Source organism: Arvicanthis niloticus, chromosome 4 (assembly GCF_011762505.2).
Source record: "Arvicanthis niloticus isolate mArvNil1 chromosome 4, mArvNil1.pat.X, whole genome shotgun sequence".
In the NCBI taxonomy this organism is placed as follows: Eukaryota; Metazoa; Chordata; class Mammalia; order Rodentia; family Muridae; genus Arvicanthis; species Arvicanthis niloticus.
The window spans coordinates 134,700,649-134,772,737 of record NC_047661.1 but is presented as its reverse complement, the minus strand read 5'-3'; the positions used below and the strand labels follow the sequence as shown (position 1 = coordinate 134,772,737).

Below are 72,089 nucleotides of genomic sequence, written 5' to 3'. Positions count from 1 at the left end.
CCTCTGCAGTCAACCAAGGGGAGGGTCTCATATACACTGAGCAGAGCCTGAGCATAGGAGGAGACCTCAAAGCCTATTTACACTGTTCACACATTTCCTCCATCAAAGCCACATCTCCTAATAGTGTCACTTTCCATGGGCCAAGCATATTCAAATAACCACAGAAGTGAAAGACCTATATGACAGAATTTCAAGTCTTTGAAGATAGAAATTAAAGAAGACATCAGAAGATAGAAAGATCTCTCATGCTCATGGATTGATAGGATTAAAGTACTAAAAATGACTGTCTTATCAAAAGCAATTTACAGATTGAACACAATTCCCATCAAAATTTCAACACAATTCTTTACAGACCTTGAGAGAACAATACTCAATTTCTTGTAGAAAATAAGAAATCCTAGGATAGCTAAAACAATATTGTACAATAAAGAACTTCTAAAGGTATCATCAGCCCTGGTTTCAAGTGGTACTGCAGAGTGATATTAAAAAAAACCGAATGATATTGTAATAAAAACAGACAGGTTGATCAGTAAAATTGAATTGAAGACCAAGATATAAATTTGCATACCTATGGACACTTGATTTTGACAAAGAAGCCAAAATTATACAACAAAAAAAGAGCAACTATCTTCAACAAATGGTGCTAATCTAACTGGGTGTCTTCATGTAGAAGAACGAAAATAGATCCATATCTATCACTCTGATAAATGGATCAAATACCTCACCATAAAACAAGATACACTAAACCTGACAAATTAGAAAGTGAGGGATAGCTGTCAGGAGCCATAATGAGACAAGCTAATAACTAGCAGGTGATCTTTCTGTGATGGTCTGCTTCAGATTATTATATAATCTATGACAGGTTCATTCTTATGAAGCAAGGCCATAAGAGAATTCATTTTAGGAAAGATTCCTGCTATTAGTATGCTTTTCCTGTTATTATTAAACATATATAACAATTACTAGGTAATAGTCCACCCCTTTGGAGAAGATCTCTGCAGATCTATGAAGATGTACTTTCTAGTAGTGATGCTATATAGACAAATATAAGTCTTAATGATGATTCTATAAGAATTTCTAAAATTATATCAGTGATTATTAAGCTCTTTTATAGTGGGACCGTTATTAAGTCCTTTTCTGACAGTCAAAACTGCAGTGAGAACTCTGCCAGTTTCCCAAGTGTCACCAGTTAATTGCTCTGAGATACTAAACCAGACTTTCTCTAACTCAGAGCACATTCCAAGAGGTTGTAAAACAATTAACCAAAGGTCATTAAAAAGAGAACTAATTATTTATTATAGGTACTAGGACAGAAGATAAAATATTGTCTGGGCTTATCTATAAAAAACTTTACTAATAACTTAGTTACGGTTTTAAATCTTCTATGAACCTGTGGAGCTGTGACAGGTGATGGATGCTTAGCCAGATAATTAATCCTAATGGATATGCATGTAAGCATTCTCTGTTGTAAACTTCTATTTCAATTTATGATTTGATTTTTTGTGTGAACTTGTGATGGACTTTGTAACATGTGATCATGTATTCTGAAAGATGTATAAGTACTGAGAAAAGAAAAAAAGATAGAGAAGAATTTTTCCCTTATTAGATTTTTTTTTTTTTTTTTTGCTTTTCCCCACTTAGAGAATTTTTCTCCTTTCCTCTGTTAGACTACAGGTGTTAATCACCTAAGCCAGCAGCCTTTTAACTCTTAGAGCAAGAAAGTTTTTGGGACTAGAAGTTATCATCAGCATTTCAGTACACTTAGAGAGCTAGAACATCTGGAGACCCTCAGACTTTATAGCCATACCAGAGTCCTACTCTGTGCCCCCACCACTACCCTCTCCAGGCTGGGAGGCCCCCAGCCGATAGCCTTGAGCACCTTGGCACAGGAGATAACTTCATAAACAAAACACCATTATGGCTCAGCCATTAAGATCAACAATGAGACCTCATGAAACAGAGAAGCTTTTGTAAGGCAAAAGGACACCATCAATAGGATAAAATGGAATCCTATAGAATAGAAAAAGATTTTCAACAACTCTTTATTTCACAGAGGGCTAATATCTAAAATATATAAAGAACTCAAGAAACTAGATATCAACAAACCAAATAAAAAATGGTGTACAGATCTAAACACAGAATTTTCAAGAAAGGAATCTCAAATGGCTGAGAAGTACCTAGAGAAATGTTCAATATCCTTAGTTATCAGGGAAAATTAAATCAAAACTACTTTGAGATTCCATCTTTACCTGCCAGAATGGCTAAGATCAAAACAAACAAGTGACAGCTCATGCTGGCAAGGATGTGGCCCAAGGGCAACATTCATCCACTGCTGGTGGGAGTACAAACTTGTACAGCCATTTTGGAAATCAGTGTGGTGGTTTCTTAGATAGTTGGGAATCTCTCTTCCTTAAAATTCAGATATTCTACTCAAGCATATATACTCAAAAGGTGGTCCATTCTACCACAAGAACACTTCCTCAACTCTATGCATAGCAGCTTTATTCATAATAATCAGAAACCAAAAACAATCTAGATGCCCCTCAACTGAAGAATAGATAAAGAAAATGTGATACCTTTACTCAATGGAGTATTACTCAGCTTTAAAAAATGAGATCATAAAATTTGCAGGCAAATGATGGGACTAGAAATAAATCATCCTGAGTGAGGTAATCTAGACCCAGAAAGACAAATATGGTATGTACTCACTTCTTATAAGTAGATATTAGCGGTTAAGTAAAGGGTAATCATGTTAAAAGCCAGAGACCAAAGAGTTAAGTAAAAAGGAGGGATGAAGGAAACATGTAAGAATCTGCCTGGGAAGGGGAAATAGAATAGATTTCACAAATGGAATATTGACAGGTAAGGATGGGAATAGGAGGAATCAAGCTGAGGGGTTGGAGGGAGAGAGTATTAGGAGAGAAAACTGGAATTGGGGAGCATTTCAGGGACAAGTTAAAACCTACTACCTTGGAAACTCCAAGGAGTTTACCTTAGGAAAAACTCCTAGTAATGGGGAATATGGAGCTATCTTCTGTATCCAGTCAAGGCTTCCAGTAGTGGAGCTGGGACACCAGTTCAGCCACAAAACCTTCTACCTACAATTTGTCCTTCCTACAAGATGCACTGGTGTAATGGTGGTACAGAACTTTTGGGAATGGACAACCAATGACTGGTCTAACATAAGGCCCATGCCAAGAGAGGGAGCCCATGCCCAATCAAGTGGCCAGGAACTGGAGGCCGGATAGCCTAGACACCTAGGATAAAAGTAAACAAGACTGGCAAAAAGAAAGAAAAACAAAACAATACAATGAAATAATTCCCAATGATATTCTGCTATACTTATAGATTGGTGCCTAGTTCAGTTGTCATTAGGGAGATTTCATCCAGTGTTGGGAGCCGACTTTAGTAGAAAGCGGCTAGATCAACTTTGCAGCCATCTGGAACCATATACCCTGATGAAAGACTTGGTTTTCAAAAGCCTATAACAGCTGAAGCACACTCTGATAAATATATTGTTTATCCCACATAGCTTGTTTTGCTGTTTAGTGACCCCAGCTGTATGCTGGACATGGTAAAATGTTTTCACCTGTGTTCTCCTATTTGTGCTTATAAATACCCAGGATTTCCTTGTAAAAGTGGTGGTGTAGTAGTGGAGTAGAGTAGGAATTGTGTGTGTTGAAGACAGTAAAGGAGACTTGACTACAGATCCTCTGGTTTGTTTTCCATTCTTCGTGTTTCTCCCCCTTCTTCCCCCCACTCTCTCTCTTGCTAGATAGACCCTGATCTGTGGATAGAGCGGGCTGCAACAGTTTTGGTGCCCAACGTGGGGCAGTGTGGACAACAACATAGTAGCCCCAAAGCATTGAGGCAGAGTGTGGTCCGCAACATTAGTGGCGCCTGAACAGAGACTCCAGTAAGTGGGATACAGTGAAAGACACCCTGCACTGCAGAACCAGTGGACTGACAGAGTCTCAACGTTTGAGCTCCAGTAAGCAGGACTCAGTGAAGTACACTGCGGGAATTGGAAGCAGGCATTCTCACTCCTGTGCTGGAGAATTTGGAAGTGAAACAAAGGTGATTGCATAGTAATAAAAATGGGGCAAGAAATAAGTGTCGAGAGAGCCAAACAGATAAATAGATAAAGGTTATAATAACGAAAATGGGGCAAGAAATAAGTGAGTAAAACCAGATGAAAAAGGCTTTAAAGACGCGAGGAATAAATAAAAGGCTACTCTAGGCAGAGAGCTAAGCAGAATGATAATGTTAATTGATTTAACTTTTAAAATGGGTGTGATTCTGAGTGATATAGTTATATTTTTCTGGATAAAAACTCAATGTAAAGGTTTTTCTGGTTACTGGCTTAAGGAAAGGCTGATTTGGAAAAAAAGGTTTTTCTATGAGTTTTTTGAAGAGGTCATTAAGGTAGTAGTTATGTCTTCCAGAATTATATGGATCAGACATGACAGAGGTAGACCTCCAGAAGACTAGATTTCAGAGAATCAAAATAATTATCTTGATATTAAAATTTGTTTTGAGATTTGTTTATTACAGAATACACAGCTTTGGTGAAATAATCTTATCACCTGCATGTTCACTGATGCCCTGGGCTTCCAGCTAGATGCAGTTTAGACAGACATCAGAGGCTTATCAATTTACCCTTCCCCTCATCCCTCTTCTAATATCTCAACACCCATGTTCAGCTTGAAGAAGTTAATGAAGAGTCGGCCCCCCCAATTCTCTGGACTTGGGGACTGAGGTGGTTAATATTAGGCTGTCTTTATCTGTATAATTGTTACTAAGCTGATGCAAAATTCAAGGATTTCATTGGTATAATTTCTTCTATTGAAAATTTGTGGGTACAAGGCTTAGACCTTTTACTTCTCCAACAGGGGAAGTTGTGTGTTACCTTAAAGAGTGTTGCTTTTATACCAACAGTTTAGACATTAAGTCTCTTGTCTCTCAGGTTCATGCTGTTCAACAAACTGATGGCTTTGGTACGGCAACAGATAACAAATGAAACCCATACAGGTCCGCTATTACAGGCTGGAAGAAGGGGACTCTGAAACCTTTGTCATCAAGACTGACGAGGATTAACCCCTAACTTATGTGTTAAGCCGGATAGCCAATGACGGGTAAGAGAGCATATCGAGACCCTTGCCCCTAAAATAAGAGAGGCCTCACCATCTTAAGTGAGGCTGGGGTCTTTTGTTCCAACCTAGGACAGGCATGGTTTCCGTAAGTTTTCTCAGCCTTCCCTTTTGAAAAAAATTTAAAAAGGGAGACCTGTTGGGAGCTGACTTTAGTAGAAAGCGGCTAGATCAACTTTGCAGCCATCTGGAACCATATACCCTGATGAAAGACTTGGTTTTCAAAAGCCTATAACAGCTGAAGCACACTCTGATAAATATATTGTTTATCCCACATAGCTTGTTTTGCTGTTTAGTGACCCCAGCTGTATGCTGGACATGGTAAAATGTTTTCACCTGTGTTCTCCTATTTGTGCTTATAAATACCCAGGATTTCCTTGTAAAAGTGGTGGTGTAGTAGTGGAGTAGAGTAGGAATTGTATGTGTTGAAGACAGCAAAGGAGACTTGACTACAGATCCTCTGGTTTGTTTTCCATTCTTCGTGTTTCTCCCCCTTCTTCCCCCCACTCTCTCTCTTGCTAGACAGACCCTGATCTGTGGATAGAGTGGGCCGCAACAATCCAGCAGATGCAAAGACCCACAGCAAAATATTTGGTGGAATTTAGGAATCAAGGAATCGGAGAAGGGAGGATTGATTATAGGAGCCATAGAATACCAGAACACGAGGAGAACATTACCCACAGAATCAACTAAGCAGAGCTCATAGGGGCTCACAGAGAGTGAACTGACAACCAGGCAGCCTGCATGGGACTGCCCTAGGCCTTCTGCATATATGTTACAGTTATGTAGCTTGTTCTTCTTGTGGGGCTTTTAACAGTGATAGTTGGAGTTGTTTCTAACTCTTTTGTCTGTTTTTGGGACCCTTCCCTTCCTACTTCATCTAGACTTGATATGAAGGTTTGTGCCTAGTCTTACTGTATCTCGTTATGTCATGTTTAGTTTATATCCCTGGGATGCCTGCTCTTTTATGAAGGAAAACAGAGGAGTGGACTTGGGGAATAGAAGACAGGGACTGGAGTGAATGGAGCAGAAACTATAGTTGGTGTTGAGAACCGCTCTACCCTACATTGGGAGCCAAAATGTCGCAGACCGCTCTGTCAGTGTTGGAACCTGCACTGCCAAAAGCCTTGGGGGCTAAGTTGTTAGACCCCACACTGCCCCAAGCTGCTCCAGTCTTCAGGTTGGGGTTCAACAAGAGAGAGAGAGAGAGAGAGAGAGAGAGAGAGAGAGAGAGAGAGAGAGAGAGAGAGAGAATGAGGGCAGATGCTAAGAATGGAGACCAGACAGAATGTGATTCAATCCCATTTATTCTTCAGTCTCTCTTCTTCTCTCCAAGTCCCTAGTTCCAAGTTCCTAGCACCAAATCTCAAGTCCCAATCCTAGTTCCAGCTATAATAAGTCTCAAGTCCTTATCCTCTGTTCCAGCTGTAGTCTCAAGTCCTAATTCTAAGTTGTTAGTCTCTTTTCCAGTTCTAAGTCACCTTCTCCAAGTGCCTGTCTTCTGTTTGCCTCTTGCCTTTTATATGTCTCATTTCTAAGTCATGCCTTTAAGTCATGCCTTTAAGTCTCAAACCTTTAAGTTTCACACACCCAAGGGAAGATCCTGGGTATCTAAAACAAGATGTTATCAGAGTGTGCTCAGCTGTTGTAGGCTGTTGTAAACAAGTCTCTTGTCAGGGTATATGGCTCAAGATGGATGCAAGGATGACAGCCGCCTTCTGTCAGCTCCCCACAAGTTGGGATATATTGTATGAGAAAAGAATTAAAAAAAAAAACACAGAAAAGATCATAGAAAACAATAAGTCATTTATCACTTCTTTGTCAAAAATAAAATAAACCCTTCTGTTCCTCAAATACATTTCCTAGCCTTTAATGACCCTATTTCATTCCTATTATATATGACCAACAATTTTTATATGACAAGTCAAACATATTTGTCTTTCTGTACTTGGATTATTTCATTTATCAGTGTTACCCATTTTCATCCATATTATCACAAATGACAGAGTTCATACTTTTTCACAGCTGAATCCTACTTATTAAGTTTATATGTTACATTTAAAAAATATGTGTCTTTGTGTGGCTCTGTGCATGCACCCACATAAGTTTCTGCAGGTTTCTGCAGAGAAGACAGCATCTTCTTAACTTGCCTGGAACTAGAGTTACAGCTAGTTGTAAAATGCCCAAAGCGGGTGCTGGGAACAAGACTCTGATTTTCTGGGAGATCAGCAGCCAGTCTCACTTGCTTTTTGTTGTTGTTGTTGCATGTGGTTCTTATATAAAAATCGTTGCCTATGCCAAAATCTTCGGGCACTTTTTTTTTTCTGTTTTCTTACATCAGTTTCATAGTTTTGTGACATGACTCTAGGTTCTGTGGTGTGGTTGTGTTTTGTTTGAGGTTACCTGAGCTTCTCTGTGGGTTTATGTCCTTGATTGCATTTAAAAAATGCTATACTGTTCCACAAAAAAATTGTGGCCTTTGTGTTTCTCCGTTCCAGTATCATGCGACCCTTTTTAATTAGCTTTGTATCTTTTACAGAGCTGATATAGCTGTTGGTTTGTTTTGATTTCCTCTATTTTGTACAGCTTATTTCAAATTCAGACCTTTTTTCTCTTCTGTTGCATCTAATTTGGTCTTACTATCATTCTACATGTTGAACATATTGTATATTTTTGTCTCTAGAATTTTTACTTGGATATTTTGTCTTTTCTATTACTATATTTTAGTTTCTTTTTTACTTTAGTACATGTATGTTTATAATAACCTCCAAAATTTGTTTTCTAATAATTCCATTATCTCATTCATTTCTAAATATGTCTCTTTTGATTAATTTTTATCCTGGTTATAATTTGTTTCTTATGAGTTTTTTTTGTCTTTTTTTTTTAAATTAGACATTTGACCTTTTGTTTCTTATACTGTTAAGAATTGAGCATGGACTTTTAAAGACATAAATAATGCCACAGCATGGAGCTTAAATTGTCTCTCACATGTGCTCAACTTATTGAAAACATGGTCCTATGGGAAGATTGTAGAAACATTAAGAAGTGAGGCCTAGTGGTGGTGGAGTCTTCAGGTCATCAAGGGCATGGACTTGAAAGCATTATTGGGATCCCAGCCTCCTCTTTTGTTCTTTGGCCAGAAGCAGATCTATAATGAACTCCTGCTGTATTTTGTGTTAGTATTGGCTGAAAAGCAATGGGGAACTAATTGGTCATGGATTGAAGACTCTACATTATTTCCTGTATTTGTTACTTTAAAGGTACACTGACAGAAACCTAGTGTTCCCTCTCATCCCACTTTGGTTTTACTTCATGTGTTTGGATGTTTTCTTTTCTTTTTTTTTTTTTTCCATTTTTTATTGGCTATTTTATTTACACTTCAGATGCCATCCCCTTTCCCCATTCCCTCCCTTAGAAAACCCCTATCCCATGCCCCCTTTTCCTTTTTGCACTTATGCATTTTTTTAAAAATGTTAATCAAAGGCTTTATAAGTTTGGTATTGCTCAATCAGAGGTGTAACCCACTACCCAACCTAGATATATCAACTATCTTTGACTGGTGGAGATACATGAACATCTGCCTCCCTGTCTCCCCCCTCTTTCTCTCTCTCATCACCTCGCTTCTCCTCTCCTTCTCCTCCTCCTCTCCTTACTCCTTCTCTTCCTCTCAGTACTCCTCCCACCTTAGCTCCTCCTACATGTCACCCTTCCTGTTAAAATGAAACTTTTCTTTCAAAATACAATTAGAGCATAATTATGCCAATTTGTACCAGTGAGGTACAAGATAGTCTTAATACCCAGTCCATCATTTTGTTGACTAACCAGAACCTCTGTCATCTATCCTAACTAAAACACTTAGTTCTGAACCTGGCTTTTTCCTTGGCTTTAAGTGAGTGCCTATGCACTCTGTGCATGCAGTGCTTTCAAAGGTCAGAAGAGGGCATCAGATATGAAGTTGCAGGTAGTTCTAAGGCCCTTATCGGTGCTAGGATTCCAACCTGGGTCCTTGGAAGAAAAACCAGTGCTCTTAAATGTTGAGCCATCTCTCCAGTACTCCCCACCCTCCATTGTCTTTTTAAAAACTACACTTATTTATGAAATGTTGTGTTATGTGACATACTTTCCCTGGAGAGAAGCATACTTTACTCATCTACAGAAAAGAAACACGTGATAGACCGAAGTGACAATTTCACCAAAGTCCAATTTGGTGAACCAGTGAAGTTTTTTGTTTGCTTGTTTTTATTATTTATTTTTATTTATGTTTCTAACAGGTATATAATGAAGGGTTACCTACAGGAACAGGAATGACTCAAAAAAGCACTGCATCATAAAAAAGCTCAGTCACATGAGTGAGTACTCGCTAAAGCCCTAAAAGTTTCTGTATAGCACTCAGGGAGCTGAATAATGTGAGAATCCCTACTCTCTGCAATTTGGCTGGTAAGTTATTCCCCCCAGCAATTACTTTTTTTTTTTTTTTTTTTATTGTTTGGGAGGATCTGTGGAAAATCTGCCAAGTTTCGTTTCTCCCAGGCCTATGACCTTTGGTTTAACTCCTGAGTCTCATGAGCCCCTTTTTCCCCTCATAGAGGTAATGTTTTATTACCAAGGAAACTGTAATACAAGGTGTTTTTATTCACATTTTATAGATGAGGATACTTAGGGACGGTGGTGAGATTGCTTCTAGAATCAAAATTGTAAAAAGTAATCAGACATAATTTGATGTGACAAAAGCTAAGCATTTCTATGGTTTTACAAGAGTATTTTATACATTATCTTTTTAAAAACATTTATTTAATCTAACTCTACTTTATCCCCAGAAGTTGGCTTTGATTCTTAAGTCCAGAAAAAGCAAATATAACCAAAGTGGGATTTCTACCTGCAACTAAGATCAAGTTCTACAGGTCAACTGTCTACAGCTCAACATGGAGACTATGCCTACAAGATCTGTTTATGTTGTGGCAGGGCTAGACCCTAACTGTGCACAAGATGTAATCTGCTTTCTGAGTTTGGGATATTGCTTTGAAAATATCCATTTTTCACAAGACTTTCAGGGGAAGATTGGGATACCAGCCTAGCTATATAACCATAGACCTACAATTTGTCCTGCCTATAAGATGTGCTGGGGCAAAGGAGATGCAGAAACTGTGGGAGTGGCCAACCAATGACTGATTTAGCTTGAGACCCATGCCAGTAGTCAAAGTCCACCCCTGACATTGTGTGGAGGGTCATGACCCAGAGACTGGATAGCCCAGAGAACTAGGATAGTCAATGAAATGATTTCTAATGATATTCTGCTATGCTCAGAGATAGTTGGCTAGCATAATTGTCATAAGAGAGGCTTCATCCAGCAACTGATGGAAACAGATGCAAAGACCCACAGCCAAACACTAGGCATAGCTCAGGGAATCCTGTGGAAGAAGGGGAGGTAAGATTGTAGCACCCAGAGGGATCAAGGACACTAAAAAAAAAAAAAAAAAAAAAAAAAAAAAAAAAAAAAAAAAAAAAAAAAATGGCCAACAGAATCAACTAACTTAGGCTCATTGGCATTCACAGATACTGAACAGACAACCAGGAAGCCTGCATGGAACTGACCTAAGTATTCAGCATAAATATTACAGTTGTTTTGCTTGGTCTTCTTGTGGGACTCCTAACAGCGGGAACAGGTTCTGTCTCTTTTCTCTGCTTTAAGGACTCTTTCCCTTACATTAACCTGCCTCTTCCAGCCTTAATATGAGATGAGGTACTTAGTCTTACTTCAACTTGATAATGCTAAGTTTGGTTAATATCCATGAGAGGACTGCCCTTTTCTGAAGAGAAACGGAGAAAAGGTGGATTTGGGGCAGGGCAGAGGAGAGGTGGAGGGAGGGAAGAAACTGGGAGGAGAGGAGGAAGGAAAGCTGTATTCTGGATGAAAACAATAATAAAAATAAAGAAAATATCCAATTTTGTGGGGATGTAGAAGTAAACTTGGTGGAGAAAAAAGTAGGATGGAGAGCTAAGCCCCATAGGCTCCTGCAACTCCTCAAGGAGACCTGATTTACATACACAGTAAACTATCTGAGATGGTCCCAGGCACATAGGTGTGAGAAAAATACAAACTTGACAGGGCCTTGGCTGCTCCCCTACCCCCAAAAATCTCTCCTGTTGATCGGCCCTTCCCCCACAGGATCATGGGCAGACTAGTTAGATTCGGCTAAACAACACAAGTCATGCCTCATTTGGCCTTGAACACATAATTGTACCCTACTTGGCTGAAAAACTATATATAAGTTTATGTACTAAACAATAAAATTAGATCTGCACCCTGATGTCTGTCTCTGGAATCTGAATCCCAGAATCTTTATGGGCTCCATTGCCATTTCCCCTCATCTCCTGGTCCCTGTTCCCACACAATTTCTCTTTTCTCAGCATATTTTTCTACTCAAAATTTTCAGCAAGAATACTTACATAATCAGAATATTAGTGTCATTACTTAAAATGTTGAATAATAACAGTTGTTCATAAGTTTGTTTTGGTTTATGTCAATCCAAACTAACCAAGCAGCTATAGTTGATATTCTCTAATATTGTAATTCTGACAATAGGTACTATTTTAAAGTTACTTTTCTATACCACTGTAAAACACTTTGATAATAATCCCAAGACAGGCACTATTATAATATTTGTTGATCCAAGGAACTGGGGACTTAAAGAAGTTAGTAACTTGCCTGAAATTATTAGCTGGTAAGAGATTGTACTTTCTTTTTTTCCTTTCTTTATTTTTTTAAAATTAATTAATTCATCAATTAATTTTTATTGGATATTTTATTTACATTTCAGATGCCATACTTTCAGTCAGAAAAAGTTTTTGCATGAAAATAATTTCTATTTCATCTAATTAATTCATAGACATGTTTTCTGGACTAATGTTATATTTGTCATTTTTTTTGTCCAAATACAAGATAAAATATAGTAATGTTAAAGGGGATACTATTGTTACATATATCAGCAGTGTAAAATCACATTTAGAAATCAGAATAGTCATTTAACATCGAGAGTCTATGCTTATATCCATTTTTATACTCGAGGGAGCAGTTATTAAACCTTAATTGAAAAATAAAATGAAGGAGCAATTGCTTCAGGTTGTACCAAGTCAATCAATTTCTGGAAAATCAATGTTATATGGCATTGCCCCAGGGTATTTTCTTATGGTGAAAGTATTGTTAGTGGACCATCATTCTGATATTTAAATATTTGTAATGATGTTTAGGGTATTGAGTCTAAAAGTTAGCTAAATAGTGACCTTCTCATTCCTATCAGTTGCAGATTTCTATTTGTTTTCATGGCCATATGGCCATCTCTCCTGTCCTTTCTCACACCTGATCCTGAAGCCCACACATTCCCCTTCCTATCCCCTCCCTCCATCTGATTCCTTTGATGATTTTATTCCCCCTTCTAAGTGAGATTCAAACATCCTCATTTGTGCTTTCCTTCTTGTTTAGCTTCTTTGTTTTTGGGGAATGTGGCAACTCCAGGATAAGACAAAGACCTGGGATAAGGGAGGCACCTGAGGATCAATGAGGATGACCTTAGCTGTGACCCACAAAATTGGGGATATGGAATCTGAAGAAGACACCTCCTGTAGCCAGACAGGAACCCCAGTGAAGTGATAGAAATAACAACCCACCCACAAAACTTTTAACCCAAAATTTATTTTGTCTATAAGAAATGCAGGCATGGAGGATGGAGCAGAGACTGAAGGAATGGCCAATCAATAACTAGCCCAACTTGAGACCCATTCCCTAAGCAAGCACCAGTCCCTAACACTATTAATAATACTCTGATATGCTTGCTGACAGGAGCATGTTGTTCTCTGAGAGGCTCCACCCAGCAGCTGACTCAGACCCACAGCCAAACTGTGGATCGAACTTGGGAAATCTTATGGAAGAATAGGAGGAAGGATTGCAGGCCCCAAAGAGAATAGGAACTCCACAGGAAGACTAACAGAGTCAACTAACCTGGATCTTTCCAGCTTTTAGAGTCTGAACAATGTGTTGGACTTAGGCCTCCCCGTACATATATAGCAGATATGCAGTTTGGTCTTCATGTGGTACTGAATAACTGGAGTGGAGACTATCCTAAAAGCTGTTGCCTGTATGTAAGATATGTTCTTCTGGTTGAGCTGCCTTGTCTGGCCTCAGCGAGAGAAGAAGTGCCTAGCCTCACAGAGACTTGAAGTGCCAAGATGGAGGGGGGAGGGGGCTACTTAGCCTCCCACCCCCATTCACTCAGAGAAGAAGGGAAAGGGGGATAGAGGAAGGATTATAGGAGGGGATTACCAGAAGGATGGCAGTCAGCAGGATGTAAAGTGAATAAGTAAAATAAAATAAAAAGAATAAAAACAAACAAAAACATTAGCTTAAAGAATTTTCAGAAAGGCCAGATTTCAGCTGAAGGAATACCCATTCCTTGATGTCAGCAAGTATATCATTATTGTAAGGGCCTGAAAAATGTAATTTCCTTGAAAAAAATAAATGTCTTAAGAGAGGAAATTTTGTTTTATTCATCACGGCCTCCATATTTAAGAAACAATGATTCTGTTGCTAAATGGCGATTATACATCTATTTCAGTATTAGAATAGATAATGAATATAAGGACTCAAAACATTTCTGGAAAAAAAAAGACTGAAATAGTCAAGATAATGTTTAGAGGAAAACAAAAATCTCACACATAGTTTTGAAACACATAGATAAGCCAGGAATGGTGGTACACACATGTATTCCTACCACTCAGGAGAATAAGGCAGGAGGAATATGAGTTTGAGGTTAGAATGGGGTACAAAGGGAGACTTTATCTCAAAAACGACCTCCTTTTGTCCCCCAATAAACCAAAGTCCAATAAAAAAAAAGCCAAGCCACAAGTATGTTTATATACAATTAAATAGATCATAAGTATAAAAAGATTATACAAAGAGTACAATATTTTTCATGATGTGATACTTATAAATAAAGAAGCAATCCTAAACAACCAGTTCTTTAGCTAATATACATATAGACACAGGCATGTTTTCTTCTAAAAAAGCACCACAATTTCATCTGGATGATACAATTCTGATAGTCTTACCAGATCATTATATTAAAAAATAATTTCTAATTAAAGTATTTGGTATCACCTTTCATTAGGCACTTAGTTAAGATCCAGTAGCTTTAGCAGCCTAGAACAGATAAAAAGACTGTTTTATCACCTTCTTTTATATGTTCTTTTAAGGGAAACACTAATATCAACAGACTTCCTTTTAAGTAAAAATATCTTCACATATGGCTTCATTTGTTGAAGTTTTAAGTCAGTAACGCAGACTGTGATGCTTGGGGTTTCTTAAATTCAGCATTGTTTGCTTGATTGTAGGTTTATTATCAAAAAGTGCTGCTTCACTCTCAGTGGTTGGAAATCTTTTCTGGTATATCAAGGGGTACTCCTTCTGAAACTTAAAAAGGAGAGGAAGAATTAGCAATTCTGGACAGGTGTGGTGGCACACACCTTTAATCCTAGAACTAGGGAGGCAGAGTCAGGCTGATCTTTGAGAGTTCAAGGTCAGACTGGTCTACAAAGCAAAGTTTCAGGACAGCTAGGGTTGTTACACAGAGAAAACTGTCTCAAAAAAAAAGTTTCTGAATATTTTCTTATATAAAGCTAGTCCAGTATTCTTTCATCTGACTCTTACTTCTCTCTACATTTGTGAAAACATCTGCAAGATCTCTTCAGACCTCTGTCAATGTCAAAATACTAGGATTCTCTTCTGTTAATTTTTACTCTAAACCCAATGTTTCTCACTGGTAAAGCCTATGAAGGTCACGGATTTGGTACAATTTGTATTTCACTTTTGAGTTTCTCAGGTTTCTCAAGAATGACGTGACTATTGGATTTTGCTTTAGATCTGAAAGTTCTAAAGCAGCAGGCATGAGTCACTCAGGGATAGGTATTATAATCTAGATTTTTACATATGCTTTCTCAGGATAATTCAAAATATAATTATATAAAATACCAGTAACATAAAAGAGGATCAATTAATATTGCTGTAATTATTTTTAATTTAAAATAGTCAAACCAAATAGATATTCATTCATATACTTTAACTATATCATGAAGAACAATAAGTAATCTATATATCTAAAAGTTAAAATTTTATCCAAATGTCATTTGAAACAGCAGTCACTGATCACACACTGGAAAACATTTGTAAGATGGAGGAGTTGTACATTCTTGCACCTGTTTCAATTTTCTTCTTTTCTCCTTTAGAGGCAAGCTTTTACTTCTAACAATATTCTCCAAAAGTTCTGCAATTGCAGCTTGGGAAGTTGAAATTTTCTGTTCATCAAATTCTTTAGCACTAATTTGCTTACAGTAAGAATATGTTGGCAAAGGAACAACTAGTCCATCTCCATGATTTTTAACCTGTCAATGAACAAAACAAGACAGTGAAAATGTGTACATTCTGGTCATATTTTTCCCATATGGAATACTTTTAGTGGAACCTATGATTTATCATTTGGCCTCAACCACACATTCAGTGTATTAAGAAAACTGAAGAGTACACACTAGAGGTAGGAGAAGGATCTGAACCTATTTTATAGCCCTGAATTAACTTTTCCTGATCTGTTTCCTAATTATTAAAATGAAGATTTCATGTATATAAAAGCATTAAAGATAGGTATTCTAATTTTTAACCATAGATTTTATTATCTGAAGTATAAAATATAACAATCTAAATGATGTTTTTAATTCAGTTTAAAACACCAGTATTTTCACTTAGTAATGAAGTATTGATCAATTGTTTTTGAGAACCAAAATACTATCAGAGCCTACATATCTATTGATAATGAAGTTTAAGGTACATACTTATAGTAAGCCAGTACACTATTATAATAGTTTACATGAGAAAAAGCACCAACAAAATGTGCTGGCTAGCCAACTCCTGAATATGGTAGATATCTTATTTAGTGTTTGTTTCCCCCTTTTCTAACACTTTTGTCCATTCTTATTCTAACCTTCTTCTTTTTTACTTTTAGAACAAATTCTGCTTTAACTATATAGAATGTATCAGAATAAGACTCTTTTTAACCTACTTACTCTTAGATTTTCAAAGGATAGACATTTAACTTAGCCAGAGATAATCAAGAGTTCATACACAGGAATGGGACAGATGACTCAGTGGGTAAAGTGTTTCCTAAGCAGGCATGAGGACTTGAGTTTAGATTTCCAGCACCAACATAAAAACTGGCCACAGTGACATGCTTCTTTTACACAGAGCTGAGAAAATTATATCTATATATCTATATATCTATATATCTATGTGTGTGTGTGTGTATGTATTTATTTTCTTTTCAGTTTAGATATGAAACCCAAAGTTGTATGCAGAAACTTTAATAATCACATTTCTCATAATGTAAAGGAAACATTTGTCAATATGGAACTGCAAGAGAGGAAAGGTCAAGAAAAGTCCCAATGCTGTATGGCTCTCCAGGCTGTATATATTCTGATTTAGAGAATGCTTATGTGAGCTAATAAGCATCCATTTTTTAATGGGGTTACTTTGAGATAAATTTGCTAGTTGCTAATAAGTAATGCAGAGATTTTAAAGGCTCAAAATACCTACATGGCCCTTTTTAATGTAGTCAAGATGTTTCTCCACTGCAGCCTGTAAATAAGTAGGTACTTGAAGAATTTCCTGATGATGATCCATTAGGAAAGAAACTAATCTTGAAGCCAGAAGTTCATCAAGATCCACTTCTTCAGCACAACACAGGACACATCGAGAAAAAGTATTTATCATCTACAAAAAGATTCCCAATTTAAGAACCCAAGTTTTCATATAAATGACAGTGCCAATAATTTCCAATTTTCATTACATGATATATAGGGATAAAATGATAAGCAGCTTTTAGTTTAGGATACATGGAAATAATTTATTATAGTTAGGAAAATAATGATTTTATAATGTACAAACAATAAAAACATTTGTTATGTATTGTGTTAGCAAAGTTCTAATGGATCATGTATAACAGGGCTTTATTTCAGTTTATCATAATTTTGTAAATATATACCACAGCTTCCAACAATATAGAGATGCAAGTCTTAAGCCAAAAATTGTTAGAGTATTACTTATTACATTATTATTATTATACTTATGACATTAAACCAATTCCACAAAACTGCAAATCAGGACTATATAATATTTGGAACACATGTTCAGCAGAAGTTGCAAAGTTGGAACTATTTATCTTTTGAAACTCTGGAAAATGGTTGTTAATGATAATTAGTGTTTAGACAGTGAGTTAATGCACACATCTCTATTTCCATCATAAGGATTTTGAAACTCTGGAAAAATTTTTGCCTCAAAACTCATTACTCTCATAGCCACTTAATCTGTATCTATAATGCATAATAATTAGAATATTTAAATTCTATTTTAAATATTTGCACGTAGTAATGATGCAAGTAGCATAATTACTGACATGAAGTATTCCCTTTTCATTCCAAGACTCAGACCTCAGCATTTTGTTTTTTGCCTATATTTTTTTTCTCTTCATAGAAACCTTTTTATACTTGTAACTATCATCTCAATAAAGATGACTAAAAATTTTATCTTCTGCCTTGATTTTCATTAATTTATTTCCAACATTCTGTTGGATAAATTTTATTTAGATGCCCTAACAACTTTAAAACCAAAAAGTAGAAAACTAAAATTATCACCTTTTCAAACACCAACTTGTACTAAATTTTTATGCTTTTCAATAATGCTGTGAATATTCACGAATATTTTTCCTTTTTATCTATTCTATCATTGTTAATGAATTATACACAGTGATGAGCAGAACAGCTAAGCAGAGTACCCAGGCTTATTATGAGAACATTTTATAGATTTAAGCTGGAGTCTAAAAAGTGACAATTCTTAAGAAAAACAATGAGAGGGAGGGGGATGGAGAGAAAGAGGGAGGGAGGGAGGGAGGGAGGGAGAGAATTTCAAAGATTCATTTTTCCATCAATATCTGCATATAAATATCTCTATCCTCATTGTTCAAGGAGTCTGAATCTGGGACTGCTTGGTAACAGTTCTTTTTTGTTTGTTTGTCTTCTGCTACTTCTTGTCCACAATGGCTTATTGTCATAACTCATCAAATACAACTTCCCCACTGCCATATTCTCTGAAACACCGTGACAGATTATCCATTGATTATTTTCATACTCTCTAGCTCATGGTTGTAGTGCTCTTAGGTTTTAACAGTACCTACAAATTCTCTTCCTTCCCAATCAGAGAGAACTAATACAAGGTGATGTATTATAGTCTGACTGACTAGATCAATCGCTGTGAGGTGTACGAAATGAGCAAGAATGCAAAGTCTTCTTTTAAGATTAGTAAAAGGTGAAAGTATAAGTGTCTAACTACAAACAATTTATTTAACACTATTTTCTGCTAGAAAAGATCAAGTTTTTAGGTTCTGTTTTTCTTATGTTTTAAAATTTAACCAAATTTTTAATACAGATATTTGGCATAAAATGAAACAACAATGAACTGATCAATCATATAAAACAAATAAAAACTAAGAATGTAACCTTGGTATAATAGTTTACCACTATGAAATTATTAAACTCTACATGCGCGCGCGCGCACACACACACACACACACACACACACACAGAGAGAGAGAGAGAGAGAGAGAGAGAGAGAGAGAGAGAGAGAGAGAGAGAGAGAGAGAGAGAGAGAGATTCAGGGAACAATATAGAAGACACAGAGATCAGGGAGAACTTGAATAAAACAGGGTATTCTGGATATGACAGGACTAATGAACTCATGAACTCACAAAAATGGTTGCCTGCACAAGAGCAAACCATTCAACATTCCAGTATGGGGGTGGAGGGATTTATAAACTGAATCCACAGCCAAGGAGCTACCGACTGCTGATGCCTATTAGGGTAGGGAAAGTCAGTTTACTTTAGGGGTGTGGCCCCAGCTAGATCAATGATCCTCCAGTAATGGCTCTATCACCATGTACATATGGGCAACATTAATTGGGCTTAATGATTTATTTTATAATGAGGATATGAAGTAGGGAGGAGAGGTAGGAAGGGGTGAATATGGTCAAAATACATTGTATATATTAATGAAATTCTTGAGAAATTAATAAAAATTATATTTAAAAATTCAACTTACCAATGATCTTGTACCTATTTGTTCATGAAGTTTAGGCATATCAACATTTTGACTCATTCGAGAAATCATGCGCATTAAGAGTTGAAGCTTTCTACGATTTGGTGGGGGAAGTAACAAACAACATAACTGTAGAGCACTGATGGCAACCCTCTCTAAATGAGGTTGCAGCAAACCTAGAAGGCAAAGTCACCCCACCCGGAAAATATCATCAATGACAATAGGTTTCAAATGAATAGAATACAGTCACATAACAAGGGCAATATAATAGTATTCTTTTTTCAATTATGGTTACAAATTTCTACATTCTGTTAAAATATAGCAAGATAATAACTGTTGCTTTACAACTTATTTCTAAGTATTAAAATCCTTCACTTATAAAATAAAATGACACACATTAAGTGAAATTAAAGGAAAAGAAATAAGTGTTTTAAGTAGTATAGAATAAATGTTGGTTATGCCATGACCAAAGTATTTTACAATAATTTCTTCTCAAGGAAAGAACAAAGCAATTTCAGAGAAGAAAAGCCAGGAATACAAAGCTGTGTTAGTAAACATTAGAAGTTAACATCGCATGCACCAAAAACAGCCTTACTTTGTGTGCCAGTCAACACAGAAGCAGTTGGAGGCAAAGAATTCTCTGAAAGTTCTACAGTACTTTTGCACAGTCTTTTATTGATTGTGGTACTAGACCCTCCGAGCTCACTTTGTACACTTGTACTGCCTTGTCCAACATGTGGTTTCATTATAATTTCAGCCACTGGTTTATTGATATAACTACTCTGTCTTGCACTACTTCTTAAAAGTAAACTCTGAGATCTACAAAGCTGTTTTGGCTTGTACTTTCCATTACATAACTCTTCTTGGTCTTGAACAGTCAAAGCAGAGGTTCTTTTAAAACCAACACAATGGAGCTGCTGAGGATTTTCCTCTAAGTGAAGATTAAATAGGGATTTCTGTTTGGGTGCAGACACTAATGGTTGTTTACTATTTTGTTCTTCTATGTTCAGAACAGACTGGTAGAAGATATTGGACTTCTTTTCACTTGAATTCACTGGCATATCTATAATTCCTTCCAAAGAAGAGCACCTTGGTTTGATGTTAGAGGACAGGGAATTTGTATTATTTAAGCCTATTAAATTATGACAGCTTCCTCCCATTATGTCATTAGTGCTAGCTCCTCGGTTTCTTAAATTAACTAGCTGCATTTTCTTGGCACATCTTTCTTGAGATTCTTGATCACTTCTTTGTAGTCTCTTAGTAGAATCCAACTCTTCATTGCTTTTGTCTTTGTAAAGCAGACTGAGAAGAAGACACTCAGTTGATTTGAAGGAATTCAAATTGCTCAAATCATGGATTTTTGAAGATCGTGGATCATCTTGGATTTTATGCATTCCACTTGTTCTATCTGAAACTGTGATGTAGCCACAAACAACTACCAGAAAATGAAACAAAAATTAAAATGCAACTGCAAGACAGTGGACAAAAATAAAACAGAAACAAAGTAAAGTTAAAAAAAAAATAAGGTATCACTATAATATACACTGTTAGTAGAGAACACATAGATAGCAGTTGCTTAATTTGGAAGCCACTTCAATAGGACACATGCAACATTCAGTTATAAACATGCAAGACCAACTAGTGGTATTTCCATTTGTGATATAAATCCTTTAAAAATTAATTTAGCAACATAATTAGGAGGGTCAAATCAGAACACACTTAAAATATTGTTTTTAATTTTACAAATTCTTGAAAGCCTTTAATTATATGACAACTATATATACAGCAGCACACATATACTCATCTCAGTGTTTATGGGAAGACTGGTTCCAGGGATGCCCATGGATAAAATCTGCAAATTTATGTCTCTTATCTAAAATGGTGTACCATGTACATACATATAACCTAATCATTTATTTTAAATAATCTCTAGATTATTCATATAATAACACAAGGTAATATATTTATTGTTTAGAGAATAATGACACAAAACAAAACAACAAAAAACACCCTGTAGTTCTATGTAATAGCTACATTAAAAAATAAACATTTTTGATTATGGATTGGTTGGATCCAGAGGTAGGCAAAAACAGCACATGAAAACCAGTGACAACTGAAGCGAAACTTGGTTTCTGTTCTTGGGTACTAGCATAGAACTACTAAAATCCTTGAATTTCCTGAGTGACCAATCTTGCTATTCAAGAAGAGTTATTGCAACATACATGAGTTTGTGCTAATGTAACACATAGCTAGTCACATATCTGTGTTGTCTACCACCTCTTGGGAAGGAAGATGAAGATTGAGTTCAATATCAAGAAAACAAACAAACAAACAAACAAAAAACAAATCCAAAACAAACAACAACAACTACTACTTAATCAACTACACAATCATACTTAGCTAATAAAATCCACCTAAAATTCTGAAACAATAGCCGGGCAGCGGTGGCCCATGCCTTTGATCCCAGCACGTGGGAGGCAGAGGCAGGTGGATTTCTGAATTGGAGGCCAGCCTGGTCTACAGAGTGAGTTCCAGGACTATACATACAGCCTGTCAAAAAAAAAAAAAAAAAAAAGAAACAAAAACAAAAAAACAAAACAACCCCTCTCATACACAAACAAACACCAAAATTGAAACAATGAAGCTAAGGTAGCTCTGGGTTGATGAACATACACATGTTTAGGGTGTCTTTCTTGAGGTTATAGAGGCTCTGTGTCACCTCTATTCTTCCATGTGGATCTCTTCTCGTCTGTTCCTGAATTCTATCTTTCTTAAACAACGTAACAAACATAACTACTTTCCAGGGTTTCATGAGTGAATTACTAGATTATAGAGGTGTTCAAATGGACCTTTAATTGGTAGGTAGCTGAGCATACGTGTAGGGAGCAAAGGGAGCTTATTTTTTGTCAGCATCAGAAGTCAGGGAAGGTTTGTGGATCTGAGCTTTTCTCTTATAGGATTAGGGCTAACACTAGGGAGCTGTGTCAGAAATACATAGAACTATATGACAGTTGATTTCAGGGCAAGTGGTGTTAAAGCGAATTTGAACCATTTGATCTGGTATAACCATTGTATTATTTAAATCTGAAATGATTGATATCTTACCACATTCATATTTACCATGTTTTTAGACTTTTGACTTTATAAAGAAACTTAAAGACTTTAATATAATAAATTTAAATATTAAGTAAAATTCACACATACCCAAAATGTTCACAAATAATTCATAATATTCAAATGTAAGTAGAGGTTCAGGGAGATCTAGAAAATAATCTGCAATTGTTTTGAATACATCACGTTCAAATCCAACATAAGTTAGATTATTGGTGTCATTACTTCTTGGCCCTAAGAAGCAGAAGGCAAAAGAAATGGGCAAAATAAATTTCAATTTAAATACAATTAAAAGTATGCATAAGTTTAAACTTATATTTCATGAAGAAGGCATGATTAACAACAATTTATGTTTTATGGTGTTCATCACAACATGAGGTATTAAAGGGTTGTAACATTAGTTATATTAGTCTATGGGAAGAATAATCTTTGGAAATAGTCTTAAGAATACTATCCACAACTTTTTCCCCAGAGTTGAAAAATCAAAATTCTCAGAACCTTCTGTTAATGTAGTGGACCTAGAACTCAAGCCTAGTTTATTTAACTATAAATTCTTTGGTTTTGTTTCTAGTGAACTTGTGTTTTCTATTTTAGATAACTTACTAATGATTACTTACTATTCTATATATTAAAGCTGGATTGAGGCCAGCCTGACCTACACAGTGAGTTGCAGGATAGCCATGGCTATAAAATAAAACCCTGTCTCAAAAAGAACAAAACAAACAAACAAAAATGTAGAAGTCTGGTTTCTCCCAGCTCTATGCCCTCTGGTATAAGATTGATTCAAAATATATTTACAAATACCTTGGCCATATAGCTAGGCTTTTCTCTGACAAGATCATAACTTCATAAAATCCATTTATTCTGATCTACATTCTGCCCTGTGGATGGTTACTTGTGCTCATGTGTCTGTCTCATCACATCTTCCCAGGTAAATCTCCCACCTGGTACAATCTCAGAATCCTTTCTACCTCCCAGATGTCTCACCTCCTATTTCCTGCCTAAGTTATAGGCCATCAGATTTATATTGACAAGGGTCCCATACAGGCAGATATTCTCTCCACAAAGAATATTTCTTATGTCTGCTTTAGAGAAATACCAAGCTTGGTCTCTATAAAAATAAATATTAGCTTTTAAACTAGTATGTATGTATGTATGTATGTATGTATGTATGTATGTGATTTGCTTTTTCTTTAATCATTTTGTAATGTAAATGCTTACACATGTAAAGCCATAAAAAAAATTTGGAGACATAATGTAGGAAGGAGGCGCTAAGGTGGGAGGAGTAAAGAGAGGAAGAGGAGGAGAAAGAAGAGGAGGAGAAAAAGGAAGAGCAGGAACTAAGGGAGAGATGGAGAATGAGAGAGAGGAGATGGAGGCTGATGTTCGCTTGTCTGCAGCAATCAAAGGTAGTTGGTATATCTAGGTTAGGTATTGGGTTACACCTCTGATTGTAAGGGTATCTTGTTATTGATCATTACTAAATATATAAGCCTTTGGATAATCTGAGCATTAGAATCTCATCTGTACCGAGCCTGTGTGGTTGGTGGGATAGTCTGGGCAATGCCCAGCCTTGCAGAGACATCGTGGGAGACTGGCAGAGCCATCTCCTATGCTGGCGTCTCATGGGTGGCAGAGCTGGTGTCTCTGGCTGGCCATTTCTAGCTGCAGCATGCATGTGGCCTCATGGCCTCAGAACATGGCTTCTGATCTAGGCAGAGATGCTGCAGCCTAGACAGTTGGCTTGACTGGCGGCCGTTTTTCTTTTTAAATAATTACTACAACAAAGTGACCTTAATTTAAAACTGCTGGCTGAATAAAGATGCCTACAACCTATAGGCAAGGTTTGGATTCCCAAACTGAGGGTAGGAGGAGACAACCAGGAGGAGGAAGAGAGAGTAGAAGGTGGAAAGTGGAGAAATGTCATGGTATAGGTGAGTTATGAAAACATGGCCATGAGGGCTGACCGATTAGAGTTAAGAGCAGCCCAGACGGAACATAGCAAGTTATAAGTCGGGGTTATTGATAGAGAAGTGGACATAACAATAGTATGGTGGGTAGATATCGGCCCAGCTTTAGTTCTGATAGAGGCTTACAATAAATATAACAATTGTGTGTCTTTTATCTGGGGATTGAATGATTTAAGGTGTGGTAGAAATCCTGATTTGAGAGTAAATACTACAACAAAGGCTGAACAATAAAATGCAAAAACCTGGTTTATAGATTATTCACATAGCTTTTTGAATTAATACAGTCTATGAAGTAATCTATCATGAAAAAGGATGAACATGGGTTGTATGCAACTTTATTTCTGATTTAACCTCTTTTACGCATACACTATTTTACTTCTAAAGTGCCACATTTAAGTCTTGGGCCTCATTGTGGCAATTACTGCAGTTTAGATTTTACCTAAGAGTCTTCCAAATCCTATGAGCCTATGATTTTATGATTTATTTAAACCGAACCATAAATGACAGATTCTAATCACAAAATAACTATTTGCATAGAAAATAAAGAGCTTATAATAAGTTTCACTTGACTATCATTTGACTCACAATTTTAAATATTTTCTTTAATCTTATTAAACACTATTAATAGAACACACAGACAGACAAATGGACAGATTGACACACACAGATACACACACAGACACACACACACTTGTGGTTTGGCTTAACTTACAATTTGCTAGGCACTTCATAGCAGATAATACCCAATGTGGAAGATCCTCTAGATAAAAAAAAATGCAAAAAATGTATATTAAGCCATACGATTTTTATGATAGTGTATTTTATTTTGTTTTATTTTATTTTTAGACTTTATAGTTCACTTAGCATCAAAGGCTCTTACCAACTTAGCTATCTATTGGCCCAGGAAAGATCAATATTTTAAAATACAAAAAGTAAAAATTTATAAAGATCTTGAGTTTGATTCTATCTATAATACTTAAAAAAAAAAAAAGTAGCTACCTAAAATCAAGAATTAATTATCTAGGAAGGGGTTGTTGAGATATAGTCTCATCTTCATCTACTCCATTACTTCTCTTTAGTTCCACATTAGTTCTATTGCTATCCTATGAGCACTACTGATTAGGTGAAGCTTATAACTGAAATTAACTATGTCTGAATATCAGGGTACTCTTACATTGAGGCCTGCTTCAAACATTTAAGTTGGCACCATATCCAGCTTATTCATCACTAAATCTTTAGCAAAATACCTAGCACACTGTAGGCCCTTAACACAAGTGTGGTTAATAATAGTTTTAATTGTCTACATTTTGGATCTTATCACTGTCATCTTTTTAATTTCATATATTCATTTTAGCAACTAAATAATTTTTTGTGACAGCATAAATAATATTTACCTCCAAAAATTCCATCATTACTGCTAAATTAATGTGCCCTCGGAAAGTGTTCTACTTTCTATATCTAGATCTCTACACTAACCTATAAATGCACCTTTGGTTACTAGGTTTGAAAAGATTCCAATTATTTTCTAAACACCTACCTGACTTGTCTTGTAGTATGACCACTCCATGCTTACTTGTGTTGGCCATGTTGTACATTATATATTGAGGAATTACTTGGTTTGGGTTTATGAGTTCTTCTATAGATGGCACACCTAAAATGGTTTGCAGGCTGAAAAGAGTATAAACAATTTTTTTTCTTTATAAAATAAGAGGAATAGAACATGACTTGCAACAAACACAAAGCCATGAGTACTTTATTTTTCTCTTAAAACAATTCAAGGACTATATTTACTATCTACTTTTACATATATACTTACTCAACAAAATTCAGAAGAATCCAATAAAAATCTCAAACTACAGTGATGACTTAAAAGGTACAACTTCTTTCTTCATACTGGACTAGATCTGTACCAAAAGCAATTACTAAAAACCATACATGCATATTTAAATTCTAAGCTTTGAAAAGTATATTTTTATTCATTTGTATATTTGGATAAAAAATAAAATTAATAATCCATATACTTCAGAATCTTAAATATTGCTTATTTTTGTCTTACTAGATCAAAATAACATATCTCCAAACTTCTTCAACATCTTCCTGGCTTATTTCTTGGTTGTCAGGTGCATTTTCTTGATCTTCATTGGTTATTCTTTCATGATGTATCTTTTCTGTATTTTCCTGAAGGGGGGGAAAATGTTTGGTTTGTTACAGTCTATACTCAAACTAAAGGAATGTTGAACACTTTTAACATAGATTTGTTTGTTTGGTGTGTGTGTGTGTATGTGTGTGTAGCACTGAAGTTGACATTGGGTGTCTTTCTTGTTGGATATCTAGTTTCTTTATTGAGGCAGTGTTTTTCATACTTAATAGCTGTATAAGTCAAAGTCTACTGTGGCATTACAAAGTGTCTGAAAAGTAAAGGGACACATAGTTTTCAGTTTTGCAGCTTTCCCAACACATACAAATCAACTTTATGTCTAGGTACTTTATAGTTTGGTTTTTAGAAAAGACTAATGATAGAGATGAGTTGAAGAGTTATAAAATTCTAGAGCTATTGTTCAGATCATAAATGTGCTGCAAACAACCCATATTGAAATCTTAATGTCCAACCTGATCCTACTAGGTTGTGGAACCTTTAAGAGGCAAGGTCTCATGGAAAGAAATTGTATCACAGGCAGCAGGCTGTTAGAGGGAGCTGTTGGTACCCCAGTCCAGGACCCTTTTCCTTCTTTCACCTTCCCATTTCCATTAAGAAGTTTCCTCCTTTGCATACTCCTATTATGACTGCAGTGCCTTCCTATATAAGACCAACAGTAATAGAAACTAGAGACTAAATTTTTGGAATCTGAGGTTGGACTTGCCTACTTTGAAAGTGACTTTCAAGTATTCTATCACAGCGGTAGAAATCTGATTAACACAAACAGGAAGAATAACAAATGACACAATATTATATTATAAAAGTCCTTTTTAAGAATGCCTCATTACTGTATTCAATACTGTTTCTGCAGGTTCCAAACACATTAACACATATTTTTTTTCTGAGATTGTAATTTAGGAGATTTCAGTATTTGCTTCAAATATTAAAGCATCATTTACTTTGAATGATCTTACTATTAACTACATGGTAATACTATTTGAACTGTTGGTTAATAAAAAAATTTTACCTGAGAGAAATGTAATCCACGCTTCTTAGGAGTTTTACGAGATAAGTTTCGTAATTTAAAAATACTATCTTTGTACTCTGTGTTGGTTTTCTTGATTTCTGTATGTCTTTGTGGAAAAGTTTTAAGTGGAGAAGTCGCAGGAAATCTGGTATAAAAATAATATGGAGTTAAATACAATATGATAAAATAATTAACTTCTAGAGTATATTTTAAAAGTCATATAAAAAGTCTGATTTACCTTCATTATCAAATAATAAAAATTCTAAATTAAATCAATATTACCATTAAACCTTTAAAGTATTTTAGTTTCATGTTTCTCTTGTGTACTGTGCTTATATTACTTATATTCAGTTCAAGGTTACAATCAGGACTAGTTTGGTTGAAGAAATAATGCTTACATAGAAACAGTTCTAGAAAACAGTTATGTAACTCTCTTTGAAAAAAGAAAAACAAAACAACAACAACAAAAAAAAAACCCAAAAAACAAAAAACCAACCCAAAGCTGTATAGTGTTGGTGTCCAACTTTAATTACCACACTCAGGAAACAGAGTCAGGTGGAGTTCTGTGAGTTCAAGGCCAGCCTGGTCTACAGGTGAGTTTCAGGACAAGCAGAATTATACAGAGAAGTTCTGTCTCAAAAAAACAAAACCAAAATAAAAAACCAACCAACCAACCAAACAAACAAATAAAAAAAAAAATCTCAACACCCACCCCTGGTTTGTATATACTTCCAGTCTTTTGACAGTTTGTTCTAATTTTAGGATTTAGTCTCTTGCTTCTTTTGACTATGGTGCATTTTGTTTTTCATCTTAATATGAGGCATTTTAAGAATACAATCAAGAACAGAAAATAAACCATCAAGTAGTATAATTGTTGATATTTTACTAAATAGTTGTCCTTTTTCCAAGTACAAGGAAATCTTCTCCTATTTAAAAATCTTACCTCTGTCCTAAGGAGAATCACAAACTTATCATGGTTTTTATGTGTTTAGGCTTTCAGTAAATATATGTAAACAGTTCAGTATTGTTCTTTTTGGTATCTTTCATCATATATTAAATTTATACTTAATGTTTTATGGCATTAAAAACTTTCTTTGCTACAACATAATTTCAAAATTATCTCATAAAAGTTTTGTTTTTCATACTGAGGTATGTGAAACAGGTATAATGTTTTGTTTTAAAAAATATGTAATTTTTAATTATGTATTTGCATGTAGGTATATACATGTGACTATAGGTGCCTTTAGAGTCCAGAGGCATCAGATTCATCTTATTACAAATTATTATAATAATTATATATTATTTAAAGGTAAGGACACGTGACTTTGTTTTGCAATTAGAGAATTTATAAAATATAATAATGTCATCGAAATGTGATAAATCTTTCACAACATCCAAAAACACAAGTATCTGTTATCCTTCCAACTTCCTATTTTATTACACACTATTTAACACTCAAAAATATCTAGAACTTTGTAGCTCACAACTTTCAACCATACAGTTTTCTACATAGTTTTAATTGACCTAAGAGCAGCAATAAAAGGCAATCTCCAGACCTTCCACTTACCTTCCTCTTTTCCAAATCTAATCCCCCAGTCTCATCTCAGACTCTGTAGCAGACCACCTATTGCTATCTCCCCTTCTTCTTTGCCCTTCTCTAGCAGACCATGAATATCTTCAATACCTGTTCTCATCACCCCATCCATTTGTCTCACCTCCAACTTCCATAGGCTCCCTGGGAAGCTAGGAAAGCATGCAGGCAATCATCAGATCTTCACTCTCCTTCCTTTCTTACAAACCCAACCCCCCACTCTCATCTCCAACTCTGTAGCAGACCACCTGTTGTGGCCTCTCCTTCCTCTCTTCTCCCATTCCCAGAGGACAAAGCAGATATTGGGTTACATCCTGCTTTCATCCCTCCAGTGGTTCCTCTCAGCACCCCCTATTTCTATCATATCTCCATCTGTAACTGTCAGCTCCCAATACCAAGAAACATTCTAACCAGAATCCTCAGTGGCCACATCTGTCAGGATCTTAGAAGTATTCCCTACCAGGAAATTTACAGACACCACACACTTCTAAGAAACAGGGCAACAGAAAACAAGGAAATAGAACACCCACACAACAAAGACAAGACCAGATATCAGCACCTAAAATTATAATCGTCCCAAACCCAGATGCCTAGACTCACCATAAAAACACAATCAGTAACAGACAGGACAATATGTCTCCACTAAAGCCCAGCAACCATAGAATGGTAGGTCCTGAGAAATGCAATATAGCTAAAGCACAAGAAAGGAACTTCAAAATAGCCTTTATGGATATATAAATGTCCTTAAAAAGGAAATGAATATCACTTAAAAAATCTATAAAAACACAAACAGTGGAATGAAATGAAGAAAAGAGTTCAAGATTTGCAAGTGGAAAAGGAATCAGTAAAGAAAATCTAAACTGAGAGAAAACTAGAAATAAAAAATTTAGGCACTTGAATGGGGAACTCATAGGTAGGCCTCACAATCAGAATACAATGAATGGAAGAGAGAATCTCAAGTGTTGAAGGCAAGATAGAAGAAATGGATACCTTGGTCAAGAAAATGTCAAATCTAAAAAAATCTAGGCATAAAATATCTAGAAAATCTGGGACACTGAAAAGACCAAGCGAAAGAATAATAAGAACACAGGAAGGGAAAGAAACCCAGGTCAAAAGCACAGAAAATATTTTTAAAAAATAATAAAAGAAAAATTTCCCACCTAAAGCATGAGGTGTCTATCAAGATACAAGAATATAGAACACCAAATAAGACTGGATCAGAGAAATTCTCAGTGACACATAATAATCAAAACACCGAATATATAGAACAAAGAAAGAATATTGAGAGCTGCAAGGGAAAAATACCAAATATATAAAGGCATATATATATATTCTAATATATATATATATATATATATATATATATATATATATATATATTAGAATAACACCTGACTTTTCAATGGAGATTCTAAAAGCCAGCAGGATCTGAAGAGATATTCTACAAACTCTAGGAGACGATAATCTAGCTCAAACTATTAGACTGTGAAAATATTTCTATCAAATAGATGGAGAAAGAATGACATTCTATGAAAAGAACAAATTTAAACAGTCTCTATTTATAAATCCAGTGTTAAAGAAAGTTAAAGAAGCCTTCCGCCGCGCGCCCCTCTTCCAGCCTGAGGCCTGGGCCGAACCTCTGCCCAGCCAGCTTGTGAGTACACCCAGGATTCCGCCAGACACATTCTGGGGGATCTATAGAACCCATAGCCAGCGCTAGCACTCCCCTTTCGCCGCACGCCCCTCTTCCAGTCTGAGGCTTGGGCCGGTCCTCTGCCCGGCCAGCTTGTGAGTGCACCCCGGATTCCGCCAGACACATTCTGGGGGATCCATAGAACCCATAGCCAGAGCTAGCACTCCTCTTCCCTGAGGACTGCTGGTGAGTGCACCCTGGTTACCACTGCCAGACACATTCTGGGGTCTCCACAGATCCCACAAACAGCTTTAGGTAGGAAAACCCACATACTACCCTGAGCTCATAGCTGGGTGCCCTGAGTGCTCAGAATCCAGTAGATACCCCCCCCCCGCCCCTGCCGGCTAGCACCCCCCTTCTGCCCATCTCCCGGGTATGAGGCCTAGACCAGACCTCTGCCAGGTCTGCAGTTGTGTGGACCCCGGATTCTGCCTGAGACATATAGGAAGGTCCACTCAACCCAGAGCCACAGAGGAACAACTGAACTCAGAGTGTCAGACAACATATCCTGAGATATCCAAGAGGAGACACGGCACCCAGAACAACAGACAACTAGCTGGACTGCTACCTTGGAGGCACCATATCCTGAGGCATCCTAGAGATACCACCGTAATCAGTGCAGCTGGAAAAAAATCACAGAGACATCTGGACCCCTAGAAGACCAAACACAAGCGAGACAACTGGAAAGGCAGGCTTTAATCAGAGACAGAAGTACAGGTAGCACTAGATTTAACCAGATGGCAAAAGGCAGTTGCAAGAACATAAGCAACAGAAACCAAAGTAACATGGCATCATCAGAACCCAGTTCCCCCATCATAGCAAGCCCTGAACACCCCATCACACCAGAAAAGCAGGATTCAGAATTAAAATCACTTCTCATGAAGAAGTGGACTTTAAGAAAGACATAAATAACACTCTCAAAGAACAGATAGAAACCCTTAAAGAGGAAACACAAAAATCCCTTAAGGAATTGCAAGAAAATGCAACCAAACGGGAGAAGGAATTAAACAAAACCATGCAGGATCTAAAAATGGAAGTAGAAACAATAAAGAAATCACAAAGGGAGAATACCCTGGAGATAGAAAACTTAAAAAAACAAGATCAGGAGTCATAGACACAAGTATTACCAACAGAATACAGGAGATAGAAGAGAGAATCTCATGTGCAGAAGATACCATGGAAAACATTTACACAACTGTCAAAGAAAATGCAAAATACAAAAAGCTACTAACCCAAAATATACAAGAAATCCAAGACACAATGAGAAGGCCAAACCTAAGGATAATAGGAATAGATGAGGGGGAAGACTCCCAACTTAAAGGACCAGTAAATATCCTCAACAAAATTATAGAGGAAAACTTCCCTAACCTAAAGAAAGAGCTGTCCATAAATATACAAGAAGCCTACAGAACTCCAAATAGTTTAGACCAGAAAAGAAATACTTCCCGCCACATAATAGTCAAAACAACAAATGTACAAAACAAAGAAAAAATACTAAAAGCAGTAAGGGAAAAAGGCAAAGTAACATATAAAGGCAGACCTATAAGAATTACACCAGACTTCTCACCAGAGACCATAAAAGCCAGAAAATCCTGGACCGATATCATGCAGACCCTAAAAGAACATAAATGTCAGCCCAGACTACTATACCCAGCAAAACTGTCAATCATTATTGATGGAGAAACCAAAATATTCCATGACAAATCCAAATTTACACAGTATCTCAACACAAACCCAGCACTTCAAAGGATAATTGGTGGAAAACTCCATCACAAGGAGGGAAACTACAACCTAGAAAAAGCAGGAAAGTAATCTTCCAAAAACTGTAAAAGAAGATAGCTACACAAACATATATCCACTGCCAATAACAAAAATAACAGGAAACAACACTCATTTTTCCTTAATATCTCTTAATATCAATGGACTCAATTCTCCAGTAAAAAGACATAGACTATCAGACTGGATATGTAAACAGGACCCAACATTTTGCTGCATTCAGGAAACACACCTCTGTGGAAAGGACAGATACTACCTCAGAGTAAAAGGTTGGAAAACAATCTTCCAAGCAAATGGTCCCAAGAAACAAGCTGGAGTAGCGATTCTAATATCAAATAAAATCAGTTTTCAACCAGAAGTAATCAAAAAAGATAAAGAAGGACACTTCATATTCATCAAAGGAAAATTGTACCAAGAGGAACTCGCAATTCTCAACATCTATGCCCCAAATGTAAGGGCACCCACATACATAAAAGACACTTTACTAAAGCTTAAAGCATACATTGCACCCTACACAATAATAGTGGGAGATTTCAACACCCCACTCTAAGCTATGGACAGATCATGGAAACAGAAACTAAATTGAGACACAATGAAATTAACAGAAGTTATGAACCAATTGGACCTAACTGACATCTATAGAACATTTCATCCTAAAAAAAAAGAATATACCTTCTTTTCAGCACCTCATGGTACCTTCTCCAAAATAGACCATATAATTGGTCACAAAACAGTCCTCAACAGGTACAAAAAGATTGAAATAATCCCTAGTACCTTATCAGACCACCATGGATTAAGACTTGTCTTTGACATAGACAAAAACAACAGAAAGCCCACATACACTTGGCAACTGAACAATGCTCTACTCAATGATAACTTGGTCAAGGAAGAAATTAAGAAAGAAATTAAAGACTTTTTAGATTTAAATGAAAATGAGGACACATCATATCAAAACATGTGGGACTCATTGAAAGCAGTATTAAGAGGAAAAATCATAGCTCTAAGTGCTCACAAAAAGAAAGTGGAAAGAGCATACTTTAACAACTTGACAGCAAACCTGAAAGCATTAGAACAAAAAGAAGCTAGTACACCCAAGAGGAGTAGACGGCAGGAAATAATCAAACTCAGGGCTGAAATCAACCAAGTCGAAACAAAAAGAACTATACAAAATATCAACAAAACCAGGAGCTGGTTCTTTGAAAAAATCAACAAGATAGACAAACCCTTAGCCAGACTAACCAAAGGGCGCAGAGACAGCATTCAAATTAATAAAATCAGAACTGAAAAGGGAGACATAACAACAGAAACAGAGGAAATTAAAAAAATTATCAGATCCTACTACAAAGGCCTATACTCAACAAAATTGGAAAATCTGGAGGAAATGGACAATTTTCTAGATAGATACCAGGTATCAAAGTTAAATGAGGAGCAGATAAACCACCTAAACAGTCCCATAACGCCTAAAGAAACAGACACAGTCATTAAAAATCTTCCCACCAAAAAATGTCCAGGGCCAGATGGTTTCAGTGCAGAATTCTATCAGACCTTCAAGGAAGACCTAATACCAATCCTCTTCAAGTTATTCCATCGAATAGAAACAGAAGGAACATTACCCAATTCATTCTATGAAGCTACCATTACACTCATACCTAAACCACAGAAAGACCCAACAAAGAAAGAGAACTACAGACCAATCTCTCTTATGAATATTGATGCAAAAATACTCATTAAAATTATTGCAAACCGAATCCAACAACACATCAAAACAATTATCCATCAAGATCAAGTAGGCTTTATCCCAGGAATGCAGGGATGGTTCAATATTCGGAAATCCATCAATGTAATCCACTACATAAATAAACTCAAAGAGAAAAACCACATGGTCATCTCACTAGACGCTGAGAAAAACTTTGACAAAATTCAACATCCCTTCATGTTAAAAGTCTTGGAAAGATCAGGAATTCAAGGCTCATATCTAAACATAGTAAAAAGCCAGTAGCCAACATTAAACTAAATGGAGAGAAACTTGAAGCAATCCCACTAAGATCAGGGACTAGGCAAAGCTGCCCACTCTCACCTTACCTATTCAATATAGTACTGGAAGTTTTAGCTAGAGCAATTAGACAACAAAAGGAAGTCAAAGGGATACAGATAGGAAAGGAAGAAGTTAAAATTTCACTATTTGCAGATGATATGATAGTATACTTAAGTGAACCTAAAACTTCCACCAGAGAACTCCTAAACCTGATAAACAACTTTAGCAATGTGGCTGGATATAAAATCAACTGAAACAAATCAGTAGCCTTCCTCTATTCAAAGGATAAACAGGCAGAGAAAGAAATTAGGGAAATGACACCCTTCACAATAGCCACAAATAAAATAAATTATCTTGAATAAGTTAATTAGTGAATCTAATCAAGCAAGTGAAAGATCTGTATGACAAGAACTTCAAGTCTCTGAAGAAAGAAATTGAAGAAGATCTCAGAAGATGGAAAGATCTCCCATGCTCCTGGATTGGCAGGATTAACTTAGTAAAAATGGCTATCCTGCCAAAAGCAATCTACAGATTCAATGCAATACCCATCAAAATTCCAAATCAATTCTTCATAGAGATAGAAAGAGCAATTTACAAATTCATTTGGAATAACAAAAAACCTAGGATAGCAAGAACTATTCTCAACAATAAAGGAACCTCTGGGGGAATCACCATTCTGGACCTCAAACTGTACTACAGAGTAGTAGTGATAAAAAACTGCATGGTATTGGTACAGAGACAGACAGGATGATCAATGGAATAGAATTGAAGACCCAGAAATGAACCCGCACACCTATGGTCACTTGATCTTTGACAAGGGAGCTAAATCCATCCAGTGGAAAAAGGACAGCATTTTCAACAAGTGGTGCTGGCTCAACTGGAGGTCAACATGTAGAAGAATGCAAATTAATCCATTCTTATCCCCTTGCACAAAGCTCAACTCCAAGTGGATAAAGGACCTTCACATAAAGCCAGGTACACTGAAAATATTAGAAGAGAAGTTGGGGAAGACCCTCGAATACCTAGGCACAGGGGAAAAGTTCCTGAACAGAACACCAATGGCTTATGCTCTAAGATCAAGAATCGACAAATGGAACCTCATCAAATTGCAAAGCTTCTGTAAGGCAAAGGACACTGTCAACATGACAAAACGGCAACCAACAGATTGGGAAAAGATCATTACCAATCCTACATCTGATAGGGGGCTGGCTAATATCAAATATTTATAAAGAACTCAAGAAATTAGACGCCAAACAACAAAATAACCCCATTAAAAATGGGGTAGAGAGCTAAACAAAGAATTCTCAACTGAGGAAACTCGAATGGCTGAGAAGTACCTTAAGAAATGCTCAACATCCTTAGTCATCAGGGAAATGCAAATCAAAACAACACTGAGATACCACCTCACACCAGTCAGAATGGCTAAGATCAAAAACTCAGGTGATAGTAGATGCTGGCGAGGATGTGAAGAAAGAGGAACACTCCTGCATTGTTGGTAGTGTTGCAAACTGGTACAACCACTTTGTAAGTCAGTCTGGCGGTTCCTCAGAAAATTGGATATAGCACTACCTGAGGACCCAGCTATACCACTTCTGGGCATATACCCAGAAAATGCCCCAACAAACAACAAAGACATATGCTCCACTATGTTCATAGCAGCCTTATTTATAGTAGCCAGAAGCTGGAAAGAACCCAGATGCTCTTCAACAGAGGAATGGATACAAAAAAAATGTGGTACATTTACACAATGGAATATTACTCAGCTATTAAAAATAATGAATTCGAGAAATTCTTAGGTAAATGGATGGAACTAGAAAATATCATCCTGAGTGAGGTAACCCAATCACAAAAGAACACACATGGTATTCACTCACTGATAAGCGGAGATTAGCCCAAAAATTTGAAACAACAAAGATTCAACTACCAGACGACATGAAGCTCATGAAGAAGAAAGAACAAGTGAGGATGCCTAGGTCTTTCTTGGAAGGAGTAACTAAATACCCAAGGGAGCAAATATGGAGACAAAGTGTGGCACAGAATCTGAAGGGGGGGGCTGTAGGGAGACCATTCCATCTGGGTTTTCATTCCATGGGCAGTCACCAAAAATAGACGCTGATAGGGATGTCAAGATGGGAAAGCTGACAGCAGCCTGATAAGGCTGTCTCCTTAGAGGTCCCACAGAGTTGGACATACCCAGAGACAGATACCCACAGCTATCCATTAATCTGATCAAAGGTTCCCAATGGAGGAGTTAGAGAGTAAATTGAAGGAACCTTAAGGGCTGGTGGCCCCGTGAGGAGAGCAACAATACCAACCAGCCAGAGCTCCCCAGGGTCTAAACCACCAGCCTAGGAGTACATATGGAGAGACACATGACTCCAGCAGTATATGTAGGGGAAGATGGCCTTGTTGGGCATAGGTGGGAGACAAGGTCATTGGTACCCTGAAGGCTGAGCACTGAGGGGGGGGGATCTGAGGGTGGGGAGGGGGGTTGGGGGTAGGTGGGTAAACACCTTCATAGAAGCAGGAGGAGGGGGGATGAGATAAGGGGTTTCTGGGTGGTGGGGGAAATATGGTAAGGGGATAAAATTTGAAATGTAAATATTATATCCAATAAAAGAGGGGAAAAAATAGAAAAGCGAGTAGAACCAACATTCTTAATAAAATGTCAGCCCTCTTAAAAAAAAAACTATCTTGATACTAAAATTTGTTTTGAGAATTGTATATTGCAGAATGATCAGCCTTGGTGTATCTACTCAACAAGCAAGCTGGGCAGACCTGCTCAAACCTCTGAGGTCCAGGAATTCCATCTGGAGGCAGCGAAGACACAGCATCAGAGGATTGTCAATTTGCTCTCCACCCCACTCCTCTTCTAATATCTCAACGCCCATAATCAGCTTGAAGAAGCTAATGATGAATCAGCGCCCCTATTCCCTGGGCATGGGGACTAAGGTAGTAAATGTTGGGCTGTCTCTCTAGGGAAAAGTAGTGGTTTTGTCGGAATAGAGAGGATTAGCTAGGGTTTATTGCATAGCCATAACCTATTAGTAGAAATCTGTATAATTAATATCAAGATGAAGATATAAATTCTTAAATGGCACCAATTTACTTTGTTTACAAATTTTAAGGTTTTCATTGGCATGAGCTTCTTAGTGATATAAGAGTGAGATGAATATTGTTACTCTCATAGGCATTGTACCAGTATAACACATTTAGGAATACAAAGCTTAGACCCAGTCCTTCTTTAACTTTTTTAACTGATTTGAGATGGTCAGCCTGTGAGTTAAGGGACTATAGCAAATTCATGACTTGGAGTTTATTATAAGGGTGTTCTCTATGTTTTATTTAGAAATAGCTGAGTGGAGTTAACAAGCAACAGTCCAGATTACCTTACATGGATAGCTGGTTTTCAAAACATCAGAAATCCTTAGAATTGACATGACAAACATTTCAGTATTAATGTTCATTTTCATTAGAGACCTGTCTGCTCCGGACAGCTTCCTATGTTAAATTCAAAGAAGAAATTGAGCATCCTTGGAGTTACTCCAGTTGTGGTGAGACAGCCACTAGGCAAGAATTGCCACTTTCCTTCTACAGACAAATTACTGTCCAGAAAAGGACACACTTGCAGAATAGTCGACTGATTATATCTGCCTAGACAGAGTAATCAGCCCTTAATAATTCTGCAGCACTAAGGTCTGTCAGATGATCCTGGGCCAGAAGGCAGAAGAACAGATGCTCCAACATTTTGAAGTAGAGCGAGTGTCCAGGTGTTCAGAGGTCTCTATAAATTGGCTAAGTTTTAGAAACTATGATTTGTGCTTCCCACAATTATAGTTAACTCAGTCATTCTGGATTTCTGATGGGGTTGAAAACATATAGCTATTGACCTTAAGAGAAAAGATTTGAGTGGATGGTCGTCAGCTGACATTCATCCTAAAACCAGGTTCAGAACTAAATGTTTTAGTTAGAATAGATGACAGAGGAGCTGGTTAGTCAACAAAAGGATGGACTGGGTATTAGGACTATCCTGTACCTCACTGGTACAAATTGGCATAATTATGCTCTAATTGTATTTTGAGAGAAAAGTTTCATTTTAACAGGAAGGGTGATGTGTAGGAGGAGCTAAGGTAGGAGGAGTACTGAGAGGAAGAAAAGGAGTAAGAAGAGGAGAAGAAGAAAGAGAGGAGAAGCTAGGTGATGAAAGAGAGAAAGAGGGGGGAGACAGGGAGCCAGATGTTCAAGTATCTCCACCAGTCAAAGATAGTTGTTATATCTAGGTTGGTCAGTGGGTTACACCTCTGGTTGAACAATTCCAAACTTATAAAGCCTATGATTAACATTATTTTTTTAAAAAAATGTATAAATGCAAAAAGGAAAAGGGGGCATGGGATAGGGGTTTCCTAAGGGGGGTGGGGTGGTTGGGAAATGGGGAAAGGGGATGCCATCTGAAGTGTAAATAAAATATCTAATAAAAAAAAAAAAAGAAAGAAAGTTAAAGAAGTTGCTAGGACAACTTCAACTGAAGAACCTAACCACACTCAAGAAAACAAAAAGAATAAATTAGACCAGCAAATGAATAAAAGGAGAGGACCCACATTACAACAACAACATAGGGGCGAAATCAACAAATACTGTTCCTTTCTAACACAATATCAACAGACTCAATTCTGCAAAAAACAAACAGAATGGACTGAAAAACAGGATCCATCCTTCTCCTTGCATGCAACAAACACACCTTAACATCAAGGATAGTAAAAGATGTTCCTAGAAAGCTGGTGTAGCTATTTTAATATCTAACAAAGTAGACTTCAAACCAAAACCAAAAGATCAGATCCCTATCTCAGAAGAAGAACATCAAAGAAAAAACCCACCAAGAAAATATTACAATTGTTAACAATTATACATCAAACAAAAGAGAACCCAAGTTCATGAAAGAAACACTACTACAGCTTAAATTACATATTGACCTTCACAGTGATACAAGGTGACTTTAATATGCCACTGTCAACACACCAACTGACAGCTCATGCAGATAAAACTGATAAGAGAAATGCTAGCACTATGTGACATCATAAGCCAATTAGATCTAACATATATTTATGAAACATTTCATGCATGCAAAAAAGAATAACTCGTGACTTTCTTCAAAACTAACCACATACTCAACCATAAGGGCATACTTTAATTATCTGTACACCACTAAATTGGAAAATGTAAAAGAAATGTATAATTTTTTATATATATTCCATTTATAAAGTTAAATCAAAATCAGATAAGCAATTTAAACAGACTCATTGTTTGCAACCAGTCATCTCCACTGCCTGTCGCAAGGACCTAGAGACAACAAGATACATTATCACTAGCTGCTAAGGTGGGACACATTCCCACTGTCATCATGAGTCCTGGATCCTCCCTATGGGCAAGCACTATATTCCCTTATAAAAAGCCAGCACCTCCTCTACCTATTCTCATTTTTCCCTTTATTCCCACCCAGAGGCAGCATCTGTATGTCCCCTCTCCAACAAACCTCTCATGTAAAATCTGTCACATAGTATGACTTTATAGCATCCATTGCTTAGATCACAACACCTATAATCCCTAGTAAAATAGAAGCAGTAATTAAAATTTCCAAACCAAAAGAAACCCAGGGCCACAAGGGTTTTAGTTAAGAATTATATCAGACTTTCAAAGTAGGCTTAATCTCAATACTCCTTGAATTATTCTGCTAAATAGAAACATAAGGGACATTGTCCAACTCTTTTTATGAGGCCAGTTTCTGATACCTAAATCGCATAAAGCTGGTAGAGGTAATCAACCAATATCCAATTTGACTTAAGTCCACTCAATGAGATGGAACCCATACCCAAAGAACCTGAGACTAGATAAACTAGGGTAAAACCATACACTACTATTTTAAAACAAAACAAAACAACAACAACAAAATATAGCAATGACAATGACATTCTGCTATACTCATAAACCAGTGCCATGCTCAATCAGCATCAGAGAAGCTTCCTCTTGCAGCAGATAGGAATAATGTATTGAGACCCACACAGCCAGACATTATGCTGAGTGAGAGATCTTGGAACACTCAGTTGTAAACGGTATGTCTCCATCAAATCCCTCCTCTCAGGTCTCAGAAAAAACTGAAGAGAAGGTGAAAAGAGTGTAATAGCCAGATTAGATGGAGAACAGAAAAGAACCAAGGCCTTCTAGATACAAGAGAACTGGCACACATATGAATTCACAAAGACTATGGCAGAATGCACAGGGTCTACACCAGATGGGGTCCTAGAGCTGAAAGAAGTAAACACATACCTATCCCTAACCCAGAAGCTATCTCCAATTAATATCCACTTGCAAATGAAAAATTAGTTTTCTTCAAGGGAGTCTCTCTGGGGAAACTTAAACATTCTTAAGGGTATTAGTACCCTGAGTCTAGCAGTAAGTAGTCAACATAAAATGAACTTGATGGCATCTCTGTAGGTTCTCTGCTCATAATATTAAGACATGTTTTGTTTACCTTATAGGTCTTTTACCTAAGCCATATATTATGATTTCATGTTTTGTGTTTCTATGGGATGCTTGAGTGTGTGAATGTGTATGTCACTGCATCTATATATATTTCTTGTGTTTCTTCTTTGGGTCTTTTTCTCCTTTGGTTGTTTTTTTTTTTATCATATTCTGATTTACTTATTTTTTATTTATCATATTTTATTTTATTTCTATTCCTTATATACCTGGGTTTTGTTTTTTGTTTCTAAGAGAAGGGTGTAGATCTGTGTAGGAGTAAAAGTGTGGAGGGACTAGGAGAAGTCAAGGTAGAGAAATTCATAATCAGAATATACTGTACAAAAAAAATCTATTTTCAACAAAAGAAAAGAAAGAGCAGCAATACTTTCTTTAAAAAATTACTTCTCTGGAAGAAGCTGCTATTTCAGTAAGCCTATAGCAAATATGGAATTACAACTACATCGTAATTTCAGCTTTCTCCTTCTTTGTGTTTATTTTTTTATTTTTGAAATTAAAATATAATTACATGATTTTCCCTTCTCTTTTCTCCCTCCAACACTTCCCAATACCCCTTCTTGCTCTCTCAAATTCATGTCTATATTGTATATACATATTTTAAATATAGAAATACAACTGCTCAATCCATATAAAGTTACTTGTATGTGTATGACTTCAGGGATGACCATCTGGTATTGGATAACTATTCTGGGGGCTGACTATTTCTCTTTGGTAGAATGGTAAAAGCAAAGGTAATTAGGCTTTGTAATGACATATCAATTCAGTACCTGAATAGTTGATTGTTGTCATCAAGGTTTTCTGATCCCCATCTACCTTTGATATCTTCGATCACATGATTCTTTAGAAATTTTCTCAATAGTTGGATAGTCTGTTGTCTTGTAACTTCAGGACCAAAATTACTATTACTTCTTAATAGATCATAAAGCCAATCTACTGCTTCAACTGCAGTGAAACAATTGCTATATTTTTTTAAATGTTGTCTATGTTTTCTTAAAGGCATTCCTATTCGAAAAGATGTGGTTACTTCATTCCACTGCAAAGAGAAAAAAAATACTTTAAAAAAATATGTAGCAAAAATGAAATCTCATTGATTTGGGTATGTAGCCAGTTATAGGCTAGTTCAGGCTACAAGAGACCTATCTCAAAATAACCAAATGGAATAAAGAAAATCATTAGACAAAGAAAATTCTTTTTTCATAGGTAATTATACTGTAAATTTTATTGAAGAAAAAAATCATCTTATCTTCGTTACATAAAATCTTATCTCACAGATTTCTTATTACTAGTGTCAAAATAATATTTTATTTTAATACGCTTACTTTACTAAATATCTATTGGGCATTCCAATTACTTAGGAAACTGCAGAATAAAAAGAAGTATAATATTCTTACTTCTTAGTCAAAGAAGCATTTACTATTAGTTTTTTAAATATGCTGGTAGCATTTATGCCAGACAATATGTTTATGTTCAGTATTTAACTATAAATCTCACAATATTATAAAGATATTATTATCTCATTTTCTATAAGGAAAAGGAAGCATACACTGATAACTTGATAAAAGATCATGTATCTAAATCAGTGATTTTCAACCTTCCTAATGCTGGGACCCTTTAACAAAGTTCTTCAGGTTGTAGGAATACCAAATAATAAAATTTTTACATTGCTACTTCATAACTGTGTAATTTTGCTACTGTTATGAATTGTAATGTAAATATCTGATATGCAGAATATCTGATATGCAATCCTCTAACAGGTCACAACCCATAGGTTAAGAACTGCTGATTTAAATGATTAACATAAACATTCAAACCACATTTAAATGGGCCTATAATTCTATATTTAAAAGCCTATAATTCCAGAGGCTGAGCACGAGCTTTGTTATGTTTAAGTCCTGGCTGGGCTACAGAGTGAGTTCAAAGCCAGCCTTCACAACTTAGTGAAACCCTGTCTCAAAATTAAAAATAGAACTGACACAGTAGGTTTTTACTACAAAATAAAATTGAAACAAAATTAACAAACAACAGCTAAAGACAGGTTTAACCAACTCTGTCCATAATCTGTGTTCAGTTACTGTACTAGCCAGATAAGACTTCTGGCATGCAGTGATTATAATGCTGAAGGGCTTTTAATATTAGGTATTTAATACAGTATCTCTTATGAAGATCCCTACAGTGCTTGGCATGGTGGCAAAAGTTGGTGGATCTCTCCCTGTGAGTTCAAGGACAACCTGGTCTGCATGTTGAGTAACAGGACAGCCAGAACCATATCAGGGTAACCCTAACCTGCTTCAAAACAAACAAACAAACAAACAAACAAACAAACACCTATAGTGAGCACAGTATAGATAAGATGACAAACTAGTAAAACAAATCCATTGCACATTTAATGAACTTATTCATATTTATGTAAAGAAAACCACTTCTTTTCTGAGCTACCTTCAAATAAGTCAACTCTCTAGATTTGTGACATCAACACTAGATAGAACATAATACAATAAACACATAACTTTCAATAGATAAAAATATCGTTAGAAATCAGATTAACCTGATTGATGAGACTATTAATTATATTACTACTGTGTCACATGTAAGACCACAATATTGACCTTACACCTGAAAAAACAGTAACTGTAATTCTTTTTTTCCCAAACCTCTCATTATTTATATTCAATAAACTTTATTGAACTGCTTCACTACAGTAATAAAGTGACACATGACTCTACACTCACAGACATCACAGAGTATTTTTGAAATGTGACGGATTTATAAGGTCCCAGAGTGAAACATTCAGGCTTTGTTTAAACTTTAGCTTCACTTCTTGTTTATGAATCTTTGTTCTTTTCTTCTCTGTACCTCAATATCCTTTTATTAATACCTTGTGGTAATTAAAAACACCTTACTTTATGTAAATATTTGTACATACTTGGCATTTTTGTGGGGGGGTGCTTTATGTTACTTTCATCTAAGATAGTAAATTTTTAATGTGATAGGACTACCTCATTGCAGAACTAAATTCCATCCTTTACACCGATAAACATAACTACCACTACTTGTTGAGCAATAGAATATCAAGATCACCATGCCAGAAAAAGGTTCATCTTCTAGTTCTTCCATTCACCATTTATGTGGCCTTTGGAGAGTTCCTTCTTTGAGCTTTAGTTTCCACATTGGTAAAGTAGGACCAGCATTTGTGAGAGGTAAGTTGCTTGTTATTCTATAGACTACCACACATTCTCACACACAATTTATTTTTAGAAAATCTCTTAAAGTGGGTATGTATTGTACCATTGTACCAATGTGGAAACTGAGGTTAGGTGAATCTCTTAATGCAATCCAAATGCGCCAGTGACTATTAAAAGTGGTTACTAAAAGAATTCTGGGTTTAGGCTGAATAGTTCTTTCCTAGTGCTACTTACAATAGTTCTTTCCTAGTGCTTATTGATCCTGTAGAAGCAGGATCCTGCTTCTACAGGATCAATAAGCCAAACTGTCATGCCTGAACTTCCAGACTTGAAACTTTAATTTCTAATTCTGAGAGGCTGTAAATTATACATGAAAAGTGGCTAAGACTATTATGAGAATTAGGGGAAAGAAGACATCTGAAGAGTTGTTCTGCAGAGTCAGAAAGTGGTGTGGGGCAGAGCACTTTGGATCTGAAGCTGAGAGACACCAGAGTGAAGTGCAAGTCAAAGAAGGGGACAGGAGCAGTCGTATTCGTTTCCTTTAGCACCTTTCTCAGAAATCTAGGCGCCTGGGCTCACTCGGGATACCCTGGCTCATCTTAAATCTAGCTCTGAGTCCCCTCAGGAAACTTAAGTCCCTCATACACCCAGGTCACCCAGGATCCCTCGGGAAACCTCCGTCTCTGGTATCTCTCCTCCACGTTCTTACCAGCTTGGTGGCCCGGTAAGGTCCAAGAGGAGCACCCTGACGTTCCATGCTGTCATTGCCAGGCTGAGTCCATGGAGGAAGCAGAAACAGCGCTGTAAGTAGCAGCAACTTCAGTGGCCTGGAGAAGATATCGCAACAACCGCCGCGCTGCTGATTTGAATATCTCAGAGCGAAGCTGATTGGCTGCGCCATTTAGTCACATGATGCTATACGGAGGGGAAGGAGCTGTGACGTGCACACGGCCTCTTAGGGTGGTACCGGAGGGCTGAGGTGTTCAGATTCAAAGGGGTTGTATAGCTAATAAGCCGCAGCAATGCTAATGTAAACCACACTGGGCTTTAGCGGGACATTTCACCTAAAAGGCTGGCCTCTGTGTGTGTTTATCTGTTTCCTTTCAACTTCCCTCCGTTCGTCCCTCCCTCCCTGCTCCCTCCCCCTCCCCCTTTCTAGGAAAGGTAATCATTTATATGACAACAATGACACAGAAATAATTTGCACAGAATAGTGAAAACATTATGAAGATTTTGTTGTCACTGTTGAGAAAAGGCCACCAAAAAGCCTGGAAATTAACCTGTATAGTAGAAATTCATAGAAAAATGAGCATTATTTAAAAGTAGTTGACATTTATTTATAAATTTCACATCATCTGTTTTCTTGTCCACATTTACTTGCAATACCAAGATTTTCTTTCTCCTTTTACTTCTCTTATGCTTGCCCATGATCTCTAATATTATGTGTGTATAAGTGTATGTATTTACTAATATGTGTATTTGTATATGATTTACTTTTTTCATTTGCTATTCTCTAAGAGCCTATACATAATCAGCCAAGTTCCTGGTATCCAGGATGTATGGGCATGCTGAGAATTCCCAATTCAAACTCTCCTGGTATCCAGGGTGCACAACTCAAACTCTCCTGGTATCCAGGGTGCACAGGCACGCTAACTTGAACTCTCAGCTCAAACCCTATTCAATCTATCTTATGGTCAGTTTTTAGTTCTTGGTACCCATAGCACTTGGTCACGCTGTGCTGAACTCCCAGCTCTGAACTCTTATTTTATTTATTTTGTCTTGTGGATAGCTAGTTTCCTAGGACCCAGAGCGCAGAACAAGCTGATCTGCACTCTTGACTCCAAAGTTTAAAAATTTTTTAACTCTTTCAGAAGGAAGACCAAGTGTGGATGCCTCAGTCCTACTTAGAAGGAGTAAGTAACAAAATACTCAAGAGAGCAAATATGGAGACAAAGTGTGAGAAAGAAACTGAAGAAGGGGCCATCTGGAGACCGTTCCACCTGGGTATCCATCCCATGTACAGTCACCAAAGGTAGACACTGATGTGGATGGCAGGAAGTGCACGCTGACAGGAGCCTGATATAGCTGTCTCCTTAGAGGTCTGCCAGAGTCTGACATATTCAGAGACAGATGCTCACAGCTAACCACTGATCTGATCAAGGGTTTCCCAATGGAGAAGTTAGAGAGAAGACTGAAGGAACAGAAAGGGTTTGTGGCCCCATGAAGAGAGCAACAATACCAAACAACCAGAGTTCCCAGGGTCTAAATCACCAGCCTGGGAGCACATAGGAAGGGACCCATGACTCCATCTGTATATGTAGGGGAGGATGGCCTTGTTGGGAATAGGTGGGAGAGGAGATCCTTGGTCCCATGAAGGCTGAACACCAAGGGGGGGGGGGATTCGAGGGTGGGGAGGTGGGGGGGTAGGTGGGAGCACATCCTCATAGAAGCATGAGGAGGGGGGATGGGATAGGAGGCTCCTGGATGGTGGTGGGTAATGGGGTAAGGGGATAAAATCTGAATTGTAAATATAATATCCAATAAAATTTTTTTAAAAAAATTTGAAAAAAATGAAAAAAAAAAAAAAGAAAAAAAAAGAAAAGAAAAGAAACACAAGATAGTCTTCAGATGAATCGGGTCTCAAAGTAGCTGCCAAAGTAGGAAGCAGGAGAGTGGTACAGTGGAAATTCTAACTTCATCTTAGGAGCTCTGGGGTCACATTTGCAGCCTGAGGGAAAATTGCTATGAGAGCTGCTCCGCCAATGTCTGCGAGTAGCTGTCCTCTTCCCTCCTCTGTAGAGGTCTTTCTGCCACAAACCATTGGATTTAAATGGGGTGTTGTCCATGGCAGGCAGTGGCCTGCAGATAGGAAAGACTGCAGTTTCATGCTGGTCAGACCTGAGATCCAGACACATACCAAAGGATGAATTTTCTGTTCCTGTAACCAGCCTATGCTACCCCAGAACCAGGAGTGGAAGATAATATGCTATGTCCTGAATATGTTTACAGCAACAAGAAGATCATGAGAAACTTTAAAATTATAAGCCATGCAAAGAAAAATACCCAACTTCCAAATATGCCTCCGTAGACAATATCAAAGTTTTACTCTTATCTGAAGAGAATGGAAGAAGCAAAGAAAAACATTCTGTGTTCCCTATAATGGCTAAAAAATAAAACAAAAACATAAAAACAAAAACCAAAAAAACTAGGACATCAGTCTTCCGAAGCCCCTCCTCCTGTCTCTCCCAGCAGAGTGGAGAATCTGCAGACAAATCAGCATTCACTTATTTAATAACACTCTGCTGAATCCTACATCTTTGGTATCTCCTCATGGTCTTGTGCTAGATTTGCTAAATGTTTAGCTATCTGAGAAATGATTTTGTTTTAATGTGTTTGTTTTGCTGTACTTTTTTTCATAGATTTTTTTTGAGAGGTGGGAAGCAGTTTCAAAATAGCAAAGCAGAAAGTACTTTTAATTATAGGTTTGGGGTTTGTTTGTTTGTTTTGGGTGTTTTTTTTTTTTTTTTTGAGTAAGGCTTTATCATATAGTAACTCTAGCTGGTCTAGAATTTCAGGTAGACAAGAAGCTTGTGGTGGTCTTCCTAAGTGTTGGGATTTACATGCCTGTACCACACTGCCTAGCCAGTACTGATATATCATTGACTATAATATAGAGTTCGTTGCTTATGCTAAACACTCTGTGGCTGTTGACAAGTGTCTAGAGTGGCATACATTTGAAATCATATAATATGCTACCTTTCAGATTGGCTTTGACCAATGTATATGAGAAATATCCATGTCCTCGACTGATTTTTCTTTTTAATGCTGAGATTCCATTGTCCAAGATGTGTCTTATTAATTGATGGTAAACTGGTGAAAAAAAAAAAAGAAATTATATTTACATTTGTGAATTCAATATCATAGAAAATATAATTTAAATATTTGCTTAAAATTTTCATTATAGGTATTTGTTGCAGTCTGAGCTGCCCCACGCTTGGGGACCAGAAATGTTGAGAACTGCACTATCAATGTTGGAACCAGCACTGCCAAAAGCATTGGGGGCTAAACTGTTAGAGTCAGCACTGCGCCAAGCTGCTCCAGTCCGCAGGTAGGGGTTCAGCAAGAGAGAGAGTGAGGACAAACGTGAAGAATGGAGACCAGAGTGTGGTTCAATCCTGTTTATTCTTCAGTCTCTCTTCCTAGTCCAAGTCCCAAGTCTTGAGTTCCTAGTCCCTAGTTCCTAGTCCCTAGTGCCTCCAAGTTCCAGGTTACTTCTTCCAAGTGCTAAGTGCCTAATGTCTAATGCCTAATTCTCTGTTCTTCCTCCAAGTGCCAAGTGCCTAATAACTAATAATTCTTCTTCCCAGTTCTCTAGTTCAAGTGTCTTCTTCCTCAATGCCTAATTCCTACTCATTTCTACTGTCTGCCTCTCACCTTTTATATGTCTCACTTCTAAGCCACACCTTTAAGTCACACCTTTAAGTCATGCCCTTAGGTCTTGTCTCTAAATCTGATCTCTAAGTCATGCCCTTAAGTCACACACCTTTAAGTCTCACACACTCAAGGGAAAATCCTGGGTATCTAAAACAAGATATTATCAGAGTGTGCTCAGCTGTTGTAGGCTATTGTAATCAAGTCTCTTATCAAGGTATCTGACTCAAGATGGCTGCATGGATGATAGCCACCTTCTGTTGGCTCCCCACATGTATTTAAGAGTTTTTCATTTATATAAATTAAAATTAAAAGAAATATCCTGACATTTATGACTTCCCAGAGTAATTTTTCTCATTAAGTTTAATTCAAACTAAATGACATGTACAGATATACAGTCCTAAAATTCAAATATGTGGTACATATCTATATAAAATTGTATACTTTGTTTGGAAAAATCAGGGTTAATTTATGCACAATACCATGATGGGGTGATGTTTTGCTAAGAGCATCTTGGTGATGTGTGTAAAGGACTATGTAATCTTACTTTGAATATGCTTCTCTTTCTAGAGATAGCTTCTTGTCTAATAGAAGTTCTTGTTTTCTCAACTCCATACTCTGGAGCTGGCTAAGAGGATAACTGGTGTCCTGGGAGACAAGTACCCACATGGAAGACTGGGTGATAAGTAAACTACTAGCAAATACCCTCATGACAGAGTACTATTTCAAAAGTACAGCACTATGCTTGCAACTGAAGTGCTTCAATGCTAATTTACTCCATTTTAACCTCATAACATAGCCTCAGTTTGCTGTTTCTGTTAAGAACGGATGCTCTCTTGCAGATGCTGATCCCCATAAACAACTCCCCCACTTTGTCTCTGGTTGGTTTTTTTTGTTTGTTTGTTTGTTTGGTTTTTTTTTTTTTTTTTTTTTTTTTTTTTTGGTTTTTCGAGACAGGGTTTCTCTGTGTAGTCCTGGCTGTCCTGGAACTCACTCTGTAGACCAGGCTGGCCTCGAACTCAGAAATCCGCCTGGCTCTGCCTCCCAAGTGCTGGGATTAAAGGCGTGCGCCACCACCTTCCGGCTGATTACTCCAGTCTTAATAATGTGAGTTGCTATTGTGGAATATTCATGCTGTGTAATATGAAGTCAGATTATTAGGAAAGTAAAAAAAATTACATGAGGCATATTTTAGGTTAGTTTGCTTTGGTGCTAATGAAGAAGTAAAAACATCATTCAAATATAATTACCTTTTAGTCTTTTTTTCTAGTGCCCTTCACTGGAGTTAAAATCATTACAATGCTAACTAAGTCATAGTGACAGCACACAAATGGCAAAAAAAAAAATCTTTAAATGAAACTAGAATGAAAAAATATTTCTTAGAGGTGACCTACTTTGCTTAGTTGAAGTGTCACATACAGATAGAATCCATGTAACACTTTGTATCGAACATTTCATTCTGTGTGGTAGAAGACTTCTCTTATGAAAAATATCATTTTTGACAAGCAAAATTTATTTAACATTTATGGTTTTAAGTGGAATAATAATAATAATAATAATAATAATAATAATAATAATAAATCCTAAGTCATAAAATATAACCTCATTGCTCTGGTACATAACTAGATATTTTATTGTCTTTTAGGCTACTATGAGTGGGAATGTTTCCATGATTTCTCTCTCTGCTTGTCATTAATATACATTGGATTTTTGTAACTTGATTTTGTATCCTGCCATGTTGATTCTTAATAATTTGTAGATATTTTTTCTAGTAGATTTTTGGGATCTTTTATGTATAATATTATGTCATCTACAAATAGGTATAGTTTGAATTCTTTTTCTATTTGTATACCTTTAATTTTTTCTCTTGCATCATTGCTTCAGTTAGTATTTAATATAAAATACTGAAAAGGAATGGAGCTAATGTGCATTCCTGATTTTAGTGGAATTGCTTCAAATTTTGCTCTATTTAAGATGATATTGACTGTGTGTTTATCTTATATTGCTTTTATTATATATAGGTATGATCCTTCTAGCCTTGTTTGTTCTATGATGTTTTAATCATGAAGGCATGTTGGATTTTTGTCAAAGTACTTTTCTGCATCTATTGAGATGGTCATGTGATTTTTGTTTTTAAGTTCATTTATGTGATTTATTACATTTATTGACTTGCATATGTTGAACCATCTCTATATTTTTAGGATTAAAGCTAACTTGGTCATGGTTATTGATGTATGTTTATATTCATTTTGCCAGTATTTTATCTATCATTTTTGAATCTATATTCATCAAAGCTATTGAAGTATAGTTTATTTTTTTGTGTCTTAACCTAGTTTTGATATTAGTGTGATACCGGATTTATAAAAAAAGTTTGGGAGTGTTCCTTACACACACACACACACACACACACACACACACACACACACACTCAAACACACACTTGAAGAGTTTAAGGAGGATCGCTTGTAGGTCTATTTTGAAAGTCTAGAAAAATTCTGGAGGGAATTTATATGCTACTTTAGTTGGAAGGCTTTTAAATATCCTCATTTTGTGAGGTTTGTTTAGGATGTTGATCTCATTGTTTAATTTTGGTGTTTTGGCTGAATTTAGAAATTCATCATTTTTTCTTCTTTCCCACTTCTCCTCTTCCTTTCTCTTTTAAGTTTTATAACTTAATGGAATATATATTTAAAATATTTATTTTATGTATATGAGTTCACCATTACTGTCTTTATACACTCCAGAAGAGGGCATGGGGTCCCATTACAGATGGTTGTGAGCCACCATGTGGTTCCTAGGAATTGAACTCAGGACCTCTGGAAGAGCAGCAAGTGCTTTTAACTGCTGAGCCATCTCTCCAGCCTTGGAATGCAGAATTTTAAATCCTCATAATCTGAGTTTCTTTGTTGTCTGTTAAAATGTTTCCCTGTTCATTTCTTATTTTGTTAATTTGGATTCTTTTATTTCACTTTGTTAACTGAGCCAAGGCTCTGTAGATTTTGTTCATCTTTTCAAAAAAAAAAAAAAAAAAAGAGCTCGTAGATTCATTGATTCTTGTATTGTTGTCTTTGCTTCTATTTCATTAATTTTGGCTCTAATTTTTACTCTCCTCCCAAATATAGTGGGGTTTTTTTTGTTTTTGTTGTTTTCCCAGTTATTTGAGTTGCATCCATGTCAGCCTCTTTTTTAATTTTGTCCCTGATTATATTACATATAGTAGATTAGAAAAACAGAAAAATTCTGAGTTTTTTGTTGACAATTCTTTTAAAAGAATGAACAAATAGTGAGAATTAAAACCAAGGAAACAGTTAAACTCATAATTGTAACATAGTTATAAAATAAGGCCTGATTATGACATTTCTGAAATAGCATCCAAATGATAGGAAAACATTAGTTTCATCAATGATAAGGTCAAGTTGAACAGATGAAAAGCACTATATAAGTGATTTCCCTTGTTGCATTTCATATTAACCTTTCAAATTTCACTCAGTAAGTTTTTGTGGATATGGCTAATAATTTCTTTAAATGGTGTGGAAAGGTTCTTGCCCCAAGTATGACTTCTGGTCCTATGCACTCATTTCTGTGATCAGGATTGTTGGAGAGGAACTGAGTTATCAGAAACTAGCTCTAGAGATCCACTCCCTCAAAATTAAAGAGTCAGTTTTGCCCTTCACTAATTCTTACACATGTGAAGACTTTCATTCCATCACCTATTATTGTTGATATAGCTAAAACCACCATGTATGACAAGCAGAATACTGTCGAATTTCATGCCTGATGTGTGCAAAAGATTTTAAATGAGTTGCTGAAGGCAGACTGGGGCTACCACTTCACTTTCCTCATCTCTGTGACATCTTTACTTATGATCTTTTACCTTGTCTTTCTCTCTATATTTTAATTATTAGATAATGAGAGTACAGCTTGTTTTTAATGATAAAAATCAATGTAAAAGAAATAGTTTCATAAAAAAAGGAATTAAAAAATAACGTTACTGTGGTGGCAAGGGCTTATTTGTTATTGCTGGTTCTGTGTGTGTGTGTGTGTGTGTGTGTGTGTGCGTTTTGCAGTAATCTTTTTTAACCAAGTACAAGCCTACAGTGTTCTACCTTAGTATTGTTATGTAATATTTTTCTCAGAATTCATTGGCTGTAAACAACTGCATTTATTAGCTAGCCATACTTTGACTCAGGAACTTGGGGCTGGTTTACTTAAGCCAACTGAATCAGTGTCTTTGAAAGACTGTTATCAAACTAGAAGCTATGATCATTAAAACAGGGTTTTCTTGTTTTTGAGCCTCTGTCAGGAAACCTCAGTGGTTGCTGTCAGCTTTTAGTTCCTTATTTCTTTAGAGCCTCAGTTTTCTACTGGGGTGGCCTGTGGCTGCTTTCAATTTCTTATGAAAGTGTCTGTGGGATTACTTACAACATGGCAGCTGGCTTCATCAGAGTAAACAAGGAAGAGGATAATTGTCAGAATTGGTTAATGGATTCAGTCTATACTCAAGGGAAAGAAACTATTCAAATGTACAAATACTAGAAGGTAGTGGTGGAATCTTAATGGGGCTGTTATAGAAGCTGCTTACTGTTGTGTGAACTTCACCTGAGGAAGTGTGAACAAACATCTACTTAGCTAAGATAAGACATCAACGACAGACCAATAAAATTATTCTACCCATATCTAACTTGGTAAACCAATCAGTTTAATTAGGTTTATTTATAAGAACATGGGTGAGAGGTTACTTACAGGTACATGGGAAGCACCATCAAATAAAAAAAATCCCCACCAGAAATTGTTAATAATTTATATATTCTCAAAAAGGAGCTAGGTCTCATTAAGCCCCTCCTATATGGGCATGGTGGTCTCCTGGGCTTCCTGGTAAATCACATGTGTAAGGTACAGACTCTACCTCACATCCATGAAGTAATGTTAATGAACTCAATTTTGAAGGTGTCATGTGAGAAATGACAGGTATTTTGATTTCACTATGATAATGGTTGTGCCAGTGTTCTATACCTATAATGGCCAGAATAAAGTATCTGTCAAAAATAAAAGTAACTTCTCTTCAGAAAGAAATATGGTATATCCTTCAGGCCAGAAAGTGTATTAGAACCAATTGCTGAATTGATAAGCTATATACCAGATTGGATATAGAAAAGAACCAATCAAAGAATGTAAAGATGACTAGCTCTCATTGTTTATGAAAAGTCTTTGTGACATCTGGGGTATATCTCAGTGGATGAACATGTACTTTTCTTGTGTAAGGATTCTGAGCTTGACTCCCAGAACAGGGTAGGAAAAAGTGTTGACTGCCCCATGGCCAGCAATAAATCTTAGTATAAAAAGATATTTCAAAGATATGAGTGGTGACAAATCAGGGGATTTGAGGACTCTGAGCTCCAGTACTGCAAACAAAGTACTTCTCAGTTTTATTATTAAGCAAGCAAAACATTAGGTGGCATTTACACTTAATAAAATACAAGTGAAGCAAGAGAATGCGTATATAAGAATGGTTTTATATCTTATTACCTCTAGCCATGTGAAAGAACCAAAAAAAAAAAAAAAAAAAAAAAATTCCTTCAAGGCCTTTGCCTGTCCCACAGAAATAATGTGGTTATGCCAGGACATTTGCTTCAAGTTCCTAACTTCAAGTGTATTTGCTTATTATAGTTTATGCAATTTTTAGAAGACCTTATAGTGTGATGTTCAAATACACTGAGAGCAGGCTCAATTCAAATTTATATTAAATGATTTTATTCTTACTGATAGCAGAAGAGCAGCAGCCTTAGAGCCAAACAACGTGCTGTGCCTAAATCCCATCTCTGTCTTTCAACAACCTATCAATTTACATGAATTTAAAAATATGATTAAGTTATATTTTACTGTACAATCTGATCACAGCTTCCTTTCCCTTCTTTCCTCATGTCCCTCCTTGTCCTCTCCCCTCCCCTGAATCCACTCCTCTTCCCCTTCTCAGAAAAGGGGAGGCCTCCCATGGATATCAACTAGCCTTGGCATATCAAGTTGAGTTAGGCCAGGCATGTCTTCTATATGAAGCAGCCCAGTTCAGGGAACGGGACACAAAGTCATGCAATGTAGTCAGAGGTGGCCCCTGCTACCATATTAGGAACCCCATATGAAGACCCATCCATGCATGTTCTCTGGTTGACAGTTCAGTCTCTGTGAGTCCCTGTGGGCCCAGGTTAGTTGATGCTGTAGGTTTTCTTGTGGTGTTCTTGACACCTATTGATCTTTCAATCCTTCTACCTCTTCCATAAGATTCCCTGAGCTCCACCTAATGTTTGGCTGTGCATCTCTGCATCTGTTTCCATCAGCTTCTGGGTGAAACCTCTCAGAGGACAGCTACACTAGGTTCCTGTTTACAGGTATACGAGAATATCATTAACAGTGTCAGGGGTAGGCTGCCTCTCATTGCATGGATCTCAGGATAGGTTCGTCATTGCTTGGAAATACCCTCAATTTCTACTCCTTCTTTATCCCTGAACATCTTGTTGGGAGGACAAGGTTGAAGGTTTTGTGGGTGTGTTGGTGTTCTCGTCTCTACATAAAAAGTCTTGTCTGGTGACAGGAGGTGGCCATTTCAGGTTTCATATCCCTTATTACAAGGAATCTTAGATAAAGTCACTCTTACAGGTTCCTGGGAGTTTCCCTTGACCTAGGTTTCAAGGTTGTCCCTGGGGTGCCCCTTCACCAATCTTCTTTGACTCTTCCCACACTTGATTTTTCCTGTTCCCCTTCCCACACCCATCCACTTCTCTCCCACCATCAACTCCAATGTCTATTTTGTTTCCCCTTCTTAGTGACATTCAAGCTTCCTTTCTTAGGTCCTCTTGTTACTTAGCTACTTTGGGTCTGAGGATTGTAGCATGGTTATTCTGAACTTAATGGCTAATATCCACTTATAATACAATCTATGTCTTTCTGAGTTTGGGTTACCTCACTCAGGATTGTATTTTGTAGTCCCATCCATTTGCCTGTAAATTTTATGACATGCTTGTTTTTAATAGCTGTGTAATGCATCCTTCTGTAAATGTACCACATTTTCTTTATTCACTTTCAGTTGAAGGATATCTAGGTTGTTTCCAGTTTCTGACTATTAAGAATAAAGTTGCTATGAACATACTTGAGCAAGTATCCTTTTGGAACGGTAAAGTATCTTTTGGGTATATGCCCAAGAATGGTATAGCTGGGTATTTTCTGAGAAACTGCAAAATTGATTTCCAAGTAGGTTATACAATTTTTACACTAACCAGATATGGAGGTGTGTTTCTATTGCTCCACAGCCTTTAAAGCATGAGTTGTCACTTGAGTTTTTGATTTTAGCCATTTTGACAGGTGTAAGATGGAATCTCAGAGTTGTTTTGATTTGCATTTCCCCAATGGCTGAGTATGTTGAACAGTTCTTTAAGTATTTTTCAGCCATTAGAGATTCCTCTGTCAAGAATTTGGTTTAGCTCTGTACCCCATTTTTAAGTCAGTTACTTGGTTTGTTTTTGTCTAATTTCTTGAATTCTTTTTATATTTTGGATATTAGCTGTCTGCTGGATATAGGGTGAAATTTACTGCTCCCAACAGGCAGGCTCTAAGGAGACACACACAACTCTACCTGCCTCCCCCAAAATCCTGCTCAAACCCAAGATATACAGCTCCCTCTGCCTCTCAGGATGCACACTGAAACTTGGAGCACTCACACCAACCAACACCAGAGACAACTTGTGTGTGGGGGGAGGGGGCGGCAGCTCTGACCTTTCTTTTGGTTCTTTCTTTAGGTAAGCCAAGGAGGAAGAGCATAGCGGGGGATTAAGGAGGGAGGGGAAGATTTGGTCTTGTGAGATATTTAGGGTTGCTGCTTCATAATAAAATGTTTACCTGTCTTAAGTCTAAGTCTCTTTGCTGCATGGCTAACCTGGCTGAGTTTTTCTGAGGCCAGAAACTGAATGAAGTCTCTGGCATTTAGTACCTCATCCTAAAACAGCAGGGGATTAAAAAAAGGATTAACTCCTAGGGCCTAGGGGAAGATTTGGAACTATAAATTTCTATTGAACCAGGAGAGTCATGTTCACAGAAGGAAAACTTTTACACAAGCAAGTATGGATAAACTCGCATAAATTTATATTCAAATTCATGCTTACAAATTCATACATCTCCATTCAAACCAATTGGTTCCAGCTACATACTTATCTCATAACTACGCATTATACACACACACACACACACACACACACACACACACACACACACACATCCATACTTACATATGAATATGGAACAAAAGACCAAAATGACAGTGCAGAAAGAATTCACTCATTTTGCATGAAAAATAAGCTCCAATCTTTATTGCATAGAGAAAAGAAAAGCATCTACCCTTTTATTGCTAAATGAATTCAACCCAAGTCTGTAAGAAGAAAGTTTTGTCCTCTTTAGTAAGAATAAGCCTGCCTTGCGATTAAGAAAAGACTTGTTTTCTATTGGGAACCCCATGATCAGATCAATGGTTAGCTGTGAGCATCCACCTCTGTATATGTCAGGCTCTGGCAGACCTCTAAGGAGACAGCTATATCAGGCTCCTGTCAACATGCACTTCCTGGCATCTACATCAGTGTCTATCTTTGGTGACTGCACAAGGGATGGATACTCAGGTAGAGCAGTCTCTGAATGGCCTGTCTTTCAGTTTCTGTCCCATGCTTTGTCTCCATACTTGCTCCCACGAGTATTCTGTTACTCCCCCCTTTTTAAAAAATCTTTTTTATTGGATATTTTATTTACAATTCAGATGTTATCCCCTTACCCCATGCCCCTCCCCCACCCAGCAACCCCCTATCCCACCCCCCTCCTCCTGCTTCTATGAGGATGTACCCCCATCTACCCCCCTTCCACCTCCCTACCATCGAATTTCCCCACACACAGTGTCTAGCCTTCAAGGTACCAAGGATCTCCTTTCCCATCTATGCCTGATAGGGCTATCCTCCCTTACATATACAGCTGGAGCCATGGGTCCCTCCCTAAGTGCTCCCAGGCTGGTGGTTTAGACCCTGGGAGCTTTGGTTGGTTGGTATCCTCATGGGGCCTGCAAACCCTTTCAGCTCCTTCAGTCTTCACTCTGTCTCCTCCATTGGGAACCCCTTGATCAATTCAATGGTTAGCTGTGAGCATTTATTTGCCTCTGAATAAGTCAAGCTCAGGCAGACCTCTAAGGATATAGTGCAAAGCTATATCAGCATGCACTTCCTGACATTCATATCAGCATCTACCTTTGGTGACTGCACATGGGATGGATACCCAGGTAGAATGGTCTCCAGATGGCCCCTCCTTCAGTTTCTGTCCCACACTTTGTCTTCATATTTGCTCCCTTGAGTATTTTGTTTCTCTTTCTAAGAAGGACCAAAGCACACCCACTTGGTCTTCCTTCTTCATGAGCTTCATGTAGTCTGTGAGTTGAATGTTGGGTATTTCAAGCTTCTGGGCTAATATCCAGTAATCAATGAGTGAATACCATGTGTGTTCTTTTGTGATTGGGTTACCTCACTCAGGATAATATTTTCTAGTTCCATCCATTTACCTAAGAATTTCTCAAATTTATTGTTTTTATAGCTGAGTAATACTCCATTGTGTAAATGCACCATGTTTTTTGTATTCATTCCTCTGTTGAAGGACATCTGGGTTCTTTCCAGCTTCTGGCTATTATAAATAAGATTGCTATGAACATAGTGGAGCATATGTCCTTGTTATATGTTAGAGCATCTTCTGGGTATATTCCCAGAAGTGGTATAGCTGGGTCCTTAGGTAATGCTATGTCCAATTTTCTGAGGAACTGCCAGACTGATTTCCAAAGTAGTTGCACCATCTTGCAATCCCACCAACAATGGAGGAGTGTTTCTCTTTCTCCACGGAAAACTCATAGCTCAAAGTGCCTACAAAAAAGAAACTGGAGAGAACATACATTAACAACTTGACAGCACACCTGAAAGCTCTAGAACAAAAAGAAGCAAATACATCCAAGAGGAGTAGACAGCAGTAAATAATCAAACTCAGGGCTGAAATCAACCAAGTAGAAACAGAAAGACCTATACAAAATATCAACAAAACCAGGAGCAGTTTTCTTGGATGTAGTTACACTCTATGTTGGAGTTGTCCTTCTATTATCCTTCTAATATCTTTGTTTCTCCATCTATGATGATTTCTGGGTATAGTAGTCTGGGCTGATATCTGTCATAAAATATATATACATATATTTATATATTTTGCAATATACAGAAAACCAATAGCCAAAATCAAATTAAATGGAGAGAAACTTAATTCTATTAAAATCATGGACAAGTCAAGCCTGCCCATTCTCCCCCTAGTTATTCAATATAGTACTGGAAGGTTCTTTTTTTCCCTAAAACTTTAATTTCAAGGATTCTCACAAACATATTACAAATGACAGCATGAAAAAAAAATCTTGCACAGTAACTGAAAAGTTCAGCTCTACAATGTACCCTTAAACTGATAGGACACTATTATGCAATCCCCAAAATTCTACCAGAGAACACCTATAGCTGATAAAGAACTTCAATAAAGTGATTTGATATAAAATTGAATGAAAGTAATCAGTAGACCTCCTTTATATAAATGATAAATGGGTACAGAAAGAAATTAGGAAAACAACACCATTTATAATAGCCAGAAGATATCTAGGTGTAACTCTTTAACAAGCAAGTAAAAGATCTATAGGGAAAGAACTTCAAGATCCTGAAGAAAGAAATTGAAGAAGATATCCAACGATAGAAAGATCTCCCATGCTCATGGATTGGTAGGAATAACATAGTGAAAGTGTCTGTCTTACCAAAAGCAATCTACAGATTTAATGCAATCTCTATCAAAATTCCAGCACAATTTCTTACTGACCTTGAAAGAACATTTCTCAACTTCATATGAAAAAACAAAAAAACCCAGGATAGCCAAAACAATCCTTAACAACAAGAGAATGTCTGGAGGAATTACCATCCCAGACCTGAAGCTGTACTACAGAGCAACAGTGATTAAAAAACAAAACAAAACAAAACAAAACAAAACAAAACAAAACAAAACAAAACAAAACAAAACAAAACCCAAACCCCCAAAACCCTGCAGGGTATTGGTACAGAAACAGACATGTTGATCAATAAAAGAGAATTGAAGACTCAGAAATAAACCCATATACCTATGGACACTTGATTTTTGACAAATAAGCCAAAACTCCTCAAACTATTACACAAAATAGAAACAGAGAGAACACTACCTAATTAATTCTATGAGGTCACAGTTACCCTGATACCTACACTACACAAAGACACAACAAAGAGAGAACTTCAGACCAATTTCACTTATAAACATTGATGCAAAAATACTCAATAAAATTATTGCAAACTGAATCCAAGAACATATCAAAAACATCATTCAATCTGATACTCAATTTGAAATAAGAAAACATTGTCAACAAATGGTGCTGATCTAAATGGATGTATGGATGTAGAATAATACAAATAGATCTACATTTATCACTCTGCACCAAACTCAAGTCCAAGTTCAAGGAGCACAACATAAAACTGGATACATTAAACCTAACAGAAGAGAAAATGAGAAAGAACCTTGAATACACGTAATGGTACAGGAGACAGTTTCCTAAACAGTACACCAATGTCTCAGACCCTAAGATTAAAAATGATAAAGGAGACCTCATGATACTGAAAAGCTTCTGTAGGGCAAAGGACACTGTCAACAGGACAGAAGGGCAACCTACAGATTGGGAAAAGATCTTCACTTACCCTATATCTGACAGGGCTAATGTTCAAAATATATAAAGAACTCAAGAAGTTAAACTTCAACAAACTAAATAACCCAATTAAAATATGGTACACAGAACTAAACAGAAATTTCTCAACAGAGAAATCTTGAATGACCAAGGAAAATATAAATGTTCAACATCCTTAGTCATTAGGGGAATGAGACTATAAATGACCCTGAGATTCCACCTTATATCACTCAGAATGGCTAAGACAAAAAAAAAAACAAAAACAAAAACAAAAAAACCAAACAAACAAACAAAAAAACCAAAAAAACCTCAAGGAACAGCACATGCTGGAGAGGATGGGGAGAAAGGGGGAACACTAAGCTATACTACTTCTGAAGAATGAAAAATTATAAAAATAATTTTTATAGAATATATACATATATAGATGCTTTTTAAGTTCTTTTAGGAACATGGAAAATTTTCTCTGAAGCAAGCCAGGCCAGTTTCAGGGACTGGCTGAAAGTCATTCAGGTGGTGAAACATGATGACAGGGCTGTGGCTCTATGGTTGAAACAAGTGAGAAATAGTCAATAAATAGTTGGTAAATGACAGGGTAGGGCAGTGACATGGTAAAACCACATTTTTGAGAAGAATGAGTGTGCAGAGTGATTTTCACATGACTCTGGATCATTTGGGCTATATTTCTCTGAAATGTTCCACTGTTCTTGGTTACCCCTCACTCCCTTGGTCTTCCCAGTACTATGTTCAAAATTTGTAAAACAACCAATCATGTGTAACCATGCGAAAATGCCTTCCTTTCCCCACCCCATGCTATAAAAGACCCCTTAGCCCGCCACTCAAGGTCAAAACTCTGCTCTTGAGAGAGCTCGTGGTTTGACCTTGGCCAGCCACTCCAAGAACATGTATTCCACTATGTTTATAGCAGCTTTGTTTGTAATAATCAGAAACTAGAATTAACTCTAATACCCCTAAACAGAAGAATAGATACAGAAAATGTGGTTTGCTTAACATGGACAGCTATTAAAAACATGGACATCATGAACTTTGCAGGCAAATGAATGGAACTATAAAATATAATCCTGAGTGAGGTAACCCAGACTGAAAAGGACAGCCATGATATGTACTCACTGATAAGTGACTATTACCCATTGAAGTACAAAATACCTATGATACACCCCATAGACCCAAAGATGTTAAATAAAGAGGAAGGCCCAGACACTTAGAAGGGGAAAGAAAACAGTCATAGGAGGCAGGGGCAGGGAGGGATTGGGGGAGAGTGGGAGGGTCAGAGGAATGGGGAGGAAGGTTATAGTGAGGGGAAAGACAGGAGAGAGGCCCAGTGGTCCAGGAGAATAAATGGAAATCTGCAGCTGCCTGGCATGTGTTGGGGAGGGGTGAATTTCTAGGAAGTTCCAGAGACCTGAGACAGGAAAGGCTCCCTGGAATCAATGCCAGAGATCTTAGCCTGGATGCCTAACAGTGGGACATAGAATCTTTAATGGCCACTTCCTGTAGCCAGGCAGGATCCCTATTGGAAAGATAGGAATGCCAACCTACCCACTGAACTTTCAACTCAAAATTTGTTTTGTCTAAAAGAGTAGCAGAGACTGAAGGAAAGACCAACCAACAAACCTGGACCCCTGGGAGCTCTCAGAATCTGATCTACCAACCAAAGAAAGTACCAGGCTGAAAAAAACATAACTTCAGCAGATGTGTAGCAGGCAGCTCAGTCTTCATGGCTGCCCTGTCTGGCCTCAGTGGGAGAGGATACATCTAATCTGGGAAAGACTTGATGTGCCAGGGTGGTAGGATACCCAGGGTAGGTCTCACCCTTTCAGAGGAGAAGGAGAGGGAGAATGGAAGAAGGGTCTGAGTAGAGAAGGAGAGCAGTTTGGGATGTAAACAAATACATTAATTAATTTAAAAAATTTTCATTCTGTAGGTTGCTGTTTTGTCCTATTGACAATGTCTTTTGCCTTACAGATGTTTTTCAGTTTCATGAGGTCCCATTTGGAAATTATTGATCTTAGTGCCTGAGCTGTTAGTGTTCTATTTAGGAAGTTGTCTTCTATACCTATGGTTCAAGGGTATTACCCATTTTCTCTTCTCTCAGATTTAGTGTATCCAGTTTTATGTTAAGGTCTTTGATCCACATGGACTGAAGTTTTGTGCAGGGTGATAGATATGGATCTATTTGCATTCTTCTACATGTAGATATCCAGTTATGGGTCTTTTTTGGTGAGAGACTTTTAATGACTACTTTTATTTCCTTAGGAGTTATAGTTAATATTTAGTATTATAAAAATACAATATGTTTACCTGATCTTGATTAAACTTTGGTAAGTGATATCTATCAAGAAAATCAGTCATTTTATGAAGATTTTTCAATTTTTTAGACTACTTATTAGCTAAATAATTATCTTATGAGAACTATGGGAATAAAATAAAACATTACTATGAATCTATGGTGTTTGGCTGCACAGTGATGAATCATTGAAAGGCATGGTCTAATAAAAATTCTACTTTTGCTCACTCTTTTCCAAATTGTATTATTTGTTTAAGTGATTTTTGTATGGAAGTTATACTTAATTTAAATTTATTTATGAATTTTGTTTTTATAAACAGAATCCCCCTGTCTTGGAACATGTTACATAGATCAGGCTGTCCGAGAACTCACAGAGATTGTCTATATTTATTTTAATATACTTAATTCCTATTATATAATCTAAACATTTTTGAAAGCTTAAATTTTAAGTAAAATAACCAAGAGAAACTTTATCTAGATTTAATTTGTCAATTTTTTTTTATTAGATCTTTCATTTACACTTCAGATACCATCCCGTTTCCCCATTCCCCCCCCCTTAGAAAACCCCTATCCCATGCCCCCTTTTCCTTTTTGCATTTATACATTTTTTTTAAGAAATGTTAATTATAGGCTTTATAAGTTTGGTATTGTTCAATCAGAGGTGTAACCCACTACCCAACCTAGATATATCAACTATCTTTGACTGGTGGAGATACATGAACATCTGCTTCCCTGTCTCCCCCCTCTATCTCTCTTTCATCACCTAGCTTCTCCTCTCCTTCATCTTATCCTCTTCTTACTCCTTTTCTTCCTCTCAGTACTCCTCCCACCTTAGCTCCTCCTACACATCACCCTTCCTGTTAAAAGGAAACTTTTCTCTCAAAATACAATTAGAACATAATTATGCCTATTTGTACCAGTGAGGTACAAGATAGTCCTAATACCCAGTCCATCCTTTTGTTGACTAACCAGCACCTCTGTCATCTATCCTAACTAAAACACTTAGTTCTGAACCTGGCTTTTTCCTTGTCTTTAGGATGAATGTCAGCTGATGACCTTACACTCAGATCTTTTCTCTCAAAGTAAATAGCTATAAGTTTTCAACCCCATCAGAAATCCAGAATGACTGAGTTGACTATAATTGTGGGAAGCACAAATCATAGCTTCTAAAACTTAGCCAATTTATAGAGACCTCTGAACACCTGGACACTCGCTCTACTTCAAAATGTTGGAGCATCTGTTCTTCTGCCTTCTGGCCCAGGATCATCTGACAGACCTTAGTGCTGCAGAATTATTAAGGGCTGATTACTCTGTCTAGGCAGATATAATCAGTCGACTATTCTGCAAGTGTGTCCTTTTCTGGACAGTAATTTGTCTGTAGAAGGAAAGTGGCAATTCTTGCCTAGTGGCTGTCTCACCACAACTGGAGTAACTCCAAGGATGCTCAATTTCTTCTTTGAATTTAACATAGGAAGCTGTCCGGAGCAGACAGGTCTCTAATGAAAATGAACATTAATACTGAAATGTTTGTCATGTCAATTCTAAGGATTTCTGATGTTTTGAAAACCAGCTATCCATGTAAGGTAATCTGGACTGTTGCCTGTTAACTCCACTCAGCTATTTCTAAATAAAACATAGAGAACACCCTTATAATAAACTCCAAGTCATGAATTTGCTATAGTCCCTTAACTCACAGGCTGACCATCTCAAATCAGTTAAAAAAGTTAAAGAAGGACTGGGTCTAAGTTTTGTATTCCTAAGTGTGTTATACTGGTACAATGCCTATGAGAGTAACAATATTCATCTCACTCTTATATCACTAAGAAGCTCATGCCAATGAAAACCTTAAAATTTGTAAACAAAGTAAATTGGTGCCATTTAAGAATTTATATCTTCATCTTGATATTAATTATACAGATTTCTACTAATAGGTTATGGCTATGCAATAAACCCTAGCTAATCCTCTCTATTCCAACAAAACCACTACTTTTCCCTAGGGAGACAGCCCAACATTTACCACCTTAGTCCCCATGCCCAGGGAATAGGGGCGCTGACTCATCATTAGCTTCTTCAAGCTGATTATGGGCATTGAGATATTAGAAGAGGAGTGGGGGGGGGGGAGAGCAAGTTGACAATCCTCTGATGCTGTGTCTTCGCTGCCTCCAGATGGAATTCACGGACCTCAGAGGTTTGAGCAGGTCTGCCCAGTTTGCTTGTTCAGTAGATACACCAAGGCTGATCATTCTGCAATATACAATTCTCAAAACAAATTTTAGTATCAAGATAGTTTTTTTTTTTTTTAAAGAGGGCTGACATTTTATTAAGAATGTTGGTTCTAACCGCTTTTCTATTTTTCCCCTCTTTTATTGGATATAATATTTACATTTCAAATTTTATCCCCTTACCATATTTCCCCCACCACCCAGGAACCCCTTATCCCATCCCCCCTCCTCCTGCCTCTATGAAGGTGTTTACCCACCTACCCCCAGCCTCCCTCCCCACCCTCAGATTCCCCCCCCTCAGTGCTCAGCCTTCAGGGTACCAATGATCTTGTCTCCCACCTATGCCCAACAGGGCCATCCTCCCCTACATATACAGCTGGAGTCATGTGTCTCTCCCTATGTGCTCCTGGGCTGGTGGTTTAGACCCTGGGGAGCTCTGGCTGGTTGGTATTCTTGCTCTCCTCACAGGGCCACCAGCCCTTATGGTTCATGGTTCCTTCAATTTACTCTCTAACTCCTCCATTGGGAACTTTGATCAGATTAATGGATAGCTGTGGGTATCTGTCTCTGGGTATGTCCGACTCTGAGAGACCTCTAAGGAGACAGCCTTATCAGGCTGCTGTCAGCTTTCCCATCCTGACATCCCTATCTATTTTTGGTGACTGCCTATGGAATGAATACCCAGACGCAATGGTCTCCCTACAACCCTCCCCCTTCAGATTCTGACCCACACTTTGTCTCCATATTTGTTCCCTTGGTTATTTAGTTACTCCTTCTAAGAAAGACCTAGGCATCCTCACTTGTTCTTTCTTCTTCATGAGATTCGTGTCGTCTGGTAGTTGAATCTTTGTTGTTTCAAACTTTTGGGCTAATCCCCGCTTATCAGTGAGTAAATACCATGTGTGTTCTTTTGTGATTGGGTTACCTCACTCAGGATGATATTTCCTAGATCCATCCATTTACCTAAGAATTTCTCGAATTCATTATTTTTAATAGCTGAGTAATATTCCATTGTGTAAATGTACCACATTTTTTGTATCCATTCCTCTGTTGAAGGGCATCTGGGTTCTTTCCAGCTTGTGGCTATTATAAATAGGGCTGCTATGAACATAGTGGAGCATATGTCCTTGTTATTTGTTGAGGCATTTTCTGGGTATTTACCCAGAAGTGGTATAGCTGGGTCCTCAGGTAGTGCTATGTCCAATTTTCTGAGGAACCGCCAGACTGACTTCCAAAGTGGTTGTACCAGCTTGCAACCCCACCAACAATGCAGGAGTGTTCCTCTTTCTTCACATCCTCGCCAGCATCTACTATCACCTGAGTTTTTGATCTTAGCCATTCTGACTGGTGTGAGGTGGTATCTCAGTGTTGTTTTGATTTGCATTTCCCTGATGACTAAGGATGTTGAGCATTTCTTAAGGTGCTTCTCGGCCATTCGAGTTTCCTCAGTTGAGAATTCTTTGTTTAGCTCTGTACCCCATTTTTTAATGGGGTTATTTTGTTGTTTGGCGTCTAATTTCTTGAGTTCTTTGTAAATATTAGATATTAGCCCCCTATCAGATGTAGGATTGGTAATGATCTTTTCCCAATCTGTTGGTTGCCGTTTTGTCTTGTTGACAGTGTCCTTTGCCTTACAGAAGCTTTGCAATTTGATGAGGTCCCATTTGTTGATTCTTGATCTTAGAGCATAAGCCATTGGTGTTCTGTTCAGGAACTTTTCCCCTGTGCCTAGGTATTCGAGGGTCTTCCCCAACTTCTCTTCTAATATTTTCAGTGTACCTGGCTTTATGTGAAGGTCCTTTATCCACTTGGAGTTGAGCTTTGTGCAAGGAGATAAGAATGGATTAATTTGCATTCTTCTACATGTTGACCTCCAGTTGAGCCAGCACCACTTGTTGAAAATGCTGTCCTTTTTCCACTGGATGAATTTAGCTCCCTTGTCAAATATCAAGTGACCATAGGTATACGGGTTCATTTCTGGGTCTTCAATTCTGTTCCATTGATCGTCCTTTCTGTCTCTGTACCAATACCAAGCAGTTTTTATCACTACTGCTCTGTAGTACAGTTTGAGGTCCGGAATGGTGATTCCCCCAGAGGTTCTTTTATTGTTGAGAATAGTTCTCGCTATCCTAGGTTTTTTGTTATTCCAAATGAATTTGTAAATTGCTCTTTCTATCTCTATGAAGAATTGATTTGGAATTTTGATGGGTATTGCATTGAATCTGTAGATTGCTTTTGGCAGGATAGCCATTTTTACTAAATTAATCCTGCCAATCCAGGAGCATGGGAGATCTTTCCATCTTCTGAGATGTTCTTCAATTTCTTTCTTGAGAGACTTGAAGTTCTTGTCATACAGATCTTTCACTTGCTTTGTTAGATTAACTCCAAGATAATTTATTTTATTCGTGGCTATTGTGAAAGGTGTCATTTCCCTGATTTCTTTCTCTGCCTGTTTATCCTTTGAGTAGAGGAAGGCTACTGATTTGTTTCAGTTGATTTTATATCCAGCCACATTGCTAAAGTTGTTTATCAGGTTTAGGAGTTCTCTGGTGGAAGTTTTAGGTTCACTTAAATATACTATCATATCATCTGCAAATAGTGAAATTTTGACTTCTTCCTTTCCTATCTGTATCCCTTTGACTTCCTTTTGTTGTCTAATTGCTCTAGCTAAGACTTCCAGTACTATATTGAATAGATAAGGTGAGAGTGGGCAGCCTTGCCTAGTCCCTGATCTTAGTGGGATTGCTTCAAGTTTCTCTCCATTTAGTTTGATGTTGGCTACTGGCTTGCTGTATATTGCTTTTACTATGTTTAGATATGGGCCTTGTATTCCTGATCTTTCCAAGACTTTTAACATGAAGGGATGTTGAATTTTGTCAAATGCTTTCTCAGCATCTAGTGATATGACCATGTGGTTTTTCTCTTTGAGTTTATTTATGTAGTGGATTACATTGATGGATTTCCGAATATTGAACCATCCCTGCATTCCTGGGATAAAGCCTACTTGATCTTGATGGATAATTGTTTTGATGTGTTGTTGGATTCGGTTTGTGAGAATTTTATTGAGTATTTTTGCATCAATATTCATAAGAGAGATTGGTCTGTAGTTCTCTTTCTTTGTTGGGTCTTTCTGTGGTTTAGGTATGAGTGTAATGGTAGCTTCATAGAATGAATTGGGTAGTGTTCCTTCTGTTTCTATTCGATGGAATAACTTGAAGAGGATTGGTATTAGGTCTTCCTTGAAGGTCTGAAAGAATTCTGCACTGAAACCATCTGGCCCCGGACATTTTTTGGTGGGAAGATTTTTAATGACTTTGTCTATTTCTTTAGGCGTTATGGGACTGTTTAGGTGGTTTATCTGCTCCTCGTTTAACTTTGGTACCTGGTATCTATCTAGAAAATTGTCCATTTCCTCCAGATTTTCCAATTTTGTTGAGTATAGGCCTTTGTAGTAGGATCTGATAATTTTTTTAATTTCCTCTGTTTCTGTTGTTATGTCTCCCTTTTCAGTTCTGATTTTATTAATTTGAATGCTGTCTCTGCGCCCTTTGGTTAGTCTGGCTAAGGGTTTGTCTATCTTGTTGATTTTTTCAAAGAACCAGCTCCTGGTTTTGTTGATATTTTGTATAGTTCTTTTTGTTTCGACTTGGTTGATTTCAGCCCTGAGTTTGACTATTTCCTGCCGTCTACTCCTCTTGGGTATACTAGCTTCTTTTTGTTCTAATGCTTTCAAGTTTGCTGTCAAGTTGTTGATGTATGCTCTTTCCACTTTCTTTTTGTGAGCACTTAGAGCTATGATTTTTCCTCTTAGTACTGCTTTCAATGAGTCCCACATGTTTTGATATGATGTGTCCTCATTTCCATTTAAATCTAAAAAGTCTTTAATTTCTTTCTTAATTTCTTCCTTGACCAAGTTATCGTTGAGTAGAGCATTGTTCAGTTGCCAAGTGTATGTCGGTTTTCTGATGTTTTTGTCCATGTCAAAGACAAGTCTTAATCCATGGTGGTCTGATAAGGTGCTGGGGATTATTTCAATCTTTTTGTATCTGTTGAGGCCTGTTTTGTGACCAATTATATGGTCTATTTTCGAGAAGGTACCATGAGGTGCTGAGAAGAAGGTGTATTCTTTTGTTTTAGGATGAAATGTTCTATAGATGTCAGTTAAGTCCAATTGGTTCATAACTTCTGTTAGTTTCATTGTGCCTTGATTTAGTTTCTGTTTCCATGATCTGTCCATAGCTGAGAGTGGGGTGTTGAAATCTCCCACTATTATTGTGTAGGGTGCAATGTATGCTTTAAGTTTTAGTAAAGTGTCTTTTATGTATGTGGGTGCCCTTACATTTGGGGCATAGATGTTGAGAATTGCAAGTTCCTCTTGGAACATTTTTCCTTTGATGAATATGAAGTGTCCTTCTTTATCTTTTTTGATTACTTCTGGTTGAAAACTGATTTTATTTGATATTAGAATCGCTACTCCAGCTTGTTTCTTGGGACCATTTGCTTGGTAGATTGTTTTCCAACCTTTTACTCTGAGGTAGTGTCTGTCCTTTCCACAGAGGTGCGTTTCCTGAATGCAGCAAAATGTTGGGTCCTGTTTACGTATCCAGTCTGATAGTCTATGTCTTTTTACTGGAGAATTGAGTCCATTGATATTAAGAGATATTAAGGAAAAATGAGTGTTGTTTCCTGTTATTTTTGTTATTGGCAGTGGAGATATGTTTGTGTAGCTACCTTCTTTTACGGTTTTTGGAAGATTACTTTCCTGCTTTTTCCAGGTTGTAGTTTCCCTCCTTGTGATGGAGTTTTCCACCAATTATCCTTTGAAGTGCTGGGTTTGTGTTGAGATACTGTGTAAATTTGGATTTGTCATGGAATATTTTGGTTTCTCCATCAATAATGATTGACAGTTTTGCTGGGTATAGTAGTCTGGGCTGACATTTATGTTCTTTTAGGGTCTGTATGATATCAGTCCAGGATCTTCTGGCTTTTATGGTCTCTGGTGAGAAGTCTGGTGTAATTCTTATAGGTCTGCCTTTATATGTTACTTTGCCTTTTTCCCTTACTGCTTTTAGTATTTTTTCTTTGTTTTGTACATTTGATGTTTTGACTATTATGTGGCGGGAAGTATTTCTTTTCTGGTCTAAACTATTTGGAGTTCTGTAGGCTTCTTGTATATTTATGGACAGCTCTTTCTTTAGGTTAGGGAAGTTTTCCTCTATAATTTTGTTGAGAATATTTACTGGTCCTTTAAGTTGGGAGTCTTCCCCCTCATCTATTCCTATTATCCTTAGGTTTGGCCTTCTCATTGTGTCTTGGATTTCTTGTATATTTTGGGTTAGTAGCTTTTTGTATTTTGCATTTTCTTTGACAGTTGTGTCAATGTTTTCCATGGTATCTTCTGCACATGAGATTCTCTCTTCCATCTCTTGTATTCTGTTGGTAATACTTGTATCTATGACTCCTGATCGTTTTTTTAAGTTTTCTATCTCCAGGGTGTTCTCCCTTTGTGATTTCTTTATTGTTTCTACTTCCGTTTTTAGATCCTGCATGGTTTTGTTTAATTCCTTCTCCCATTTGGTTGCATTTTCTTGTAATTCCTTAAGGGATTTTTGTGTTTCCTCTCTAAGGGTTTCTATCTGTTCTTTGAGAGTGTTATTTATGTCTTTCTTAAAGTCCTCTATCATCATCATGAGAAGTGATTTAAATTCTGAATCCTGCTTTTCTGGTGTGATGGGGTGTTCAGGGCTTGCTATGATGGGGGAACTGGGTTCTGATGATGCCATGTAACTTTGGTTTCTGTTGCTTACGTTCTTGCGCCTGCCTTTTGCCATCTGGTTAATTCTAGTGCTACCTGTACTTCTGTCTCTGATTGACGCCTGTCTTTCCAGTTGTCTCGCTTTTGTTTGGTCTTCTAGGAGTCCAGATGTCTTTGTGATTTTTTCCAGCTGTCCTGATTACAGTGGTATCTCTAGGATGCCTCAGGATATGGTGCCTCCATGGTAGCAGTCCAGCTAAATGTCTGCTGTTCTGGGTGCAATGTCTCCTCTTGGATATCTCAGGGTATGTTGTCTGACACTCTGAGTTCAGTTGTTCCTCTGTGGCTCTGGGTTGAGCGGACCTTCCAGTATGTCTCAGGTGGAATCCGGGGTCCACACAACTGCAGACCTGGTAGGGGTCTGGTCTGGGACTCAGACCCTACAGGCCTCAGACCGGAGGGGGGTTGAGCAGCCGAAGGAGCGTGCTAGTGCTGGCTATGGGTTCTATATATCCCCCAGAATGTGTCTGGGGGGCTCCTGGGTGCACTTACCCGCAGGCCTCAGACTGCAGGAGGGGCGAGAGGCGAAAGGGGCGTGCTAGTGCTGGCTATGGGTTCTATGGATCCCCCAGAATGTGTCTGGGGGGCTCCTGGGTGCACTTACCCGCAGGCCTCAGACTGCATGAGGGGCGAGCGGCGGAAGGGGCGTGCTAGCGCTGGCTATGGGTTCTATGGATCCCCCAGAATGTGTCTGGGGGGCTCCTGGGTGCACTTACCCGCAGGCCTCAGACTGCAGGAGGGGCGAGCGGTGGAAGGGGCGTGCTAGCGCTGGCTATGGGTTCTATGGATCCCCCAGAATGTGTCTGGGGGGCTCCTGGGTGCACTTACCCGCAGGCCTCAGACTGCAGGAGGGGCGAGCCTTAATTTGTCAAATTAAATGAATAAAGTTCATAGAAAGGGAACGGATGTTATGTTTTATGATTCCTTAGAAACATTGGGACCTTTAAGCAGTTCTCAAGTAGATTTGCCTAAGTAATTATCCCACAGCTATTTCTACATATATTAGCAAGATTACTTGATATGGACAAAGCTCAAACATGAAAAAAAAGATAAAATGAACCTATCCCATTTAAAAAATAATTGAATGAAGAAAGAGGGCATACCTCTTTTACAAAGGTTGTGTTCAAAAAATTG

The 72,089-nt window shown here is 37.3% G+C and overlaps 1 protein-coding gene and 1 pseudogene across 3 annotated transcripts; one reads left to right on the top strand and one right to left on the bottom strand.

Moving 5' to 3' along the window:
* Positions 1 to 13,667: 13,667 nt before the first annotated feature.
* On the bottom strand, positions 13,668 to 45,246 carry Depdc1 (DEP domain containing 1). 3 transcript variants are annotated; one of them, XM_034500420.2, is made up of 12 exons: positions 45,101 to 45,246; positions 41,977 to 42,242; positions 27,581 to 27,725; positions 26,473 to 26,594; positions 25,954 to 26,084; positions 25,129 to 25,176; positions 22,540 to 22,680; positions 19,931 to 20,770; positions 19,339 to 19,511; positions 16,783 to 16,959; positions 15,396 to 15,581; positions 13,668 to 14,613 (listed from the first exon to the last, which is right to left on the bottom strand). In XM_034500420.2, exons 1-12 carry the CDS (start codon positions 45,146 to 45,148, stop codon positions 14,473 to 14,475), a joined length of 2,418 nt encoding a protein of 805 aa, XP_034356311.1. In that variant the 5' UTR covers positions 45,149 to 45,246; the 3' UTR covers positions 13,668 to 14,472. The 3 variants fall into 3 exon arrangements, with proteins under 3 accessions (XP_034356311.1, XP_076789562.1, XP_034356313.1); XM_076933447.1 differs by having other exon boundaries at positions 14,331 to 14,613; positions 41,977 to 42,262; positions 45,101 to 45,204; XM_034500422.2 differs by lacking the exon at positions 19,931 to 20,770 and having other exon boundaries at positions 14,331 to 14,613; positions 45,101 to 45,232.
* LOC117707470 (developmental pluripotency-associated protein 2 pseudogene) lies at positions 45,172 to 47,479 on the top strand (annotated as a pseudogene).
* Positions 47,480 to 72,089: the final 24,610 nt, after the last annotated feature.

Excerpts from the sequence above, each read along its gene's own strand:
- Depdc1 (XM_034500420.2), bottom strand. The coding sequence starts at position 45,148 with ATGGAACGTCAGGGTGCTCCTCTTGGACCTTACCGGGCCACCAAGCTG. Across the intron at positions 16,960-19,338 it reads AAATAGGTACAAGATCATTG|ATGATAAATACTTTTTCTCG; the intron begins GTAAGTTGAATT and ends ATCTTTTTGTAG. Across the intron at positions 14,614-15,395 it reads AAAGAAGAAAATTGAAACAG|TTTCAGAAGGAGTACCCCTT; the intron begins GTGCAAGAATGT and ends CTCCTTTTTAAG.